Here is a 60,948-nt window from a genome sequence, read left to right as displayed (position 1 = left end):
GGAACCAAACAGCAATTTGTTTTAAAGTGTAATGAAACGCTTAGTGATTGGTATGAAAAGTACATAAAAATAAGCTCCCTCTGTCCCCCAAGCTTGAACCTGGGCTCCCCCTGCTGGACAAAAACAGATACACCTCCCAAAAGGAGTTTGGTGTTGGGTCATCTACACAAAATAGATATTATAGAATAATTTAGGTGATTTTACGATTACAAATGACTGGATAATTACATTGTGTGCAAATACCAAACATTACAAATCTCAGGTTGTCCTACTATTGCACCCCCATGAGCAAAATGAAAATCTTATCAATGAAATTCAGCACCTTAGTCTTTTACATGTTTAATTATGGTTCGTTTCTTGGCAGGTGGCCTTAACCAGGGAGACTTACAGGTTATATGAGCGGTTTCATGATCCCTACCCACACCATACTAACGAGATTGTGCTCAATGTGATAACCTTGGCATTCAGGCTATTGACAAGTCAGGTCCCAGTCCTGTCCGTCCGTCTGTGGAAGAGGGATTGTCAAAATTCTCCACTGATGAAAAGCACTGAATAAATATGACATTTATTTATTCATTCAAACGGCTGACAGGTCCGCCGCGGTACTTTTCTGAACCGCAACGTCTGAGCAACGTTCAACAAGGTGAACCGAAAATTAAAAACTGAAACAATTAAAAAAAAAAAAAAAAAAAAAAAAAAAAAGAAAAAAAAAAATTACAATGACAAAAAAATAATGAAAATGTACTAAAATTTAATCATTCATAAAAGCTGGAAAATTATTTTTTTGAGACAGGAAAACACAAGAAGCAACATTAGAGTTGGTTTAGTATAATATATTTCAGCTTCGAGAGACATAGAAATTAATTTCCCCCCTTTTTTCTCTATAAAAGACCCTTTTTTCCCCCAAAGCATTATTATGCAAAAACCAAAATAAAAGAAAAAGAAAAAACATTTGGAATTAGAATATATTATGGGGAAATATGAAAGGCCTATGACTTCAATATAAAACAAAGTCACATAGGAAAGACAAATATTACTTGCTGGAGAGAAAGTCCATTAATGTAGGGAAACCAAAAATATATGTGGACTTCAATCTATTACTGTTGACACAATTAGTGCTTTATAAGGGTACACGGTAATAAAAAGGCCGATATTTCCTCGAATCTCGATTCCACTTGCAACATCTACATATATAATTTTAAATGTGTCCATGCTGTTTTTTTTCTTTTGTTTTTATTTATTTATTTATAATCATACAATTATTTTTTTTCCTCCATGTCTTTTAATAAGTATTGCAATGGCGAAAATACTGCAGTCTATTTCTTTCTTCCGTTGAAACGTTTAGTTTTTAAAAACAAGCAAAGAAAGAGCCGAGGGGAAGAGATTTCTCAGGGACTGTGTTTTTAAAGGTCGATCCATTGTCCAAAAAGACAAACGAAAAAATCTTCAGGTTGGTTGATATAAAAAGCAGAGAGGAGTCTGTCAGATATGTTTTTTTTTTTTCTTTTTTCTGTTGTAGTCATAGTAGTAAATCGGTCATTTTGCGTTGCTCTTTTATAAGTTTTCATTTATTGTTGACGGTTTGGAATGCTGGCACTTTCCAATTAGCAACAGTTCTTCATTTCAGCATTCTGGATTGAGAGAGAGAAAAAGAGAGAGAGAGAGAGAGAGAGAGAGAGAGAGAGAGAGAGAAGAGAGAGACACTACGGTTAGGACCAATTTAAACAATTTAAAAATAATCTGCTTAAACCGACGGCAGGAGACAGAGGCACAGGCCGAGGGATGTTTGTGATGCCGGCTCTTCGGGGTCTTGGAGGAAGCGTGTGGCGTGATGATGCAAAAAGGGGCTGTCTGATTGGGGCGGGGGACACCGTTGCACTGCTCGGCGCACGGGGCTGCCGGCTGGTGGAATCAGAGTGGCTTAATCCCATTAGCCACGCTCCAGTGCTCTCCGCGGCACAGACAGACACGAGTAAAGGCAGCCCCGAGCCAGTGTCCTTTACAATAAGCGTGTCTGTCTTTAATTACGAAGGGATAACGAATCGCCGGTGGAGATTGGCGCTGCTGGAGCCGGGGAGAGGGGCGGAGTGGAAGTCGGCCTGGATAAGGACGTCTGCTCAGAAATATTATTCATCTGAGCTCTGCACGACACACACAAGGCTCGGCGACCAGATACAGCTGTCTACGTTTGCTGGCTACGGCACAGTCACAGCGTTGGCCAAAGGAAATATATCCTATATAAATGTATCCCACCTACTATAGCCAGTAGGTGGGGCTGTTTCTCTCCCGGAGAGCGCTTGGGAGAGATCTGACACGTTTCCTCCAGTCTTTGAAGGGAAAATACCAGTGTGTGACATTTAAAAAAAACATACCACATAACCACTCATTGATGGCACAATTACTCGCCACGAGACGTTACAGATCTAAAGGAAGCGATGCCAACCTATTAAAGCGACAGTCAAGCGCACACACCAAACTAAGAATAACTGTATCACAATCACTGGGACTCTTCTGTATGTGACAATCCACCACGAAACTGCACTGACACAAACGCCACCACTGGCACAGCCTCTCTCCAATACGCACCTGGCTCAGAGCTGCTGCGGGGGGGAGTTTTAGAGCAGTAGGCAAGAGGATTTCTTTTTTGCCTTTTTCTTTTCCACTGGCGTTTTCCTATTTATCTGTCTGACCAGGTCATAGAAGATCTGCATCAGAATGAAAGCAAGAAAGAGAGAAAAAGATCAGGTTAGGATTTTACCACCCACAGTACAGCTTGAGATCAATTTATTAAATCCACAGTAAAGCTGTTAAGGGTATAGCCTATTATATGACACAGAAAATGTATCTGGACCCAGATTTGTAGCTTAAAAACTACAATTCCTCCCCCGAGACAGAGCGACGGCAATCTTTGCTCCGGACTCTGATAACCGGTCAATCGGGATGTCCTTACCTCGTTAACGTTGATCTTTGATTTCGCAGAGGACTCTAAAAAGGCACAGTTGTTCCACTGTCTGGCGAGGTTCTGGCCCTGTTCCTTCCCCACTACCCTCTCCTCCTCCAGGTCACACTTATTCCCCACCAGGATCATGGGGACCTGCAGAGTAGAGAAGGGAAACCGAGCTTAGAGACAGGGCCGGCGACAGAGTGCGCGCACAGAGGCGTGGGCTCAAGCCTGGTTCAAACAGAAATCCGTTTTCTAGTGGTCCCCGTTGTGACCAAATCGGAAGACTGTATGAACAGGTAGGAAGGCTAATGTTAGATTGGACTATGATCATATAATTATAAAATTAACACCAACATGTTTCTCTGCAAAACTACTGTAAATTCTGACTACAAACCAAAGTCCGTTGGTCAAATTACCGGTATCATGTAAAGACAATACCGTGGGCTGGGACTGCTATCATGTTGACACTGTACAAAATGAGCTTCACTTTCTGGACCTCCAGGCTTACCGTACTTTTCCTACTGTATTCCGCAATGGATGAGCTGTAGGAGCAGACTGTGAAAGCAATACAATGACCTGCACACCGAATCTCTGCCACACTCATACCAAAGCACCTGAAATAACTTTTTGAAAAGCGGCTGCAGATCAAGTACCACTGCGCCGCCGGCATTTGAAAATAAGATCTCCAGTGCGTTTCTGGAACTGCATTTCAGTGATAAAAGCGAATGGACTCAAGGGTACATTTTTAGACCATGGATATCGAATGGGATAAAAGGAATGATAATTTCTTGCCCAACAGGTGAGCTTATACAACACACTGGAAGTCACAAAACAAATGGAAATCAGTCAGTCAAGAAATAAAGCATGTGTCCCCGTGCGAGTGGCTCGGTGTGAGCTTCGTGAGGGACACTGATCTCGGCTTCGATGCCTTTTGCCTGCGTGACGTTTCTAGCATTGCAATGTGCCTTCGTTCTCAACGCTAGCTCAGGATTGGAGGCAAAAATAAACACGTGAGAAAATGGATTGTGAACAGAACTATACTTCCTGCCCTGAATTGAAAGGAAATAGAATAATTTCAAATTAACCAAAAACACGTCATCCAGAAGTGACAAAGAATTGTGCCGGAGTGCTGCGCGGGAAAACGGTAATACCCAACAGATTGCCGAGACCTAAATTTGTCCCTAGTGTTGTCACGAGCAGAATTATGACTCCGATACTGATTATTAATCACAATATTTAACCAGAAACGACACAATTTTTAACGTATTAGCCATCATTTAAATGCACATAAGCACAATTAGTATATTCTGCATTTCTTGTAGAAACGCTATACACTAAATGTCTGCAATTAATTATTATAAGTGGAGGAAAGTTAAGTGCCTGAAACTCATGACGACGCGAGACATTAGAAGTAGCGAACGTAACAAAAATCTAGTACCGAACCGTTTCCTATTTTGAATCTTGGGCATACCGTAACACTAGTCCTCACACACTTTAAACTGCATTCAGGTACACTGGGTGCTGAAAACAAGGTTACTAAATGCCTTACACATCCACCTTATTGAGCTGATCCACAGGCAACTTCATTTTAATAAAAATCTGTCAGTCAAAATCCTGTCCTGTTCATATTTCCCGTAGCATTCGTGGTCTGGCTGCTCTGGACTGTGATGAAGTGAGCAGAAGGGGTTTTCTGGTCAACCACAAAGTGCTCTCGAGTTCCCAGCTTGTTGGTGCATCATGGGATGTCTGCTAGGGAGCGTCTACAATGGTGCCTCAATATGTCTGCAATTATCCCACAATACAGTGGTAGAGTATCTGCACGTTTCCACAGCACGCGATCACCTGACTGCACGGCCGACAGCAGGTTTGCCAGCGTCTGTGACGAGGCGAGGCCGGAAACACAGACTTCCGACAGACAGACAGGTTCTTCCCTAAACGCACACGCTCACAAAGGAGGCCTTTCAGGAATGTGCTGGGAAGGTGTGGGCCTGTCATGAAGTGCAGGATACTGCCAGCCCTGGGAATGTGATGTTTTTATTTTCTTTCCCCCGCTGTGTTAAAAGCCCTGCCAAGTGAAGTGGGTCGGCACGCGGGGCAGAAGACAGCGTCCTCTCTTGTGAAGCTGCCACGAGGAATGTTTAGACTGAGGAATGGGCCGTCCTGTTTGGACTCTAAAACAAGCTCTTGGCCCAAGTTTCTTTGGAAAAAATAAAACTGGCAAGCTTTCCACAGCAATATCAACAGGTATTTCTGAAAAATACTCGGGGGAGAAACCTGGAGTCCCGAAGAAAGCACACTCAGCAAAACTGCACAAGAGCAAGGGCAGGGACTTTGTGACATTTATGAACTCAGGGGCTCCTGATCAAAGCAAGCCTCTTAATAAAGATCCCCATTTCAGAGGGAGAAGCAGTGGTGAAATTTTACATTTCCTTGTAAGATTGTATGAAGCTTTTAGGCAGATCAATAAATACAGTAATGTTTTTTAAACCTAGAAGAAAGGCTTCTCTGTGGACTTGCATCCTTTGGCCTGGTTTTGTAGATGCTAGGAAGTGCACAGGGAAGCAAATCAGCATTGCACCAAGGACACCACAATGAAATGCTTCCCCATTCAACTTCCTCTCATTCCACTACATATGCTCTTCAAATCTACATATTTTTTCAGTTTCCCTTATCTGGAGTCCACACACTAGGTTACACAAACAGCATAAAACTCCTCCTCTTACGTTTGTGGGAAACGTACCAAAGAAATGTCAAGAATCGTGGGTTTCTGACCAGCGTGAGGGTGGTCCCTCTCTTTGGGGAACATCTATGAATCTATGAGAACTGCTTTCTGGACTAAAGTTGTATATGTTTGTGTTTTTATCTGCGTTTGCTGAGGTGGCAATATTGAAGAATCCCTGTTTTGTGGGGATGCTTGCAATTTCTGGTTTATTTTACTTACACAATTGTTTATTTTAATTTCTGCTAAGAAGTTATAATTTTGAAAATCGGGCCGTAGTTCATCTTCTCAGTGACGTACTCCCAGATGAGTTTATTGGATAAAACACAAAACAAAAACAAAAACCAGGGGCTGATCTTAAAGACTCAGAAATAAATAATAATCATGAATCAATAAACAGGCGTCAGAGTCCAAAACAGTACAAGGTCTCGGGTGGTCAGGTAACCTTTCCTCTGCCAGCTAAAAGCCAACCTTGACCAGGAGGCTGCGGTGCTTTCATGGTTAATACAAAACAGGGACCTGAAGAAAGGATCACGTTTCGTAGCTTCCCAACTCCCAACCATAACCAAAAAAGGCCATCATGTGGACTGAACGCAGACGCAGCCAACCCAGCCAGCGCTGTGCAGGAATCTGATCGCAGCGCAGAGGTGCAGTGCGTTTCCATGGCAAGAAACAAATAGCTCGACGATTGACATAGAGGCCGACACACCGATCTGCGCGGGGACCCGCCGGATTTGTTTTGTTCGCCTCTGGAGAAAGACGAGAGCAGCTTGGTAGCAGATTCTTTTCTCTGGTAGTAGTAATCTGGAACGCCTTTTGCCAGCTTGCCTGCGGAAGTTAACTACAGATGACTACAATTTAAAGTCTCGCAATATGACATTAATTTATCCTCGGTTGCATCTTAATTCCTCGCCCTTGTGTTATTACCGAGATGTTCTGGCTTCAGTTTTGGGCAGGGACAGAGGTCAGTGGGCTGAGCGAGTTCTTGTTCATGATTTTAGAGTGCAGAAAGGGAATATGGTGTTCCACAAGCGGAAGATAAATTAACTAAGCTCAACTGCAGCATAAATTGGGGGGGATAAATGTCTTATTTCGAGAAACTAGAGAATGTTCACCCCTCCATGCATCTTAAGGTCTAAATAGCTGACAATTACACCTTAAAAACTGGAAGGATCCCAGGGATTAAACATCTGCAAGACGGCTCTTGGTGGAAACAAAAACAGTAAGGATCCATCTTGATCTACCGGCCATTTCTGCGTCACCTGCAAAAGCGACGGCCGGTCCGACCAGGCTGGGGATCCAGTCAAGGTAGCCTGAATGAATACTCTGCTCTCTCGTGCCTTCTGGCCCCGCCGTCACACCGTAGCAGGAGGCAGTTACAGAGTGTGGAACGGCCGCTGTTGCTGGGACACAACTGGACCACAGAAATAAACGGTAATGAACTGAACACTGAGTCACAATAAGGGCCCGAGATCTTTTGTCTCAGTGATGCTCTCAGCAGCCGCCCCTGTCCGCATGCGTTTCGATCGCGGATTAGGATTAAGGGGGTCAGTGGACTTCACTGTGTTCACTCATGCGGCATCGTCCTCGTAGACCCCCGCGGCTACTGCACAGAACTAAGGTGGCTATGATTGAGACAGTTAGGTAAGGGGTGGAGTTGGACGACAGCACCTCAGAGAACCCTCGCTGCATTACTTATTCAAATATCTACTCCCTCTTGGGCTTTGTTTTTCCGATTACTCAGGGTTTACCCTTCACAAAACTCCCACGAGTTCAGGACCTCATGAAGGATACAATTCAAAGAGTGTGTCAAAAGGTGTGGCTCTTTGAAAACAGTTACATTTGAAAGATAGTTTAATCAAAAGATTGGAGATTGAGGTCCTTTACTTCTACAGAGAAAACGTAGAATGGTTTTGCGGGGCTGTCACACCCAACCGTGGTGAAAAACAGGAAAGGGGGTTGGGGGCGAGGCGGCTCTTGAAATATCAAAGGGAGAACTAAAATAAACAGGAAATGAGAGATAAATGAAAGCATCCTTCAGAAGAGCGCAGGGGCTACGTACACGAGCGCGTCTGACAGCAGCCACGGCCCGAGGCAGCCGGGACACGGACGAGAGCAGGAAACACTGGGGCCCAATCGATGAGCCTTGTGGAGGACGCGCCTGGTTTGTATGGAGTCATCACTATAGCATCAATATATCACCTATATACGATCACCATCTCTAAGACAACAACCTTACCCAAGACGAGTGCCGTATGAAGTCAGGAGTAGAAATTGTGATCGACAGGCCCTGTATCCTATGATTTCCCTTCCTGGGATGTCAGGATGAATAATGAACCTGACCGCAGCACACAGTCAGCATCGATCATTCATGCTCAGTACATTGCTCAGCCCTATCGATCCATCTCTGTAACACAGATGTGCCTGCAAGTGGAGAAACCGCTGCAGCACCAGATGCCGGGCTGTCTGTCGGCGTCCCGTGGGCCCTGCCAGGGAGACATTACCCCCCCGAGGGAACAGCCGCCTGCCTCCACCGACTGCCTGCCAACAGACTAGTCCGTTGGCACTGCGTTGGAGACGTGGCGAAACCGAAAGCAGGAACCCAAGCGCCAACTCAGTCCTATCCTATCATCAGCACGATCGCAAGAAGCGTTTGGATACGTTGCATCTTGAGCTTTTGCAGCGATCTGAAATTCATTCCATCTCCGGGACATCACAGGCTCGAACACACCCACAACATACACTGACACACGCAACACACAACTGCTCGACAATGTCAGCATCTGCTTTGCTGCCTAAAAGTCAAGACAGGCACAGAGGTCCCTCAGTCTAAGGGTAGGAGGTTGGCACTCACGTCTTCGGTGTCCTTTACTCGTAGGATCTGTTCTCTCAAGTCCTGTAGATCGTTAAACGTCGACTGTGCTGTGATAGAATATACTAAAGCGAAGCCCTGGCCGTTCTTCATGTACAGGTCCCTCATGGCTGTAAACTGCTCCTGTACAACACAGACAGGGAGGAAGGGAGAGAGACAGGAGTGAGTTTGTTCTCAGCTATAATTATCCCCCAAACCGTTCCCCCATTTAACTTTAACTTTCACATTAACATCACTTTTATTCAGCCTGTCTTGTAAGCGCCAACTCTTATTAAACCTCCAGAACCGAAAGCAAGTTAGACTGCGTTTAAGGAGAGTCACAGGCCGAGTTTGGATCTGGGCGACAGATGTCCCCCGTGTCACAACAGTCTCAAATCAACGCCGAGAGCTCCACCCAAACCACCGGGACCTGTAATCTCCAGTCTGACCTCCTTATCCCTGTGAAAACTAGAATTAAGAGTCCACTTACTGTCCCTGCTGTGTCGAGGATTTCAAGCATGCACTGCTGTCCGTCTACTTCCACTTGCTGTGCAGGGGGAGAAACAGAAGAGGAAGTTGAAATAGGCAGTCTTAATATCAAAAAAGTACGACTAAGGAATAAAAAAAACCTACAAAAAAACAGGTTTTCTGGATCACATACCTTTCTGTAGGAGTCTTCTATTGTGGGGTCATATTTTTCAACAAATATTCCCTGAACGAATTGGACGGTCTACAGAGAAAGAACACAAGAGATAGGATGAGATATAATACAATTGATATACGCAATACAATGAGCTTATTCAGTCAAGGCTTCATATAATATTACTAGACACAAATGGAAATGATTCAATGAGCAGCACTATTCAACAAAGTACAAACACTATGAGAAAATGGGGGGGAGGGGGGAAACACTGCTGTAGAAAATGCTGCGGAAAAAGATACTGGAAAACGGTTTACTGCCATGTCACAAAAAGGCTACAAAACTCCAGATTTACATTTTTCCACTGTTTACCTGCTACCTTGTGTTAAGTGACTTATTTTTGGCCATACTTGGAGTGCTGTTCACCAGCTAAAGTAACCAACCAACTAACCCAACCGACTAACCACACTTATAACAGAGTGATACTCAAACAGCCGCAGTAGGAACCCAATTCTCAATCTGAAGAAAACACTCCCATCACCACGTTTATACCGTACTAATTAGAGAAATGCTAGACCGGGACCTGAAGCAAGGTCATTCGCTTCAAGGGGGAAGATCTGTGACTGCCTATTCCTGAACACACTTCAGGGGAAGACGGAGACAGAGGGAGGCTGGCCCCCGGACGCACTGTGTGGCAGGCCAGAAAGCACGGTGACTCAGACGAGAGCAACATCCCTGCAGGGGGCTTCAGTACAGAGAAACACTATTAAAAGAGAACGCAGAGGAGCCCGGCGAGGCGAACAGAGTAAGTCATTTCAGTGTGCAACCTCCCAGCTGCAGGGACGTAAGCATCTCCTCAAAGTTAAGACCAGGAGTAAAAGAATCAAAACTCAATCTCAAGTCACCAAACTAGCTGTGACCGTAATCCACCTCAAAGCATGACCGATTATCGGTGACTCAATATATTTGAGTGAGGGGAAAGCAGGACAAAACTAAATCGAATAAACTAAGCAACCTTTCCTCACCTTCAAATCGCCACATTGGGAATTTCAATCATTTTTGTTGGTTTCAGAGATTTGAGAGCAAGCTTTAGATTGGACCCCAAAGCTCCGAATATCTGTCTCTGCCCACGATTATCACCAGATTGATTTTGTGGGGCTATGCTTTTCTGCGATAAAGTTTCTGAATTAACAGAAAAAATCTATACAAATTGAAGCAGCTGTTAATCTATCCACAGAGCAACACAAACACTTCTCCAACTCTTGTCCTTCAATTTATTGTTTTATTTTAATTGCGATCAAAATCAATATCACTGGCAGAAACAAACCCCTGAGAATCAGACCGGCAATAGAAACATGAAAATAAAAAGCAGCGACACACTACCTTTTCAAGCCAAGCTGTTGGGCTTTTCATAATAACCTTGCAAAGCATGTTATCACAGCAAGAGCAATAGAGCAAATTCAATGCATTTTCAAGCAGAAATTATCGAGTACCCAGTTTTCTCAAGTCTGATAACTCCATCTTTAATACCATATACAGATGCATAAATATGGTGGCTTTTGACAATAGGCTGAAATGCCTAGTTTTGGGACAGTGTTTGTATACCGACATGATTGTGAAAGGGTTGATTTCCAGTGGGATCTGACCATACGCAGGTTGGAAGAAAAAAGGTGCATCATGCTATCTGACGTTATTACAAATGCCCCCGAACGTGCTATTTCTCCTCTCGCTTTGCTCCTTAATACCGGCAAAATTAATTCTCATTAAAGGCCAAGAACAAAGGCAATGGCGAGAGAGGGGCCCGATGCCAGCAGGCCCCATTAGAGCGCCTCTCAGAGCTGTTAATAGGGAACCTCAGCCCTGACCCTCACAACCCTGCCATTCAATCCTGAACCGCAGCCAGAATCAAATTCTTCAGGGCTGAGCTGCGACCGCCCAACGAAAAAGTCCCGCCACAGAAAAACTAACAGCTTTGAGAGAGCGAGGAGAGCACAAAACAGAGCCAGCAAAAGCATAGCCATCCCCGGTGTCTTGACTTTGAGCACCGCCCAACACTGTGTATAGTTGACAGGCTCACATGTTCAGTGCAGGCATGTTGTATAACTTTTGTCCTGCACCGTGTTTAAACACCACATGGCTAATTCCAGTTCCAAGCATCAATGGCCATGTGGGCCTCGCTGTTTCTGGCAAATTATTTTGGTGGTGTCCGCATGTCAATCTTGAACGGTTTTGCTCCCGGCCATCTTTCTGAAAGCCGGAGGAGGGAATCTCGCCGGGCCTTTCCATCCGGAACGGCGTTCAGACGCTTCCTGACAAGTACCGCTCGGAAACGGATTTCATCTCTAGTCCCGATTTAGCCATCTTGACCCACAAAGGGATGCATTCACAAAGGACAGGGCAAACCACCAACTCCGTCCGGACATCAGGCGATATAATGAAATGCTTTCTATTAGGATACGACTTGGAAACTGTCATTCAGAGGTGCATTAAATGGGGGTTGCATTTCAGCGTGGGAGGAACACAGCCACTGGGGGGGGGGGCACAGTGTGGTGTAGCGTTCAGAGCTCTGTACTCCTGAGCAGAGGCTCGTGGGGTCAATAACAGCTAGGAGACACTGCTACCCTTGAGCAAGGCACAGTACCCAGAATGCTCAAGTAAAAACACAGCTGTATACATGTAAAAATAATGTGACACTAACAATTGTCACCCTGGATAAGGGCATCTGCCAAGAAATAATAATAGCGGATAACGCCAGGCGGCCGGCACTCAGGGCACTCACCAGAGCCGACTTCCCCACACCTCCCGATCCTAGCACCACTAGCTTGTATTCACGCATGGTGTAGTCACGTCACCAAACAGCGTCTCAGTCTGCAAGAGAGAGAGAGAGAGAGAGAGAGAGAGAGAGAGAGACTTTAGTTGCCTGTTGGCTGCAGTTGTCCGAGATTTCAGACACCTGAATAGGATAATCAAAATGATCAAAAGGTTATAGAAAAATACAGGTAAAAGAGCAAGTGTAGCAGGGGATTCCATGAATTGACTGTAAAAGACCACAGGAATATTGAAGATATACACCTATACCTGGTCTACACCCTGTTCAGCGAGCACACTATTCTAACTACACAGTTGTGGTGTCTAATCTTCCAGTACATAGTTCAGGTGGTCACAGAGGATCAGGGTTGCAGTTGCATGTAAAAACAAAAATGGCACATAGGCTAGTCTAAACAAAACAATTTAAATGTAAATCTTGCCCCCCCACACCGGGCACAGGACACCAGGAAACCGGACTAAATGCTTTCACTGTGCATGCTTAAGAAAGTGTCCTGATTGGAGAACCCTGATGAAGATATCAAAAATAAAATACATTATTCTCTGTGCCTTACAGCAATCTGCTAACCACGTCGCTTTTCGAAACATTAGGGGTGGCCACTTTAAGATATTCAACTCTTGGCGTTTTTAAAAATTACAGAGCCGACTGCGAGAAGACAGGTGATTCAGGGATATATAGAAAATGAATAATGCAAAGATACTAATCCCAGAGTATAAAACCCATCATTTAGCTTAGGATAAGATCCAGCTATACATATATACAGGGTGCTCACAATTTTTTAAAATATTTCCTTGGTATTTCAATGCAGTAGAAGAGATGGATTAACCCATCAGTTCCAGCCAATAAGCAGCTTAGAGACTTTCTCCTCTCTCAGTTCTCAGGCGTAGGGAGTAGCAAACGCACATTAGCGAGTGTGAAATGACTCGTCGCTTTGTATTGGGTTTCTTAAGTTTGGTAGTGCAGGAGGAAAAGATTTACATTTTCTGCCCCACCATTTTTCCTGTAGCACTTTAATGTTGAGGGGTTTTCCCTGCAATTCTGCCCTAACACATACAAACTGGAATTTCCTTTGAAGCGGCCTGCCATGAAAAGAAACCAAATAAATACAAAGGGAGAAAAAAGCTTTGTAGTATTTCCATTGTCCCGTCACGAATACGAAAGTCTTAATAAAGGAGCGCGCTCTAGATTTGTTGCAAAGGTAGAAAGATATCATGGTTGTAAATTAAACAGACTACAAAATCAGTTGTAAAGCTTCGGTCCTCACACAAGGATATTAGAACAGGAATGTTGTGCGTGTGAATGGGTGTTGCAATCGTTAATGTGAACAGTTAGTTTTCTCCCCCCAACAGTCCCACTCCCCGGTACAAAATGGTTCAAGCATGACAAGTTTTGAGAGAGATATAGAGAGGGAGAGAGGGAGAGGTGCATATTAAACTTCACAGCACCACCACAACTTTCTCCAACGGAGAAACCGGCATCAAATTGGAAGTGAGTCTTATTTATTTTTTCATTGTGCTATCATTACAGCCGTATCCTGGCGTCTCCCAGGGATCTCAATTCTAGGGAATCTTGACGGATGAGTGGAAAAAAAAAAAAAAAAAAAAGAAAAAGCCTGCTTATCCACCCCTCACACAAAAAAGTGCACCATATATGGGCATCTATGGTCTTCTAGAAAGGGCGCATACACGACCTTAGACCATCTCTCGTCTCGTAAACGTCTTCTCCCTCGTGTTCCAGCAACAAATAAGGAGAACGGCCTAGCATTCTCGTAAACAGTAATTACACACTGCTACTGTAACGTGCCAACAGGCTCTCTCTAAACTCGCTCGCACAAACGCACTACCTCAGCAAAACCCATTTCAAACAATGACATCATATTTTTTTCCTTTTTTCCAGAGGCTTTTTTGATCTCCATGTAAGGCTTGGAACGAACACATGGAGAAAAAAAAAAACACCAAAAGTCTAGATTACATGGATTTCAGAAATTTTTTAATTTGGCTCTGGCTAAAATCTACAATTCAAAAAAAGAGGGAAAAAATGCAGTGGAAAAAAAAAGGGCAAGATCAGATAAGATAGTACACACTGCCTTTAATAGCAAAGTACTTTTAATGGCAACATTTTCTGTGAAAGGAGGCCTGCAATTTGCTCTTCTGGCGCTTGCCACTTCCAGCCTTTTCTTCGAACAGGGACGCCATATTTGAGAAGAAACTCAAATGAAAGTAAAATCTCTAACAAAGTTAATTAAACATTAAAAGGGCTCCTTCAGCATGGTGCAAAGCAATGCATGATTACTGAGTACATGCCATATACTGCTCATTTTAGGAGGGATATAGGCTGATAATAGGGTTCAGGGATGCCCCAAAATCACTGTCCAGACACACCTGACCTCCAATACAATTACATGATAATCCACACAAACTGATCCCAGAGGCTACATTCAGCCCGACTTACAGATCTCAATTGCCACCTGCTAAACACCTGCGAAACATGGTAATTGTGAGCAATTAAGCTGGTAATCAGCTGTTTGAACAAGTCCAGGACTCAGGGCGGAAGAAAAAAAACAATCACTGTGGCCACCTGCTAACAGAACTGTGGGCACTCCTGCGTCAGGGATTGTCTTAGAGAGAGTTTACAAAGCTCTACAGCTGATGATGAATCTTGTACATTATCTTAACAATAACATGCTTAGAAATGTTGCTGACCGCGAGAAACAGTTTGTATATGAAAAAAACAAATATAATCACAGAGTTTTGTTTTCAATACAGGGAAAGAAAAACAAAACAAAAACTGCATTATTATTTAGATCACAGTTTCCAAACCCCACATCAGTCAGCAGTCATTCAATCTTCTCCGCGTTCTTGTTTTACAAGCAACCCCCCCTCCCACCCACCACCTGAAGGAATGAAATAATCTTTAAAACTCCACCCGCCGTCCGGGGAGATGAACCGGAGGGGCCCTGCATCTCAATCCAAAAACACCAAACACCGCCTGGAAGCAACTGCCTCCCAGAGATCATGCAGGGGCTGAGCGGGAAGCAAGGGAGAGTTGGGAAAGAGGTGGGGGGCAGTGTGCGAGTATATTATTTAACCCCATAAGGTCCATAGTGTCTTTCGTGCGCTGCATTAGGGATTTATAACAGTGTAGCTCAACTGAAAAGATAGATACGCCCGGTGCAGGGAATATCTGGAGAAACAAAAGTCATGAAAGATGAAGGAGAATCTCACACTGCACGTAGTGACATGATAAATAGATGTGCATACTTGTTCTAGAACCACACGGCAGGAACCACTGAAGATATCAAACCACCACATGATACTTCCAGGATATCTTGACACTTTCTACACTACAGTGAGCGCTTTTTGAGAACAGATTACGCCCAATTACCAGGCTCAACCCCGATATTAATTGGGACGCCTTCACATCCTTTAAAGCAATTAACGGATTTGTAAGAGAGGACATGAGAAAATTCCTAGACGGCTACCGTATGCCTTTCATGAGATCCATCTAATCATGGCTGACAATTAGCCTAATCAGTCTCCACAGTCACCAAAGGCACCTTCAGCATCCCAATCTTTTATGTAAATAGCTGAAACGAACGAACTCCATATGCCAATTTGTGCAATAAGAGGAAAGCATGGTGGTTTCTAAGGAAATGCCAATGTCATGTCAGCTATCCATGTAGGTCTTTGAAGTGGATATGACATTATGGCTATTACTTGTGGTTATGGTCCAAATATCAATATTCAGATATTCTGTTATGCTTCATAACCATTTCAAAAATACGTCTGCTTGACAGATGTGGTAGGAACATTAATTAGGGCTGTGTCAATGCTTTCCCCTCACCTCGTTCCCATAGCCATACCACAACTAATCTTTTCCCAAAGACAAATGTCTCTTTTCAGAGATTATTCAGGTTATGCTAAGCAGATCTGACAACAGAACAGAACAGAATACAATTAAAATATTGATAGTGGAGGTCTTCAATTAAAGCCAATGGGAACATACACCCTCTACTCTAAGGTAAAGTGTGTGGGATATGGATTTCTGAGGTGGAGCGATTTCACTTTACAAATGTATTATCTGAAAGACTGGTACTGCAAATTATCCAGTTCACAGAGAAATGATGCAAGTCAATGGTTTGTGCACCTTTCGGTAAGAGCTGTTAACTTTCATAGCTCTGATACGGTCTGGGGTTAAGCGTTGTTGAATGGGCGGTATTGTCCGAGAGTCTGTGCCATGCTGCTCACTTAAGGACAGCCCTTGAAAGGAGATTTTTTTTTATTTTTTTTACATTTTTATCTTGGTAGGGTGTCTTCCCGGTTCACCAGATTTATAAACACGATTAAAAAGCAGATGAGGTAGAAGTGCGAGCGTCTATCTCTGGGTCAATTAAAACTAGGCCAGGCTGAGGGGGTGGCAGGACGTGTACCGATGACGTCGCAGAAGTTCAATAGGTTCAATAGGGGTTGACTGAAGTTTGCTAGGTTCAGTAACAAACATAAGGAACATTAGCTTAGGGAAATACTTCTACTTCCCCTACTACTTCTTGAACAAGAGTAAACACTATGAACAGCAGACACACACCTCCTCCTCGAACTGAGCAAATCAACACATCAACCCATGTGATGGCTGATTTGTTTGTAATTTGTTTTAAAAGGTGTAGTTTAGAGCATTTGCATTTCCCGGTGATACAATCGGCAGCTTGTTTTGAAACTAAGCTGGATGGGCAGTATTCTTAATTCCTAAACTAAGCAGCAACAAAAAGCTGGACAACCTGAAGAAACTTCACTACTGCACCTACTGGCTCATCAAGGACTCCGCTGCTGTAGCAAAAATGGTTCAACCTGAATTTCAAACTGCTGGTTTAACAGTGTGCAACCGATCACCGTTACTCAATCGAGCAAACCCACTATGCCAAAATGCTAGTGCACCATTTCACCTCCCCTACAAACGTCCTGCCAACTAGCTGGCGTTATCTCCTTCCCAAAACATGTATGCACGTCCACAGGAAATGGAGAATGAGAAAATTGTAACCTGTATTAAATTAACAGCATCAATAACTTATTCGAGTTTGTAAAAGTCTCGCAGCAGATAATGTCTTCACAGCGTACAATTCACTGATCAATACAAAACCTTGTCCAGGGAAATGAAAATCACAGAATTAGACGGGTACTGTCTAAGGCACAAAATAATGATTGCTTCTTGCAGGCTGAATTAAGTACCCAGGACCAAACTTTCTTGTATGTAGAAAACCTCAAGCAGAGCCCTCTCTCTACCCCTCACTAGGCAATCCATTACCCCCGCCCGGTCTGCCTCCATGCCAGTTTCTCAGATAAGACTCCCATTTGATCCCAGACTATGGAAGGCAGGCCAGCTGTTTCACAAGCTGGAGGAAATTGCCTTTATCTGCAGCTCCCTGTGTTGCAGCAGATAAGCACCTTGTTCTGCAAGTTCCTTTATAATTGTGAACCCGAAAGGTGAGGGGGTAGGAGAGCGGTCACTGTAGCTGCAGCCAGAACTTCTCTGGACACCTCTGAAGGGATTTCTTGGCCTGGATTGAATCCCCACCACAACCAAACAACTTGCACCAATTCAGATTTACTGCCCTGACATTCCTAAACACATTCTCAAAGCAAGCGACATAAAAATAGGCTCTTATAAAAGGTTTCCTAATTAGGTTATGCCATACACATAAATCGTCTGAAGGAAAACAATGAAAAAAAGACACAAATACAATCTTTACAGTAGGCGATTGCTATTACTGAATATTCTCCTGTACAGTTTCGTCACTCACCCTGTTGCGCAACTTCCAACTTTTTAAACATCTGATGCACAGGTATAAATTGGTTATACAACTACCGTGTGCATTAGCCTTCGAGGGTTCGGCCCTCTAAACGAGCTGCTGTAAACGCCTGATTAGCAGACTATTTTGTTTCCCTATTTACCATATGAGCACATGACTCCTATGCACACAGACAGCAGGGCAGGTAGCTACTCTCATTTACCTCAGGACAATCGTTTCATTGCCTCCTGCTTGTATCGAGCGGACTGTGGCAGGTTTCAGTTCCCTGAATCAAAGTTGTGTCAGGCAGTACGTTTTTAATAAAAGTAGCATTCCAGCAAATTCCCATTAAGTAAAGATGGGGCAGGGGGTGGGAAACTGCCTTACGGTCTGAATATGAACAAATCAGCTTGTCCATGCAACTATAAAAAGGTGAGGACAATGGCCCAACATCCCTTGAGGAATCAGGCTTCACCAAATAATGACCGTACAATGCCTTCCATTGACCGACCCCATGATCGAGCCTAGAAATGTAGTGGACTTCGATGCCCATGACGTAAACATCGGCATTTTCACAAGAGCATCTACAACAGGCTGCGCTGCTACATACGGCCTAATTTGTGTCTGTTCTGGAGCAGACTGGCCTGGGCTACAGATTTCAATGTCAACATTTCCAATACAACTTTCCTGCCAGAAGATATATTAATAAATAAACCAATTAAAACAAATAAAACAATCAAATATAAGCTAAAGGATCTCCTTTGGTCTGAGACAAGCCCTTAGACTCCAGAAACTGACAACTCAAGTCAGGGCCTAGTTAATGCCTTACTGTGGTAAACTGATACATTGAACCACTAAGTGGGATGGGTTCTCCGCTCAGAAACCATGGGCCTTGGGGAGAGCACAGCAGCCTGCTATTCTGGCATTAGTGTAGCCGTCTCTCTCAGGTTTCCTTGTATGAAGACTGACAACAGGTGAATATAACAAATGGGAATAAATAAATAAATACAATAAATAATTGATGCATTCAATCCCTTAAGTAACAGAAGTCTCCTTCCTTCCTTCAACCATCCTCCCTGTAAGCCCCTTCAGGATCAAGATATATTGATAAGTTGTTTTTCTTTGTCCTTTCTGCTGCCAAATACTGCACAGACTTCCCACTCGAGGCAAAAAAAACCACATCTCGGTTATCATGAAAACGTTCTCACCGTTTCCACAACGGGCACCCCGCTTATCGATCCGCTTCGAGTTCCCACGATTGTGAGTCCGATAGAGGCAGTCCGACGTCTCCCCCCCACACCGCCTTCACTCGATACCTAGGAAGCGGCGCTACGCACTCCACTCTCTCGCCTGGAGCACTTTTGCCGAGAGAGTGAAACTGTCGTGCTCAAGTGTCCAACTGAGCACCTCCCAGTGAAAGGATGAGCACAGATCTGCGCTCCAACACCGCCGCCTCTCGCTCACCTTGCTGTAGGCTCCTACACAGACGCCTCCCCTGTGAAATCTGGGCTCAGAAACAAACACGTTTTGTTCCGTTTTTTTTAGCTCAGCTTAAAGGTACAGCATCTATCACCTGTATTTTTCCCCCTTCAATTAATTTTACTGTCAGTTGTTTCCTCAGATTTTTGTTTTGTTTTGTTTTAGGAAAGCAAAATCATATTCCCAATAGCTCTGCAGGTTGAAGTGTGTCAGGTTCTTACAATCTCTTATTAATTCTGACAGCAAATGGATACGTCGCGCTGGTCTGATGCTTTTTCAGCACGTTCGGCGCAGAAGTTGGCATCTTGTAAAACCGGAAATGGATCAAACTACTGTATAATAGGATATGCTTCCATGTTTTTGGTTTTTGCCCCAAGGATTTACCTTTTCGTCAGGTGGTTTGATGGTGGCTCGAGATGACAAGCCCGCCACCGTCTTTCACCTCAGCCTGTCACTAAAGGTCCAGTCTCTCTGGGTGATCTCTCTCCTGCGTGAAGACCCGTCCACTCTTGCAACTGATACCTTGCAGCAGCACGTCAGCTCTTGCAGGCAGCTCAATGCAAAGGCAACTGCCATTAGATCATTGTCTTCCCAAAAAGGCGTGCCTATTCTGCAGCCTCACTTCCGAGATCACACGAGAGGATTAACCTAGTGCAATCTCCATCTCTCCTGTGAGGCGATGCCAAATCACAGTGGGGCTCGTCCTAAACACGCCAGGAAGCATGCAGGCAGACATGCTGCAGAGTCAGTCGTTAAGACTTGGCAGACAAAGGGAACCCTATAACTGCAGCTCCAGGTGCACCCGCGGGACACTCACAAACACAGCCCGTCCGATCTGGATAAGGCCTACAGTCGGTGCATGCAGAATAAGTCCTGACAGCCGGTAACAGGCCATCACAAAAGGTAGTGACACCTATAATAAGTTCCCTAATAGCGTCTCAAAATAGCAGACGTGGCAGAGGGGCTGCGATCAATGCCTTCAATTGGCAGCTGACAGACCAATGTCACGCATGGCATCACAAGGACTGGCCTAGGGTCTCTGAGCCCCCAGCATCCAGCAATTCAGTGCAAGGATTATCACTTACACTTGTTTACTACCGCACAGCACACTGGCAGAGAGTTTTGAAAGTGTGGTATTATAATACGGAATCGCCACTGGATTGATTTTCCATCAGTGCTGTCAAAGGGAAGATTGACAATCACGTTTTGGATGGGAGCCGTTCTTCATGCTATCAGTATAGGATACTTAGTAAAGGGTAAACTGCGCCGTGCGCTTAAACAGCCCTGCAATAAATCTGGAAAATGGATCTCTTAAAAAAAGCAATTTATACATCGCGGGCCAGGGTTTATTTTCCCATGCGCTGTTCTGCTTCCACTGCATCTCATTTCAATTCCCCTGCTCCGACTCAGGCAGGGATGCAGGTGTGGAGAGGACGCCAGTCGCTGCCTGACCTTCCCGAGATATGCATGTGCAGGTAAAGTCGCCATCTGCTCCAACAAATAGCGTTTAGGTCATTCATAAAAACAAAGACAAAAAAAAAAAAAAAAAGTATGCAAGCACTCTTCAAAAGCATTTAGCTCTAACACCTTTATTTAGCTTCAGTATCTCAAATTAAACTTATTTCATTCTGGCATAATTTCTAATTCAGAAGTGTTTTTTCTCATACTGTTATGAATTGGGAGCAACACGTGCTGTCAGAAAACTGCTGCATCAGATGGTTTAATGCCCCCAATGTGGGTAAGGTTCAATGCCCACAAGATAAACACCTTAAAAAAAAAAAAAAAAAAATTGTAGTCTAGGGATAATGGTATAATAAGAAAAGATGCCATCCCCACCCTCCACCACACACACACACACACACACACACACACACACACACACAAGCATAATGATTTACTTGATGTGAGGTATATAGAAGGCTAGGAAAACTTGTGAATGTGTTTTTAAACTCCAATTGCACAGTAAACCTCTGCCCCCCCATAGGAAATGGAAGAGTCAAATTTCTCTTGGATTTGAATCACTCCCACTTTATTGTGGGAGGAGAGAACAAGCATTTCTGGCTCCGGTCGCTCTGCAGCTGAAAACACTCCTTCCAACTGGTCTGTGTGAAATAGACCGTGTCTTTCAAAACAGAGATTCATAAAAACTATATTGACTGTTCTACAATATAAACAGAAAGCAGGAGCAAATGGGACAAAACTAAAACAAAAAGCAAACCTCTAGAGCACTGCCAGTGACACTCCCTGAAAGAAGTCGAAAGTCTCCGGGTGGGGAAGGCCCCAGTTCTCCAAGGGCACAATAACATTCAGACTTGCGGTGAATATATTGTACACACTCGCAGGACACGTCTTATACACAACTGCACATTCAAGAATAGACATTTACCCCAGGTAATTATTAAAGCTGCTCTTGAGAATATACTACAAACTGGATGGAGCCACAACACGGCAACTCATGCTGTACAACACAAAACTATTAAAAACAAACAAAACCGCCACTTCAAATGAAATGGGAATAAACTCCTCTTCAATGGAGCTCCCAAAATCCAAGCAATCCACTCCCATTGTCCACAATGTATTTTCGATCAGCATCTTGTAGGTCTATGGATAATATACTGATAACATTCCCCTTTATAGCCTAATTGTTTTAAATGGACAAGTTGTCAGACCTACTCATTTACATGCTAGGAATGGGTGTTCGTGGCCCACGGCGCATACCTATCGACCTACAGGGACATTCTCCCCTCAGCCCGGCCGGCCCGAACAAACAGCTACTGTTGCCTCTCTTCAACTGCACTTCAGTAACTCGGCGGACAGTGGTAGTAGTGTTGTTTTCCAGCAACCACAGACAATGTGTACAGAAATCACTCATTCACTGGCATTACATTCATACTATTATCCAAAAGTCTTGGCAGCTCACACCGAGCATTACGTCGGACATCAAACGCACACCAAAAAAACCCAGCTGTCAACACAAAGACTTCGGTGGGAAAACGCCCCGGATTTCTATCTTAAACTGAAAGCAAGACGATTCGTAGTTTGGAGAAAGGTGACAGGAAGCGTAAGACTGATACCTTATGGAAATACAGCCCACATTAAAGAAATTAGAGATATTGAGTCACAATTTGTCGATATTATGAAAAATACAAAAAACTGTTTACATGGCAGCCATTTTACACTTTTCAATGTCGTCTCGCTTTCCTTCCAATACTCTTTCAGCATATATGAAGTGAACGGGTATGTTAATACTCTTCGCATAAAAGACGTCAGAACTGCAGGGATGTCCTCTTTCAGATAATTACAAATACTATATGGTAAGGGTAGTAGAAGTTGCTCTGGACACTGAGCATTTCTTTCGATCCTGCGGCCTGGTTTACCAAAGCCATGTGAGGCTGGAGCTCGTCAATTCAGGACCAGGAAAACAATCTATTTTCCTGTAGAACAGCTAAGAAAACCTCAAAGTTCACGGAAGACAGATCTTGGGAAGAGTCTTTAAATAAGTCATGAGCTCTGCGCCGGCATCCATCTCTTGCTTGTTCAACGTCAGGCAAAATCTACAATTCAGCAATCCCACACATAAAAAAACAGAACTGTCACATCACCTGATTCAGCACAACACTTTGAGCGGCAGGCTTACTATCTCCCTTCTGCACAGTGTAGCCGACAAACCACAAGCAATCATCCTTTCTGGACGAGCAGGGCTGCGTCCAGCACCGTCACTGTGGTTTCTGTACTGTAGTTTATATCACCCATTCTTCTCTCATATTGCATTTCTTATACGGCATTAGAACTGCTACATCGTCTCCACATCGGATCGGGTTATTTTCCACACGCTTTAAAAACACTAATGGCTTCTGGAAAGGATTCCTTGAAGCCGTTTGCCTGGAAGTGGACGAGCATACCAGTTTAGTGGTTTACAGATGTCTGAAAGTATTTTAATTTCATTTAAACATACAGGAGTGTATCAAAGGGGGTTATTTTCTCTAACAACAACTTTAAAATAGCACAGATGGGCATTACCTTCTTTTCCATTGCAAATCGGTAAAAAAAAAAACGAACATCTGAGGCCAGCCATTCTGGCACAAGCCAACAAATAAGAGAAAACTCACACACGCAACCACTCCTGCCAGACAAAAGCAGAAACAGTGACCCATTCGAATGTCAACAGGCAGCAATGCCACCAGTAAGCATGGGTGAAGTATCGGACAAAAAAAAAAAAAAACATCTGGTGTAGAGCAATCATTCACAGTAGTGTCATGGGTTACAGCAGAGATGAGAGACTTTGTTTTTCTTTCTTTACAGTTACATTGAGAGCCCTTGACTTAAGTCGGGTGGCATCTGAGATGTTTCAATTCAACCAAAAAAAAAGAAAAATGAGTGGTCTTTTCGCTGCCCCATTCAGATCAAAAACTGAGCAGCTTAAACTTGAGGACAGAGGCCGGGAGAATGGCGTGCATGTTCCCAGATTCCTGCTGAATGGCATCATAGCGTCACTGCAGCTGAAAGCCTGTGAGCTAATCCCTGGGATTGTCTCTGCTGCTCTGAGGGGCCACAAGGCCAAGCGCAAGTCAAGCAATAGGATTTACAAACCGTACAGCGCTGGCTCTATGCAAGAAGTAACTCATTATGATTTCATCGGTATTTAGCAAACCATTCAAAAAAGCGACTAAGCACTTGCATTAGCTAAATGACTTCTACTTCAAATCGCAAGGACTGGTGTGAATTTCACATGCTATCCTCTGCGACTCTGGAGAAAACTGTCTGGAGGCGGCAGTTTGGGTGGTTAATAAGGGCACGCCAAAGTGGCCGCCGCTTGCAAGAAGCTGCATTCTAAGTCGTAGTTATTTCTGGACTTTCTACTTGGCTTGATTTTTAACGAGACATTACAGTCCTTGTGTGAATCGCATGCAGCCAGCGCTTTGGAAAGCGGTCAGTTTTCTCCGTAGGAGTGAAACAGTATGGGCACCCACCAACGCAACAAGCCACCAGCTGCCCAATAGAGCACTGCACACACAGAACCGAGCCTGCTGGCCGAGCCTGCTGCCCGCGTACTATCAATCTTATTGATCCAAGAACCTCAACGAGCCAGTTAATTGACAGACTCCAATGGATCCGCTTCCAAGACACGGCTCAGGCATCCATTTCAGACGCCCACCGAATCCCTGTGTGAAGCAGGGCGATAATAAAATAAAAAATATATCTGCAAGCAGCAATGTAGGGGGCCAAGTATATCTGTATGGATATGGCATGTGGTAATGCTCGTTTAAAGGAAAATAAAAACTGATGTGATTTATGATGAGTCTAAACATATATGCAACGTGACAATAGGTGTAATTTGCTCATGATGGCCATCTTGTTTTGTAAAATAAATTTTCCTTGAAGAAACTGGATAGACAACTTAGCCAAGGTCAAAATGTATGCAAAAGTTCACTTCACACCACCCAACAGTGTCAGAGAAAATTTAATATTTTTGACCAATCCAAAATGGTTGCCAAACCATGTGAATGACTCCTCTAATTATAGGTCAAAATAACCATGCAGGTTTCACATCTGTCCTATTAGCAAATTGAGAAGTTTGAATATATTCTAATAAATCCAATATGGCTACCAGATATGGCTACCATCATATCAATTTGTGAGTTTCTGTACAGTAGTCCTCAATTTATATTTTTCAAATAACCATATGACTGACAGATCCAAACTATTACAATAGGTCTCCTGCCACTTGACGGCTTGCCCAACTAATGACATACATATCAAAGGTGGTGGTCAATACTTGTTAAATGTACTACGAGTCTCAAAAACATTCTGATTTTCACAAAGTGATGGATCACTATCGTTAACCCTTTTCTCCACTTCTTTCTCACAGTGTGGGACTGCCTCGTCTTGATCTTCACATTTTCACTTTCCACAAAACAGTATGTAACCCTAGTCAGTTTCCAATTGTCCTGTCCCTACATCCTTTGCCACTGAAGCAGAAGACCCTTATCTGTGGTATTTCCCTCTCTGTATGGTTTCACTGCTTAATTAGTGCTCTTGTAATTGCTTTGTATGTTGTAAATTCCACTGCAGGCAAAGCTACGGCCTGATATCTTATCACAGACAGCAGAGCAGATGTAGGGAACATGTCCTCCAGTTAGCTACCACCATTTTTATTTTTTTAGTGTTTTTTGCCCTCTGAGTCACTCACTGGGGAAGAAGGGAAAAACACACACAGGCTTTGTGTTTCAGTCTAAACACTAACAGAAAATCCCCCACACGCTCAAACAGAGGCCTTTGAAACAGGTTGCAGGTGTCCTCAGAAGTGACACCATTACACCGGGGTGAATCATTCTAATAAATCTGCAGCATTAGGAAAAAAAAAAAAAAAACCTGATAGGCTTCTCAGAAAAACTATAGTGCGTTGATCGCTGTAAAACCACATCTGGCAGAAATGAGTAAATTCAAAGGAAAGGTTTTAATTTTTTTGAATTACCCCGCATTCAACCACAGCAGAGCGCAATACGATACCCAGCATTGTGCCCGACAGCTACACAAATCAAAAGGTTGCGTTACTCTGCCAGGACCACCTGTAAAGACCCCCGTTTTTATTCCCTGGGATGACAGTGCAAGTGCCGACCTCCCCCACCATGGCAGTACAATCATCCTATCTGGTCCAAGCCCAGATTCTCATCAGCCTCATAAGCTGAAAATACGCATTTCCCTCTTCAGTAAGAGGGGGGAAAACAGAAAAACTCTGTACTGATATGACAGGAAATGAACCGCCTCAAGCATGATGTTCTTGTTTATTTCCTCCAATTCAAAACTAAAAAAATAAAAGCTTAAAGTCATACAGGAGAAGTGACACCAGGGGAAGTTTCCAATGGGTTTGAAATGTGCTGAAGCGAACCCCTCCCTCTCCCTGCTCTCGCCACCGAAATTTTTTGGGGAAAAAAAGATGCCTGCTCTGACATTGCACAACCTCTGTGAACACCAGGGAACCGGTGAAGGGCAGAGATAAAGCGAATGAAGTACGGGAGGGGAGTCGGGAGACATTTCCTTGCACAGAGCCGTGGGAGTACAGAGCCAACAGCCAGGACCCCCTGACGGGAATCGGTCACGTTTCTCCACTACGGGACTGAAACAAGCTCCTCTGCTGTCATTGCAAGTCAGAAGATTACAAATTAGCAGGGAAAACAACAAAGCACATTTAAAAGCGTGCAAACTACTGGCCCAAAGTTATCAGGCCCTCTCTGCAACCCTATCCCTGAGACGCCTCCATCCAGGAAAAGCTGATAAATTGCTTTGATGGATTAATGAGCAGAAACACGGAAGAAATGGAGGAATTTAGCCATTAACAGCACAGAATTAAACCATAAGAACTTGTGGCTTAATAGGATAATTTACTTTTAACTTGGAGATGTATAAAACTATTTTAAAGGTAAATACAAACTAAAACAATAAATATCATGCCTAGTTTGATGGTGATGCAGGCAGACTGTGAGAACAGGGATTCAGCGACCGTGCCCCTTTAGCCAGCACATGACTCCCTGCTAGCCTACGGCTCACAGACGGATGATGTGGGCAGCTATTGAAAAGGGGTCACCTGTTATTGCCAGGATTGTTTTTGTGTGCCATTGTCTCTAGGTAACAAATTATTTTTTTATCCTTTTTTTATGGTCAGATTGTGGAGATCAGGCAAGAGAACAGAAGAAAAGAAACTAAAAGATGTAGTGCCCCAAGCTATGGATGAGTAATGTGGAACTGGACAATGTTAAAATTTACTCAATTTCTAAGGCATAGCTGCGGTTCCTGTTGAGAACAAACTTTCCGCTTGAGAAAAATCAATCCATCTGATTGTCTGAGTGACGGTTGTCCCCATTTTACCTCACGGATTCAGTCCGAGCCTGGTGCCAAGTCGCAGACGTTCTGCCCGACTGGAGCAGCTGAAATAAAACGCAGCCCAACTTCCAAATGCCATCGTTTCTGCTCAGTCGGCCGGCTCACACGATCGCACTACAAGGGCCGGGTATATTAAAAGCCCAGTGATTTAGACGGTGGCTCAGGTTCAACTATACACGGGCTGAAAGCAAGTCATATCAGCTGACCTGGGAGACAAGAAGATATCAGAATGGGCTATAAATAAGTCGCTTCACATTTTATTCCACTTCCTAAATGGCATAAGGAAGTGCAACCAGTGCCAGTAATCTGCAGCTCCTGAAGATGTTAAAACAAGCTAAATCTGAGGACTACTCACTATTTACATGAAATGGTCGTCAAACCCTCATTATTTATTCTAGTCTAAACCACTTCAACACTACTCAAGCTAATATTTAACAAATTTTAACGAAAGTGAAGTAGTATAAAGCAAAATGTAACCGAAAACAAAAACAAAACTAAAAATACATTAACAGCAGCAACAAACAAAACAAAAACAGCTCCTCTCTTCCAGGCTTCCAGCATTCAAGCCAAATGGACAGTCACAGCAACTCCTCCACACAGTTTAGGACAGAAAGGGTGTGGTGGTTATAAATACAGATCCGCGGCCCAAAACCAAAGGCCATGGGGAGTTTGAGAATGAGTTCAGCACAAACACAGGGCGCAATTACAGCCCCCTCCCCCTCGCTACACGCCTCTCACATCCTGTAAACCCCCATGTCGATCAGCAGACGCAAACAGGACACACACAGGGGAATACCACACACTCTCTCTCTCGCAGCACAGGCAGAAACTCCAGCCTGCAGCTCTCCAAATTGGACTGTGCAACAGTGTTAACAATCTGTTATTATCTGTGGTAACTTGGATCCTGTGCTTCTTTGGCTATAGACACCAAGCATAACATGAACCCAGACACGACTAATCCCAGGACTGGATGGTGTGTCAGAAAGGCCAAAAATATTCCCCTTAGCCTGCAACAAAGCTGGCTCTTTGGAGACGTCACTGGGATGCATACATAATCTGTAAAGAAACGGATTAATAACCCTAGTCACCACTTTAAACTCAATACAGAGATCAGGACCAATGGACACCGATGCCAGTCAATTGCAAGTATATCAAAAGAGAAGGATCCCTCTGGGGTGCAAAATGCAATCGGAGAATGTAGTACAATAACACAAATGAAAAGGTTTTGGATTCTTTTCAATGGCACACTGACCCAAGTCAAAACAGATAGGCCTGTTATACATCTGCAGGCCAGGGGTTTACGGGAAATAGAGAAGTGCCAAAATTACGGTCAACGCAACATATTGATAAGCCAGGGGAAAACCAAAGACCACGTGAGTTAGGAAAACAGAGCTCAGCAGATTGCATGTTCTCCTCCGCGTTTCAGGATGTGAGGAGCTTTGCGCCATCTACATCCGACTCCATTCAAACTAAGGGACTGGTTATTATTGTTGCTGTAGTAAATTAGGATTCATATTATTGGATGGAAATATGATTTGATGCAATTAGACAGAATATTAAAAAAGTGGAATGCCAGACTAAATCAAGTTATGCAGTCCGTCCACACCCACGAGCCCAAAGCGATCCCTGCCCGGCTCTGTCCCAGAGGAGCTGTCTAAGGCCACCCCCCAACCCGTACAGCCAAAGACTACCTCAACCCGGCCCCCTGCTTCTGATATACACAGATATTTCTCTAAACTAATTAAGAAGTGAAATGAAAATTCTACAGCTTAATAATGCTACAATATTATGGAAGTTCATTATGCTCTATATCAGAAATGTGGCTTGAGCATTGAAAAGCTGATACATAGCCATTCTGCTGCTATTAAAAAGCCGGTCTCAACCATTCATTATCGCACCTCTCTTGAACATGTTGACAGTATTACGAACCTCAGTCGATGGACTGAGATCCACATTAAATAAAACCCTCCGACCCACTCGCCATTTATACATTTCAAGCGCAGTAATGAGTCACTGCTGTGTAGAAAGAAGAGGCCTCTGGCGAACAAAAACACAGCACTGCATATCGGGTTTGTAATTTACAACTGGTGGTGGACTGATGAAAGTTGCAGGCCTATATGCCTAGCCACAGATCATTTCAGCATTTCTATTTCACTTACAGATATTAGCCCCTTGGCTGCTATGAATCCAGTTTAAACCAAAGATGAGATCAGGAGCGTACTAAACAAGTCCACAATGGCCCAGTAGGAAACCAGATGATGGAATAATGCCTTGCAGTTTGTGATGCTATTAAATATAAGCAAGACTTAAGATTTTATAGCCACCAGTTTCTTACCTGAAGTGAAGAGTAATCCCTACTCAGTACTTGAAAAATCCCAATAATCCACCTTTTGGTGCTGCTTTAGGACCAAAACATCTACAAATATAACGGGAGACACTTCAGAGTGTAGAAAGTGCCTCAGAAGTAAATACTTAACTGACCTTGGTGTATCGTTTGATATTTATCAGCAAGGGCAAATAATTTTTTACCGACTGTGCATTTTTGTGGGCCTATCACTTTGTAGGTCTGCAGTGACAGATGTGACACGTAGCAAAGCAAAAGGACTGTCACATTCATCTATTGTGTAAAAGAGGTTTAAGAAACACATTTCACAGTCACTTTCAGCTTTCAACACCTTGAGTCATTGTAACTTCAGCCATTGAGAAATTGCCCCCCAGCACTATGCAGCACAAGTGCAAAAGGCAAATGGAAACATTTTCCCTTCCAATGCATGTGTACATTTGCTGCAAATCAGAACTGAAAGTAAAAGCACGGATTGTCATATTAAGCCAGTCCTTCTGGGAAGTCACAATACAAGCTCAGCACTTTTTTTTACAGGAAAGTAGCTTTTTTAAATGTCCTTGCTCTATTAATAGTTCGTTTGAGACACCCTGGGGGGATTTTTTTTTTTTTTTTTTAAACCGTAAAAGAGGAAGCCCCCAGATCACAAATGTAAGCAGTGATCCAGCGCCTCGACCACTAATCTTTGGACACAGCAGCTAATCTTCCTGGCTGCAACAAAGATGGAGAAGCAGTGGGGAGAGCACTATTGCAGAAGTGATACAAAATGCTGACTAGCTATCTAAATTATATATATTAAAAGACACTCAAATCAAACACTGATGTAAATTCAAAGTAGCAACACCTCCGTTATCAACTGGATGTTTTTATTGCCCTGCTTGCCTAAAATGCCAATATGGAGAAAAAAAAAAAAAAATGTTTTAACACATTACTTACGATTCTCTTTCGTGTTTTCAAAATGTCCAGGTTACTAGAATCAGTGTGCATCTGGAGGGGAGGATGTATTCCCTTCCAGTCTTCAGAAAGAGTGATTCATGCAGTGTGTACACTCCCTGACTTAGTCAGTAGAAATTATTACACTAAGACAAACCGCTCCGATGCAGCCTAGCATTTGACCAGTGATCGGAAATCCCCAGTAAGCAGAGAAACAAGTATTGAAGGCCTTGCCAGAAATCAGCCTTTTGGTACCATCAAACAAGTGAGTCCTGCACCCCATCGCCCGTGCCTCCTTCCCATCTACACAAGCTAAGGCCTGATCAGGGCACAACATAATGTACGTTCCTCCGTTGCATTCATGACCTACGAGACAGGATTTCCGCTACAGAACAGCACGTTGGGGGAAATTATCACAGGTTAGATTTTCTTTCCTACAGAGAAAAGTTTCCATGTAGGCAAGTGAGATGTTTGTAAGTGTTGAACACCCCCACTTAACTAGGCCGCTGGTGTTGATGGGAATAGATACTGTCCAACCTTTGGTGTCCTTAAGAGATGCATTGTGTAGCATCTACCACACTGTTGCAAGGACTGAAATCAGAGTCCAACTGCATAGCTGTCTGAGCCCTCTCGGGTTTCATGAGCTGCACACTCTTGTGTCTAGTAAGAGCAAGTCTGCATCCAGATATGTGGAGGTAAAATACTAAAGTCAAAACTTCATGTTTCTCAGTTTCTCAGGGGTGCTTTGTACAAAACTGGACGTTTGATTACCATCTCTGATACGCAAACACCACCATGAAAACAAATTACACAAACCAGTGTGATGGATTGTTTTTCCATGTCAAACATCAGCATTGAGCGGTTGCATACTTCCCAAGGTTCAAAAGCTACAAGCCCAGGGGTGAAGCCTGGGGGTATATTTATAGTGCAGGTGTCAGACTTCTGTCTGGCTACAGACAGGGGTCTCGCGGCCGGCGCTTCCTCTGGAGCTCTTGGCTACTTAATAGCCCTGATCACTCGAGGTTTTGGACACAAGCCAGACGACGATGTGTTCTCTCAAGAAACGGGGTAAGAAAACCCTTTGATTGACATCATGGTGTTCCTGAGCCTTTTCTGAAAAGTACTGTGTACATTTACTTAAGTCAAGACCTCTTTACACAGCCAGATGTATTAACCTACCCTCCAGATTCTGTCAGGGAGCCTGTGTGGCGCACACGCATCAGCTGACCTGTATCACCGGCATCATTGCATTCAATCTTTCACAGACAGCTCAGTGCTTTATTCATAATGCCTTAACAGAGAAGTCAGTGGTGATGCGAGTGTGCAGAGATGAGATAGCTGCTGAACACAGGCCTCCTTCAGCATCCAAACGAGCAAACCGATAAAGGCTTGAGAGTTCAACAGACGCAAACACCACAAGATATGCATTTGCAGGTCAGAAGTGAAGGGTGGTGCAGCAGTGGGTCGTACATCTTAGAAAAGCACATTTTCAAATTGAAAAGCAGCGGAAAACCCCACACAACAGACACAGTGCACCGCCAAGACATCCTGTTAGGCCCAGGCAACTGAAAATACAAAGATCCTAATGTGCTTCAGAGGAACAACCCACCACACCACACACTCACTAGGGGTGGAAATCAAAAGGGATTGTGACACATTGTGATTTCACACATGAGTTCAACCACTGTGGGCTCCTCACAAGTAAATGGGGGGAGGTCAAAAATACAACAATACATTTAACAACAGCTCAGTTTCTATTTTGAGAAAGCAAGTGCTGCTTCTCTATTCAATGCTGACTGTCTGTGTGCCAAGTTCCAAGAATGACTCGTTTCTAACACATACTACACTGTAGCAAATCACTGCTGCCTGGGTGACAGATCTACGGACTGAAAACCATATTATAAATCACCACCCCAGTCCAGACTGTCAAACACCAATCACACGAGAAACTCAACTTTTTCCACTGCTACCCATTGACTGCTAAAATAAAACTACAACATCTGCTTCGTAATGGCCTATTGATTCCACAATCTTATCTACCCCCTTCTTAAAGGATCCAGGCAGTCTGCTTCATATTAACAATCTCCCATTGTTCTTAAATAGCACTATGTACATTAACACTGAAAATGCATAGATCAGTTTCCGTTTTAATTCAGAACCAACTCAGGAATGCAGAAGTAGAAAGGTCTGGAGTTAGCAAGATTCAAATGTTCCGTAGAAGAAAGAACTACTACTACTAAATTGAGATCATTCCATTTGTTCCTCTTTCCCTATTACTTTTTGAAAATGCTGTTGCCAAGTGCAAGTTGCGTTTAATGACATATCCTTGAAACACAGGTATATATAGATGCTCCTGCAGTCCTACCAGGCCTCAAGCTCAACACGGTGCATGACTATAAACAACGGCTACTTCTGTGCTTTAGCACCTGTCGAACAGGAGTGCATGACAGCTGCCCGGAGAGTTACAGGGGGGAGAGGGCACCCATCACATCGGTGAGGAAAGTCCTTTGCCAACTCGCACCTTTAAAAAAGAAATGAGCAACAACAAAAACAGAATACATGCAACTGCCTCAGTGCCTGGCTTCATGAATGCGCAAGTTGCAACGGGTAAACAAAAAACATGTTGCTACGAATTTGAATGCATCTAGAGTTTAGTATTCAAGAGTTCAGATTTGCTAAAGATGTGCAAAGTTCAACGTCAACGAACGTGGATTCGAATTTCGTCACAAACTTACTCATCCCCCAAACATTTTCTATAAGCAAGGGCCTCCAATAGCTTCACTTCATTAGTTATCGCACCTGCTTATACTCTGGGTTTTCTGTCATATCACTTTAGATGAGGTCATTTGGGATGACTACCAGACGGCCCCCATTGTTTTGACAACCGGTCTTCACAAAGAATGCACAACCTGGCGGCCCTTCAATTCTTTCCCATTGCGGACGCTCTTTTCAGTCATATTCCTCTACTTGACTGTTAGCCGTATCGGAGATGAGCCAAAACGATTCAAGAAGACATCGTGTTGAAGACCACTGATACACAGGCACCACAGATCACAACATGGTCTGCATCAGCATTGCCTTACATTACTTAAGGTCTAACAGCAGGTTTGAGAAAGACATCATCCAGGGAGGGGCACTACTTTCTCTACTACTTTCTCTTTGCTATAGCTACCGGTTTATAGACTGTATGAATGGATGCAGCAGGTGTAAAGGAGCCAGAGAGAATGGTTGAACCCTGTTAACATTCTTCATAATCTGGATTTTATAGACTTATTTCAAATGAAGGAATGAGAAAACAGATGTAAAACAGAAATCCCACCTACCTACAGAAAAAGACAACGGTCATTTGAGAGGGATTGCAGGAATTGAGAAACTGATGTAACAGCAGAGAAGCATTCAGCAGTTGAACATGTTGGGTTTCTTCCTTTCATTCTTCAATTTCCCATTTCAGATTTGAGGTTGGAAAATAGGAGTGTCATGCTTCTACTTTAATGACTTACAGAGTCTCATTAAAGCCACATGGAGCACAAAGTCAGGAACCAAAGAAAGAACATGCATTGCTTGTGCACTGTCAAAGCACATCATGTTTTACACCAGCTCACTGGTCTCCGCAATATCACGGCCACACAGTCTGCTACAAGCCTGGAAGAAACTCAACCTGACGTTCTACACACACACAGTTGCCTCTCTTCCTGCAACCAAGATCTAGCCGATTTTAACCGATGCTCACCTTTACACAACAGGAAGCTTCAGAACATTATACAAGCTGAATCAAAGAGACGGAAATCTTTCAGATCTGAGTTCAAACTTGCGAGTATTTTGGCTTTTCAACTTGGAGCGTAACATTCAAATGTTTTAAGCAAAAAACACGATCAGTCATCAGTCTTCTAAGCATCTGTATTTGTGCGTATGCTTTTTCACTTTCTGAAGCTCAGTATTGGATAATTCATTCATATACAAATCTATCAGCCAGAGCCTTTCATGACTTCGAGGATATGGTATTTTTCAAACACCCTGCAAGGAAGCTACAGTTTGAATAAGGCAAGTCTCGCCTCCTGTTTTCATGTATATTAAATAAATAAGCCAAACCGACAGCCCCTCAACGCTTTCATCAAACAACCACCAGCTTCCATGTGCCAACAGGGTGTTGACAGCAGAAGGGAAGTGATCAATACAGAAGCAGCTTCTACAATAGAAGAAATAGATCCTGGCCACTGATATGATTTGATCTGGAGTGATGTCACAATGACTTTATTACATGCTGCTGCAGGTAAATAAGAAGCCAATTACTGTAATGTGTGGCAATGAAGACTTCAGGAGCTTGAGCTGTGAAGAGCAATTACACCACCTCCCCCCCTCCTCCTGTCTGCAACACTTCAGAGATGGCATTCAGCTCCACTTATCACATGTACTGCAACAAAAAAAGCTGCGGTAAACCTCCTATCTGACTTCAAGCAGCAGAACCCCGCATGGCAGAATTTAATCAGCAGATCACTTCCATAGACAGGATGCCCAGTTTCCGGTTAGCTGTGAACCGATCAATCAAGTTTTTTAAAATGTGATCGACAGTTGTTCAGCAGATTTTCCAATTAAGGCGTCAATCAATCACCTGACTGGATTTTTTTCAGTGTTAATCGATTAACTAGCAGTTGAGCCAGTGGGGATCTGCGATTAGGTCAGGCTAAATTAATTACTCTTGCAAAAGTCTTGGCTGCTGCTACTTCAATTGACGCTCACACACTGTAGAAGTATTATTAGCAGCCTTACGGGGAAGGAAGTCCCGTGAAGGACGGGGTTGAAGGGGATGGAAGTTGTCCGACTGCAGTTCAGGTCTTCGAGTATAAAACTTGGCACCGAAACACTGGTTTTTCAAAAACATGAAATCGCTACACTATAAACATACGGATGATTTCAGAGGCCCTAATCAGGATAAAGACTACACCGCCAGGCCAAGCCCTTTTAGAAAACAATCAAGTGCAGTTATTACTCTCACAGGAGGCAGGCAATCAAATTCACAAAAGAACCAAACAAAACGATGTAATGGATTGGATTTGGGACCCCGTTCAACATCGCCTTACTGCCTGAAGTAGTTCAGGGCTGGTTTAATTAAAATGAAGACATGACCTGCAGAAAACTGGAGTAGAAAGACATTAATTTTGAAAAATAATAAGTGATTTGGTCCCTGCTGCTTATAGCCACTGTGGATGATGCATTTTCATCTGTTTGGGCTGCGGTTAATAACCAAAGGGGATGCCATACCAAGCCAATGAGAGAAATGCACGCATTAGGTGCATGCAGTCCATTTACAGCATCTAATAAACACATGCAAAACCTGTAGAAACTTCCACTAGCTTAAGTCACATTTTTTCTAATTTAATTCCAATCAAATGAAAGGTGTTTGTCCTGAGGAAGAACCATCAGAGGCTCAAACAATCCTGCCCCTCCAGCAGCAATCAAACACACACAAGATAAAGATGACCAAACAACAGCTGCGGCTTTGAATGCTTTTGTCGATGCTTTCCCTCTTTTTCTGGAGATCAGCGCCCCGAGACAAATCCTATACATTTCCAATGATGCTGAGCGTGTGTCCGTAATGAAGACTGCATTGCCCTCCCCCACTCAGACAGCAAATGTATTTGCTGCAGCTCTTCAGGGGGAAGAAAATAACCAGAATTGGCACTTCTTGTCTGCAACAAATCAGATCTGAAAACTGCACAAGATCCGTTTGCTGCAGGTCTTAAGGGGCTACTGTTGTGCTTTGTGTTAAAGAAGAGATTACACACAATGGGGGGAGGGGGTGCTCCAGTATTCCACAGGCAGACTTGATTGGGTGGCCAAGCAATCTAATAATCAACCCTTATTGATTGCCCTGCCCCCGTTTGAACTGACAAACTTAATTAGCTTTATTAAAGGGATAACAGCCCCGGGTCATTAACAACTTGGCAACGGTCACACTAGGGCACGATTACTGCAGCTCTCTCTGATCGCTGCAGGACAGAAATGCCGCTTCTATGCTCGTGTTCGTCTGCATTTGCAGCCCTGATGTCTCGAGCAGGCAGATCATATTTACAGTGTCAATATCTGTTCATATCTGCATGTCTTATACGCGGCATAAATTACCTTCAATTCTAGGTTACACGCTTATGCAATACATTCCCACATAACCCCCAGACTCTGCTTTCAAGCGTGGGTGGGTAGTAAAACTCAAGATTTAATTTCAGGTTGTTATTTTTGTCCCCTTACTTACATCTTGCGGGTGTATCGATATACAGAACAATAAAGAACGTTAATGATGTCACAAATGTAATTTCACAGCTATCTTGAGTACAAGCACAGAACTGCTGCAGTTTATACCGCACTTAAGTAAAAAATAAAAAGTAAGTCTGCATTTTCCTCTTTGAAAGGAATAAATCACCATCCTACTTCAGGGACCCATTTCTATCAACACACTGAGGGGACATTAATTTGTGCCGTACCAATCAGTGCTCAGTAGAAGAGAGTCGCATTAGCCCAGGCACTGTTTGCCTGCATCTCTCCGGTCCCTCTGCGTTTGTCTTTACATATCGGATTAATTATTAAATGCTTTACCGGCTTCACCCTCTGGAGACAAACACCACACTTCCTTGCCCTTGGGGAGGACAACTACAGCTTGAAACATGACAATCAACTGCATTTAATAATACTGAAATTTTAGGCTTACCCCTGATTTCACCTCACGCAGCAAGAGGAAATACTAAGACGCAAGGAGGATGAGTGGAGTAACTCAACCGGGGGTAACAGTACCTGTGACAATACAACGGAGCACTGTGTGGAGTATACGCTTTGCGGTTTGCTGGTTTAAATACTTTGAGAAGCTTGGAATTGTACTGTATAAAATCGAGGGGCTTGACTGGCTTTTCACTTCTACGTCATTCCCTTTAAATGACTTCTCAACACTGTCATTTGAAAGTGGATGAGGATAAAAATAAATAAAACAGAAGTCAGATATTCAAAACTGGGATTAAACTATGCACGTCTACAAACCTTTTATGCATTTTTCTTTTGTTTCTTCCCCCATAAACGGATTGCATAAGAACTGGAATACGAGCATATTAATTATTAGGAGTTAATTTCCTTCAAAAAAACTACCGCAGCAAGGCTCCCGGGGGCCCACATGAAAACCATGCACTTCGTGCCAGTCACAGAGACCTGCAGAGTGGAGGTTTGCATTGCAGTGACAGTGCTCTGGCAGCCAAGCAGACATCACAGCAATAATCGCAGCCTCTCCTGCAGGTGACAGGCCCGCCATATACTACCCGGCAGCACGGGGCGAGTGAATCGGGCAGGGTTTACACAGTCAAAGGCAAACAGGGCCTTCCGGTTGTCAGGGATGTTCAACCCTGATCTTGGAGGGGCACAGTGTCTTCTGGATTTTGTTGTCCAAACGTCCATGTGTTCAGGGTATACAGCGATCGATGATTAACAGAGAGACGCATCTAAAACCTGCCGGATCGTGGCTCTCCAGGGAGAGGGTTGCCGAGCGCTGCTCAACACCAGACCCAGGAATAAGAATAAATAAAAATAAATTACATAATTGCTGCAGTTAATCTGGCATGGCAGGTGGCAGGAAAGGCAGAGGAAGTAGGTAGTTTCAGATGCTTGTTGGACAGGTGAACAGTTTCTCTGACATGTGAAACTCACGATTTCTCCCATCACTCAACTCTATACACTCGTAAGACAACTGCTCAGTAGCAAAACCATTTCAATAAACATTACATCCGAGGCAAAAACATGTAGTATTCCAGCATCTGTGCATTGGAAAAATCTGAGGTTATGCATTTCAGAAGATCAGAGAGACCGGGCACGGCCGTGCTGTATGTGTCCCTGGTTGTCTGCAATGTGGCCGGCCGGGACTGTGGCCACTGAAGTCAGCTGACAGTGACAGTCCTGCCGAGGGGGAGGGGGCATTGTGACGCTTATAGGATCTGTCCTGGTGAGTCACCCTGCCTTGGAGGACAATGCCACATGGGCAGCAGCGCTGGGTGGTGTGTATTACTCTGGCACGATCTAAAGCAGCAGGGCGATGCTGAGAGCTCAGTGCAAGGTACCTTTGCTTCAACGAACATCAAGTTCGCCTAACGGTGTTCCAAGAGGAGGCACCAAGTATCTTACAGGAAGGTCTTAGCTTGATGAACATCTAGATGTTAGTGGCTGCCGTTCCTCCCTATATCCGTTTGTCAATCATTCAATAAAGCGTGGAAGAAAACCTGGGCGCAGTGCTGCTTGTCACCACCACAGCAACCTCTCAATATTTATTTCTGTTACTGAGCCTTCCTGTGCAAACAGTGCACGAGCGCACCACTCATAAGTCTATTCACAGTGCCTATAATGAACGCATGAAGACGACAGGCCAGAGTAATGCGAGCGAACGGGCACTGGTGAAATAGGGATGGCAGGACACACATCAAATCAAACACAATTAAACAATCGGGCTAATTACAGAGAATGGCAGGAGGGACATTTTCATACCACTAAGAATAGTCAATAATACACCATTACAGGGCAGGCTAATAATAGGGAAACCCCAGCATGCCCACTTAACTCAATAAGAAATACAATCCCATGCAATTTTACCAATTACTCTAACCGTACATGGGCTGACATGATAGTGCTTAGACTCAGTTAGACCGAATTCAGCCATCGCAGCGATGAACAACTCACAGCTTAATATAGAAGAGAGTCAGAGGGAACAGACAATGGGTCTAATTATAGCAAAAAGATTGGCTCAGTCGACTCAATTTGGACAATCCCACCCAACAGGGAAACGGACTTGCGAGATGTATGCCGACTAAATTTAATATCTGAAGACCTAAAAGTGTCACGTCGGTCCTCGAGAGGAACAGGGTGTTCTGCTTAACGGGAGATTATACTCTGTTCCTGGTAAAATTCCTGGAATGACTTGTGCACACCGTATATGAAGTGCGCTAAACCACAAAAGCAAGCAAAACCACAGACCTGACTGGCCTAAAGTGTAGAATTAATAAGCAATTAAAGAGAGCGAGGAAGACAGCAACCTCTCGTACAAGAGAACATGTACTCAGGTCTCTGCAGGGTTTACACCGTTTCAATACTTGTGTGCTTCAAGTTGTGATTGTTCAGTTTGTCACTAATTTGTCTTATTGGTATAAAGATTTGTTTTGCCTCCTATCTTCCTTTCTCTTGCAGAAATATTTCTGTAAGAAACTGGAAAAAGTCAAAGCCACCTAACTATTTCATGCTCTGCAAGGAAACTACAACTTGACGAAAGCAATGCAAATAAAATGCACAGGGCACATTAGGGAGCATTTCCCTGACTTCAAGGGCGAAGCCGATATGGAAAATTGCCTAAATATGTTGTGGAAGCCACTGGGATCCTTCAGGAACCAACTCAAACACTTCAGCAGGACAATACAAGATCCAACATACATGCACCTATCAAACAGCAACTTAAGCGGGCGAGCATCCAAACCGAAACATAACTGGAAGCGGCATAACGCTTCCCACAGTCCTATTTTCTATTTGATAACACTGTGTTCCTTGTGCAACCAGCTGCTGCCACTGTATTTGCAAAGGAAGTCATTGGTTCTACAAAATAAATAGGCTTATTTCAAAGGACGGAAAGCACTTATCTCAAATGATTCTGCTCACATCACATCTCGCCAGAACATGGAAAAATACATTTCAGAAACGAGATGAAAACTGCAACCAGAGCCCCAAGGATAAATGGTAAACAAATACTTCAACGGGTTACAAAAAATAATAAACCATAGCAGTTTCTCACAACAAAGGCACTGGCATTCCTGGCAAACACTGCCCAAATAGGCTAGCCCACAATGTTTTCTGGCTAAACCTAAAGATATTCTCCCTCCTCCTCTTAAAATACATGTATACTGTCATTTATTCTGTGGAGACACAGCAGCTGGTTACAATTTGCAACAATGTTGGGAATCTGTTAGAGGTTTATGAATAATAACAATAAACTGACATTATGTCATAACTCTGAGGCAATCCATTAAAAAACTTAAAAGGTTGTCAATGCAATGGGTGGCTTTAATAATCCCATTCTGAATCATCAGACCTGCAAATATACCAAAGCATTACCTTTTAGTTTCCAACATTAGCAAAAATAGAGAATATATATATAAACACATCTGCAATACAGACACTTTAATTTAACGCATTTGAAGTTTCTATTAATACAATTTTCTGCTACTTCTACAATGCAAACTCTACATGAGGATTCAAACTATTTTTATATCAACTGTTCCTGTTAAAGTCACATGCTTCCCGACAGCAAACGTTACTCAAAGTCCAATTACAACCCCAATTAAACGGTGTGCAGTCTCTAAACTCAAGCCACAAAACTGTACCGATATTACAGTGCATCTGCAGAAGTGCACTAACAGCAGATCACATCCACAACCCACAAATCAACGAACTGGGACAACCTGTGCGAAACCACGCTCCGTGCCCCGCAGTGCCACTTCAGCTCGCACGTCTCCATCACAGCACATGCGGGGTTACGGCAGCCCGAGAGGACCAAACCGCTGCGCCTGTTGGGGGGCCGGCGATGCGAGGTACAGAAGTAAAGTTTGAGGACACTTAATGTGAAGCAGACTCTCGCCGGAGCACTGGCAGCTACCCGCCGCACCACCGCCTGGAGTCCAGCAGCACGCCGGGCCGGGCCGGGCCGCACAGCACACCCTCCATACCGAGACGGCGAGCTCTCCAACCCCGGCACGAGTGCCCCTGAAGCGCCTGCCCCCGCCACTGCGGTCGCTTTCCCCTTCGCGGCGCCGCCACCGAGCCGCCATATTCCGCTTGGCTACGCTGGCTGTGCGCCTCCCTTCCGCCCGGCCTGGACAAAACAGCCGTCTGCTCACTACTACCACAGCGGCAGTGCGCCGGCTGCCTCCGCCCGCTCTCCCCCGGCCCAACCGCGGGGCCCCCGCCGCCTGGGCGCGGATGGGTGCGCTCCGGAGCCCCGCGGGTTGGCTCGCCCCGCTTCGCCCCCGCTGCGGGCCGGTTTGACAGCCGCGATCCCCCGCTAAAGTTGTCCCGGCCACTCACCGTCTCCGCGCTCGCCGCCGCTCCGCCAGTGTCTTCGGATCAACTCCGGGCTGAGCGCTGCTGACGTCATGCGCAGCCTCTCTCTCGGCGCTCTTAAAAGGGCAACGGCGCTTTGCGGTGTGGCGGCGGAGCGGTGCGCTGCCTGGGCCCTGGCCGGACAGTCCCAGTCTTGCATTATTTATTATTATTTATTATTATTTATGAAGACTGTTATTCTTATTGATCACAGTAATGGCCCCTAACACTAATTAAGCTGTTTTTACATAATAGCCACTTTAATAATATATAGACCAGGAGCCAATGAGCAAAAGACAGACACATTGTGGTGCAGCAAGGACAGACAAAAGTGTCTTAGTGGACAAAAAGTGTCATACGACCAATAAATGTCATGGGCATCCAGAAAGTGTCATATGGGGGCACAAAAATGTCATAAAAGACCCTTATCTGTGCCCTAAGAACGACCCCCCCCCCCCCCCATGACTGGTGATATATTGTAGCCTACTTACACTACTGGACACACTGTGATGTCACTGTATACGAAGTTCGGCTCATCACCCCCTCATAAAAAATACAAAGGTGTCTTTTGCCCTAAGGAAACCTGTCGCATATTAACAAGTTATTATCATGAATGAAGTACCTGGTATTATACTGACACTCTCACACTTCATCAGTGATGCATAGTATTATTACTAACCTAAATACTACTACAGATTAATCTGTACATAATAATAATAATAATAATAATAATAATAATAATACATAATCCTCATCAACATCCTCATCCTGATAAATATATGATTGTGGTATTACCCAGATAACTTGAATGATATGGGAATGATCTCCACACCCTCCATTAACTGCTCAGGACCTTGACATTAACATCTCATCTGATGAAGAACACCTCTTACACCTACAAAACATCTCCCATTGTCATCCTCTAAGGTATGGAAATACTTGTGCAATGTAGCCCAGAGGAATCAGTGCCATCTGCTGGTCCGCTGACACCACTGCACCAGCTACCTGATTTTGTATGCATTTCAGTAATTGTACAGAATAGGTCTAGTGTTGCTATATTTTTGGATTATTAAGATACTGGTATCATGATGGTCTATTTTCAATATTGATTAAAACAGAAATCATGGATCCAGCACCAGACAGCCCACTTCCAGATGGTTCTGAGCTACTCCATGACAACTCTTTTTCCTTGGCAGACTACCGTGTATATGAATTGCGTTTATTATGGTTAATTGAACGTATATAATGTTTTTAACAGTTTAATTTTGTATGAATACATACAAGTTCAAACAAAGGGGCTGTGCAATGCAAGACAGCAAGATTTACAGAGAGACTGGTCGTAAATGGATTTTGAAAGAAAAATAAATAAAGACAGAAAGTAAAAACTACAGGACTGCCAAAAGTAATTCCATGTAATCAGAGTGATCAAGTTACATTCAGGTCCTGCCAGAATATGACCATAGCCTTCTGATATGAACATATAATAAAATAATAATAAAATAATGACATAATTGGCAGCTGTGAGTTTAAATGTTTATAGGTCTCCTAACTTTGTGGGTGGAAAACTAATTCAAACGAGACAATTCATATTTTAAAGAAACCGTAAAATTGGTAAACAATTATTATAACTTACGTTTTGAGAAATATTTAAACTTGTAATGTTTTCCTATTTAAATAGTTGTTTGTTTGTTTGTTTTTTATTTGTTGACAAATACATATTGCAGTGCATATGGATGTAATATTTATCAAGAGACCCTACATTCATCTCACCACACACCTGTTCTAATGCTCAGTACTACAGCAGGCATACTGTAGCACCACATCTGAATAGTACAATAACCAGCAAAGTACAGCAGAATGGTGCCGTTAGCATAGGGATCTGTAGTAAAAGTACAGTACAATAGTATAGTCCTATATTACAACAGGGGGTTGTAGTAACAGTAGAATAGTCCTGTTGCAATATGGAGCTGTAGTAGCAGTACAGTGAGGTCGTGTTACAACAGGTGACTACAGTATGGGACAGCCATATATTTGTCATGTGAGAGGATGTGTCTGAATATCTATTATATTTGATACTTGGTGTGTGTGTCTATAGCCATGATGTGTATCTATATCGCTCTGTGTGTGTATGTGTCTGTTTTTCTGTGTTTGTGTGTACTGTACCTCCTTTATACTGTTCTATACTGTACTATACTGTAGCTTTACATTACCAAGGATAAAGACCTGTATTGTTATTTTTATTATCAATATTATTATGTTAACTTGCTATTCCAGAAACCTTAGGATTTATTAGATTATTAATAGTGTAATAAATTCATATTATTAATAGTTTCTTAACTCATAACTGTTTGTTATAAATGTATTTTTTAGCAGGGGGTGATGAGCTGAATTTCAACTTTGATTCAGCTTCTGAGTCAAAGAATCAAAGGAGTGGAATGAGATGAGCGCCGACAAGCTCTGTATTCAGTCTGTGAACGACTCATTCTTGTTGATTAATCTAGATTAACCCTCTTTCTCAGCCTCCTACAAGCGTGCATACTCTGATACCCAGCTGAGGAAAGTGGAGACCTGGAGTCCCACGTCTCCCTTTGTCTACCAATCATCAGGTGAGCAAAACAAATGCACATAGATAAAATACATGTTAATAAAGACCTGACCCTGAGCCAGTTCACATTATCCACCTTTGTGATTGCTTTAAAAAGAAGGTATTTTCATGAACTGCACATGAATAGTATCAAAGCATGCATGTCACACTTCACTTATCTCCTAGGATTAATAATGCAGATGCCAAGAGCCTGTAACCGACCCGGAAAAAGCTATTCTATGAAAGTGGCGGGAAACAAGTCCCTCCGGATCCTGCATCCTGAATATAATTTCCCCAATGTCACTGGAGCTGATGTGTCCAACGATCCCCTCTCTTAGATATCTGTGCAACTGACCAAGACGCAATGCAACACAAGCTGCATACACACAGCAAAGCCTGCAAAGTGTTAAACCTGAAGTAACAATCAAAATTATCATGTCTCCTCATTTGCACAACATGTGGTAAAGGTCTATGTTAAAGTAGGCCTATATGAATAAATTAATCAAATGTTTATATTTTATAATATATATATATATATATAAATATAATATATTTATAAAAATAATATAATAAATATATAATTTATATATATATATATCTTTACAGACAATTATCAGTGTTGCAAACAAGCAGACAGACAAACCATTTAATGATGTCACTGGTCTGTTTGCTTTGAAGTGTCATTTCATAGTAAACGCTGCGGAGAACCAAACCATCTGACCACTAGCATTTGGTAAACCACAGCTGTTTGTCTGATGTTAGAGCTAAATCAAAGCCAGTAAATACACAGAATGGATAGTAATATGAAAGGTGTAATTTATCCATTCTGATGTTCTGCCTTCAGTTATTTCAGAGTTGTCGGAGCCTTTGCCATTTTCAAATGATCAGTCTTGACAAAGAGACAATTTGTTTGCAGCACAACATGAAGCACACAATGGAACAAGATACAAAACCAAACCGTTTATCTGATAGCGTGACATTTCCACAGCCTGATGCGGAAGACTGACAGTTATGTTCTTGTAGGTTACTATATCCCCATGTAGGCCACAACCAACAATTTAACAAATGATAGCGAAATGCATCTGAAAGGCAGTGCTTAAGAGCAGAGTGCTGTAGAGGAACATTTAGCCAGAGCATCTGCAACCTGAAACATAATGATCTCAGGACAGCAAATGCTTTTTTCTTGCATCTGCATTCAACCTGTGCACATGCCAGAGGTCCGCTGTTATGCCAATGGCTTTGAGCGCTTGCTTCAGCACACACTCTGCTTGTGTGTTTGTGTCTGATATTCATGCAGTACTAGTCAGCCTCACAACAGCCCTGTGCAGCGCATCAGACTCACAGCAGGATGCGTCTAATGAGCCGAGCACAGTTTGCCCTGTCCTCTGTGCCCTGGGCATCTTTCATGCCTTATCATCTCCACTTCCAGGGGGGATCTGTCAACAAACAATTTATTGAACAGCCAACTGCAGCCTGTATGATTGGACGTTTTGTTTGTTTTTCTTTCCCTCCCTCACAGGGAGCAAAATGATGGTCACCCTGCTTAGATAAACCATCATCTGCTTTGCAATACTATTCTTTGGGAGAGAATTGCTTCACTGTTATATTGCACCAGCCATGTTGTTATTACCCACTTAAAACACATCTTGCCTCAGGGTTAGCATGTAAATACCGTAATTAAAAGCAAAACTATTGGCCAGATGTTGTATTTGGTAGGATTGTTAAATTGTTGCTTGCTCTCATTCTTAACTCTAAAAACCTACTTTCCATGGCAGTTCTCTGAAATCTACAGATTCCCTTGAAAATCAACAATGTGTGCTCACGAGGGGCCGGCTTTTATATATATTTTTAAAAGGGCATTCCACTACTGTGACTGTGATGTATTTAAAGAAGCAAGCGGGCCTTTGTTGCTGGGCTTGTTGATTGGCTTCTAGGTGCAGGTGCTGCCAAAGAGCTGTTGCCCTTTTAAGAAAGAGCCTAGTAAGGTCCTCCCAGAGAGCTCCAGGGCAGTGGAATCAATGCAGCCTTCCCAATTGTTTACCTCTGACCTATTTCCTCTAATACTTTACACAAACTAACTTGGATGTACACTGCATTGGCCAGGGTGTGCTGCACTTCGTCTGCAGACTCATCACAAGGAGGGTGTCTTGGAAGAGGAGAGATGCTGATAACACAATAGAGAGCTGAAAACCATTGGTTCCAACAGTAATCCATCGGTTGTTCCCTCCATTGGGAAAAAGTATACCTAAAGTAGGCTTGGGTCACATTCATGGCCAATTTACAAGGGGGTTAAAGATAAATGTCATGTGGGAGATTAGCAAGAATTCACCCCATGACGTAAGCCTCCAGCTTTACTGAATGCACCAGACCACCTTGCCTCATTGGTCAACCACAAACCATGACTGCCGGCGCTGGATTTTGCTACAGTGACATGTTTCACAAAAGCCCCAGAGGCAAGAAACAAGAACAAAATGGAAAATAGGGGAGTGAAACATGTTCAGAGGGAAGTGCTGAGAATTGAAGAAGCAGTCGCAATATTGTTCGATTACGAAACAACCTAAAAAAACGCAAGAACAAGAACTTTCCCTGCCGTTTGAAAGAAGAGCAAAATGCATTCGCTTCACACGAGTCTACAGCGGCTGAGCACGTTTGAAAGCCTTTTCTTATCTTTTCCATATCAGTTGTTCGAAAGAATCAAAACATTTAAGTATGTCAGGAACAACAAGAAGCAACTTTCATCTATCTCCACAGCAAACTTCTCAAATAGGCCACTGAATTGAATTTTAGATAACTGGGTTATCCCCTCCTTGCGTCCACAGACAGAATACAATCTCAGGCATCCATCTTCGTAAGTGTCACCTGTCAAAATCGCAAAGAAGGAGAAGCATCTGTTCCTGTGATCCTGTTCACTCTTGATAAGATTAATTGAGCGATGCCTTGGAAAAGCACTAGAAGCCCATTAGCCACTACTTCAACTAACCTGTCATTAGTATGCTGAGGAACCCTTCAAGAAACTCATTGGGATGTGTTCTTCTGGGAATAGAGCGCAAACACAGGAGTCTGATGATCTCTGAGATCAACTTTTAGTGGCTACTGTTCAACACTCACACATGTTTATGAAACGTTTGACAAAATACATGATGAAACCAGGGAAGCAAAATGAAGGCAGGGAAAAGGCACTAGAAAACATACAAATGCACAGTTCAGAGCAAAGACACGTATGGTATAAAGCACACACTGATCACATGGTTTAACTGCAGTATACTTGGCAACCTGCACTTCATAGTCATCCATTTTGTTTTCATTCTTTTGTTGAGGCACAGCACGGATCCAGATCTAACCAACCCAGTATATTAACACTCAGCTGTTTGTCCGCTGCCAAACCAACATCTACAGGGCCTGAGCAGCATAATCAAGTTCACGTGTCTGGTCTTCAGGTTGTATTCTCCAAGGAAACTGCATGAGTCCCACAGGTCGCCCAAAAGCACTTCGGTTTGCATTGAGTGTTTAAAGAGATCTGTGCTTGTCAGCTGTGACCTGTGCTTAGCTCTCATAGTCACAGATGTACGGGGGGGGTATTTTTTCTGTCTTCCCAGTACTAAGGTGTGGTTGTGAATGGCTGTGCAAAACTGGGCAAAGAACAACATATGAAAATGAGAAATAAAATACCATAAAAAACATACAAAATAAAATATCTAATTTCTTTTGAGGTTTTCTTTCACAGAAAAAGACACCGGCTCATTTCAGCCAGTTCATTGTTCAAATATAGCACAGGAAACAGATGTCAGAAGACAATAGGAAACATCTGAGTTTCAGAGTTCTGACAGGCGCGGCACAGCGAAAAACAGGTTAACCCCTTCTGCCTGCGAACACTGGTAACTTTTTTATCATTTTATTATTATCAACAGTAGTAGGATTACTGTTACATATTATTTTGACAGACCCAGAATATGCAAAGTGGCTTTCATGTATTACAATTAGCTAAATACAATGTACTATACTGTATGTACAAGTTAAGCATAAGCCACATATTTACAATAAGTTTTGTGTAATATAAAAAGGGCAGGGACAATGCAGAACTAAAATAAACCGATCACAATGAAACTATCATACAACAAACACGTGTAGCACGGGACAGCAGCAGTGCAGATTGACACAGCAGTGGCTGGTATGTGGCAAAGTCAGATCTTGGAATCTACAGTTGCAGTTTGAAGAGGGGAATTGCCCCAGCAAATGGTGAGAGAGAGCACTATCCTAATGCTTGTAACCACTAATCTAGAAAGCAGACGGCCATCACGAGGAAATGACTTTCAGTGTTCGATGCCACAAGCAATATGGACACCCTGAACTGTAGATAACACCACGAGGCCAAACGCCTCCGGGGTTTTAATGCTCGGGCGCGGCTTGGGGCTTCTGAAAGTCTGTTCTACGTAGGAATGTCAACAACTCAACTTTGAGTGATAGTTTAATACGAAATATGTGGCGACATCGTGACAGGCAGAAATCAGGCTTTCACAGAGATGCAGCGAATGCATGGATATGCCACGAGTGATGTTCGTATAATAGAATATGACTTAATAAGATTATATCCTGGAAAACGGCAGTCACTCTCCATCTGCACAGATGTGTTTATTAAATTTTTATGACACTGAAGGTAAAAGATTACTAATACAATTATGAGAAGCCCACATAGTAAGGTAAATAAGAACAAAATTTCAATAAGCACATAAGGAAAACATGTGAAGGGTTGAAATAGCAGGTGATATATATATGACCTTTCATCGGCTTCATGGCGGAAGGGAATTCCCTGAGACAGTACCCCGTCAACAAGGAAGTGTAGAGAAGCATCAAAGGCAACCTGCTGTTTTGTGGAGTCCCACAGACCTTTAGAGTCCAATTAGAGTCTATGAAAAAGATTACAACTGGTGGGAGGCCCCCCCAGGCCCCTGCACACTCATGTGGTTTTCACTAATATACTATATTACCAGACATATTTGCTATAGCAGATAAATACTGAAAGACATCTGTTCACAATGTATTTAATACATGGCAAGCCCACCCTTGGCTTTTAATGACTGCTGTGATCTCTTTGATGGATGGCCAGAGGAGATCTGTGCCATTCCTCCCACAGCACAGTTTGTAGTGCAGCTGGATAAGGTTGATGTCTGTGGCCCCTCATGATGCCATGGACCAGTTCAATCTAGCGCTGTTCTACGGGACCGAGATCAGGACACTAAGCAGGCAACGATATTCAGCATTATTCCCTTTGAACCACTGTGTGAGACTGCCAGGTTTGTGGCACCCCTGAATGTTGAGGAAGATGAGACTGCAGAGATATTTGTTTGATACCTGTATGTTGTGTATATTTAATACACATATCAAGTATCCCATATTGGGAACACTCATATATTTATAAAGTGTATTTTATATTTTGGCATATATTTGTAATATATTTTAAATACACTATGCCTTTTAGCGATGCAGTAAGGTCCCTGCACTGAAACCGGAACCCCACAGGGTGTTATAATATGTTATAAGTATAGCAGTCTGATTAGAAGAAAGCCTTCCAGAATATTTAAGCAATTTCAGTGTAAAGTGGTGTTTCATTTAGCATACAGTACACATCCCTAAATGATGTACCCCTTCACTCAAGTACTTCTCTCAACGTTATTTTCAAAAGGAAATAGGAAACAGGGTTACAATGTTGGCGGTTACCTCGGTTGCTGCGCACAGTCAGTGTGAGAGCTCATGGAGTCCTGCAGGCCAGGGTTCAAAACCGCAACAGTTAAACAATGAATGTAGGGTTCTCAGTAACGGTTAGGAGCTATATGACTGAGCAAAAACGTCCTGCTACAAGGTGACTTATGATGCAGCAAAGCATTCTTTGATTCAAATGTTTAACAACTTCATACTCCAATGTTTAAACACCTTCGTCTCCCAGAATCCCTTTACCTGCAGCTTAATAAAATGTAACCCTCATCACTTTCATTTCTAGTCATCCTTGTGTCAAAAAGTTAAGGATAGTAAAAACATTAAAGCTGTTAGATTACATGGGACACAAAATACCCAATGCCATTGTTAAATAAATACATACATACACTCACCTAAAGGATTATTAGGAACACCTGTTCAATTTCTCATTAATGCAACCAATCACATGGCAGTTGCTTCAATGCATTTAGGGGTGTGGTCCTGGTCAAGACAATCTCCTGAACTCCAAACTGAATGTCTGAATGGGAAAGAAAGGTGATTTAAGCAATTTTGAGCGTGGCATGGTTGTTGGTGCCAGACGGGCCGGTCTGAGTATTTCACAATCTGCTCAGTTACTGGGATTTTCACGCACAACCATTTCTAGGGTTTACAAAGAATGGTGTGAAAAGGGAAAAACATCCAGTATGCGGCAGTGCTGTGGGCGAAAATGCCTTGTTGATGCTAGAGGTCAGAGGAGAATGGGCCGACTGATTCAAGCTGATAGAAGAGCAACTTTGACTGAAATAACCACTCGTTACAACCGAGATATGCAGCAAAGCATTTGTGAAGCCACAACACGTACAACCTTGAGGCGGATGGGCTACAACAGCAGAAGACCCCACCGGGTACCACTCATCTCCACTACAAATAGGAAAAAGAGGCTACAATTTGCACAAGCTCACCAAAATTGGACAGTTGAAGACTGGAAAAATGTTGCCTGGTCTGATGAGTCTCGATTTCTGTTGAGACATTCAGATGGTAGAGTCAGAATTTGGCGTAAACAGAATGAGAACATGGATCCATCATGCCTTGTTACCACTGTGCAGGCTGGTGGTGGTGGTGTAATGGTGTGGGGGATGTTTTCTTGGCACACTTTAGGCCCCTTAGTGCCAATTGGACATCGTTTAAATGCCACGGCCTACCTGAGCATTGTTTCTGACCATGTCCATCCCTTTATGACCACCATGTACCCATCCTCTGATGGCTACTTCCAGCAGGATAATGCACCATGTCACAAAGGTCGAATCATTTCAAATTGGTTTCTTGAACATGACAATGAGTTCACTGTACTAAACTGGCCCCCACAGTCACCAGATCTCAACCCAATAGAGCATCTTTGGGATGTGGTGGAACGGGAGCTTCGTGCCCTGGATGTGCATCCCACAAATCTCCATCAACTGCAAGATGCTATCCTATCAATATGGGCCAACATTTCTAAAGAATGCTTTCAGCACCTTGTTGAATCAATGCCACGTAGAATTAAGGCAGTTCTGAAGGCGAAAGGGGGTCAAACACAGTATTAGTATGGTGTTCCTAATAATCCTTTAGGTGAGTGTATATACATAAATAAATAAGATAAATAATCTTGTGAAATATGTGACTTCTGCACTAGGTCACCTTGTCTAGGGATACAGTCAATGCACAATGCCCAGTGAACACGTACCACATGCAAACCAGACCTCCTTTGAATCACTTCTTGGGACAGAGACAGAAAGGTCACAATGTCTTCATGCACGTTAATTCATCTCATTCAGAGAGGATGTGGTGAAGTCATTCAGTGTTACCGTTGTACCTCGTGACAAACACCATATCCAGGTCTGGGCATCGTGTCTCTAATTTTCATTTTTACCACAGGGTGTCAGTTTTGTTTTAATGAGAAATAGTGACATCATTTTTATCACACATGTTGTTCAGTGCTGTAGTCTGTTTGTCATGAGTTAGAGGGTATAAACACTCACATATGCCTTACCAAGAGTTCAAGGGACTTTTTAATCAGAGAATTGTGTAAACTGAGAGTGATTCATGTCAGAACTCCTGTCTTTTCCAGTAATGGTTTGAACCCAAGGTTTGTTTGTAGGGTACTTCTGGGTTGAACAAGAATGGATGGGGAAGAAAATGTAGAAATCAACTATCCACTCTGCACCAGAAACTGCCCTAAGTGAAAGATTAATATTGTTTTCCTCCAGCTTTGATAATATAATGTACATCTCTTCAGTGATATTTCATGGGATAAAGAATGTTTTTTAATAATCTTTCCTTTTCACAGCTTATGAACCTTTGTGCACCACTTTGGAAACTTCCTGTTACACCATTTGGAGTTTCTAGTACTTTGAAAGACATCAAAAGTTTTGTAACAATGCCTTTAGTTTCTGAACCAGTTACACAAGTGAGGTTAATGCATCTTTTTGGAAAAACAGCTGCCCACGCTTCTCTGACCACTGCCGCTCAATGCACTGGAGAACTCTTTCTCTCCAGGAGATAATTTGGACTTTTTCCACATCCATTTATAGCAGGGTAATGGTGGACAAAAAACAAACAAAAAACACACTCCTCAAAATGTAGTGTAGGTCAAGGAAACTGGCACAATACAAGGCTCCTTCCGATCTCAGAGACACATGATTGTTCCCATTTCCCTCCAACACAGTGCGGAAGGATGGGGTCCACGCTGAAAGAGAGACACAGACGCTCAGAAAACAAACCCGGTCATCAGAGACTGCCTGGGCCTCCATTGTTGCTTTGTGCACCTATTTAATGAATAAAAAAAATGTGGAGGAAAGAAAAAATAAATGAAAATGATACTGTTTTCTTTCTCTCTCTTTGGATTGGTCTGGTTCCAGTTTTGGTGTCTTTCGGTACCAGGGAGAAGAGTGCATCAGTTACCAGGATCAGTTAGTTCTGGACAAACTTACTGGCTACTGCTTTTACTGATAACTAGTATTTTACACAGTACTCTTCAATAATCTGGACAAAATCTAATATACCCAAAGTAATCAACCTGCAGTCTGGTTCAAGCCCGGTGTTAAGTCTGAGTTAGGAACTCCGTACTGAAGGGAAAACGATGTATTGATTTATAGCTTTATTTCTTAAGTGACCTAAATGCCAGCTGTATGTAAGTTGTCTGGGCCTACAGTTTAATCATGCTTTCAGATTTTAAGCTTATTTAGCCCCAACTCCTGATTGGTTTTCTGAAGCTTTTGGCTTTACTCACTTGACTAAGGGGGCAGGATGGACTGAACCTGCAGGTATTTATAGTTTATTGAGCTGACGTGGATGGGCAGAATTGGGGTTGTTTACTCCTGAAATTTAATTATAGATTCCATTAAATGGCATACAAAAATACATCACTAAATAATTGCATTCTTAATATGATCTTTGAGCAGATTTAAATACTTTTTATTGGAAAAGCTCAAATGACAGAAGTGCACAAATAATAAATACAATGAAATAACGATGCTTATATCTCATTAACAAGACAGCAGTATATACATCTATTACATTACAGAGCAGGACTTTACAATGTTACTGTTTCCTGCAACAAAGAAAAACACAACAAAACTCAAAACATTAATATATTAAAACTTTAAAATTAATCTTCTTTGTTTTCTTCCGCCTATATTTATCCTAATTACTATTTAGACTGTTTCTGCAGATTCTATGTTCAAAGCTCTCTGCTTGGTAACCTATGAGTAGATGTGGTTTGCTGCTTGTTCTTAGCCCTACAACATGTGCTGTTCATAACGATTTAATGATTGCCCTGCAATGAAGCCTTGCTTGCTTATTGTATCATATAGTGTCCTAATCTATGGGATTGTTTTACAATTTCTTGAAAATGTATCATGCCATTGTGTTTTCTGAATGGAAACTGAATTGTTAAATGAATAACTTAATATATTTTTATTATTAATAATCATATCATCAGTATCGTCTCTTTTTACAAGTTGCAGTTTAATCCAAAATTCTACATATTTCAGCCACCAGGAGACGCTGTTCCTCAAAGAGAGGCCCTCATGACCAGTATGTCTGAAGCAATGGATTTTCTTTTCTCTCATTGACTCAAACATTCCTGTTTACTGTATGTTTACAAATGCACCCACAACTATCTGAATTAGTAAATAACTTATTCTAGTTATAAAAGACAATAACCAAAACCCAGTGCACAAACTGAACTGGACAAACTGTTAGTTGAGCCACTCTGCTCTGCCCCCCCTTCACAGTACAATCTATTACACAGTCCGTTTGTCCTCTGCAGACCAGCGACGACGTTTTCTCCAAAACATCAAGCCTGCTTCGGTCTTTAGTACGAATCTCTCATTTAAAAATGACGCTTCATGACATCAGCCGTGATGACTGAGGGTGTTAAAGCCATGTAGTTTGTACACTGTTGTCCCAACACAACACTCTCAGTCACAGACCTCAGTGCAGTCTCTTCATCAGATGGTCGCGTTGAGGTCCAGCTGACATCTTCACCTTCACCAAACAAAATCAACAGAGAGCAGTTTTGTTAGACAGAAAACACAAGGAATTCAAACTGTACGTGTTACTTCTGACTATAAAGGAGCTGCTCATTGTAGACCAGGATCTCAGTAACCCCATTCACACTGGCTTCGAAAGCTGGCAAAATGCAGGCATGTAACCATTCACAAAGAAAACAGAGAAAGCAAGCATTAGCGCTGTAGCCTTGGGATGTGGATTCAGGAGACATGGACTCATTGCTGGACGTGTTTGTAAAAGTGCGATCATTTCCTTCCATTGTATTGACAGTTATCGTATACATATTAAATATAAAAATAACAGCTGATACGTTTCACCTCCATTTTAACAATTTTGATATCGCCACTGAGCCTCCTACTCTTCTCCCGATTGGCTGATGGGATGAAACAAAGGAGGCTGTGCAGAGGACGACTAATGACTTTTTAAAAGTATGAGATCGAGAAAAGTAAAACGTTTGTAAATGGTCTTAAAATTCGTATATACATTTAAGAAAGTATGTACACAAAACAAAACAAAAACCTACTTTTTAATTAAAATATTGGAAATACAAAAAAAGGCTTTGGTATTTCTTAACTACGTAATACTTTTTTGTTTTGTACATATTTAAAACCTGCATTTTAATATCTGGGTATATGAACTTATGTCTAGTCTCTCAGTCTACATTCAGTTCCATCTTCAAGAATATTTTGAACAAACTAGAAGGAATCCTTGTTCCCTGTCCTACACATACACGTGTTGTCCTGGCAGTCACACACTTACAGTTAAGGCAAATCCTACACAAGTTTTCAAATGTGTCATTTTGAAAGTCTAGCTATTTAATACATTACAATTAGCCCAAATCTGGTTTGTGCTTCAAAATCTGATTCAGTCATCACAGATGTTTGAAATATTTAACGTTTGCCCTGTAGTTGTTCATCATTTACTTTATAGTTCATTTATTTTTCATCATCTTCAAGTGTATCCAAAGTATTCTCTCTATCTCTGAATATCCTTGTTTGAAGCACAGCCTCATCTTCATTTTCAGTGTGTAGAAATGCAGCCATTATAAACAGGCTTCAAGGTACCTGAATTTAACCTTTAGGTTTTTTTTTTTATGAAAATGATAATTAAGTCGTTTTAATAAACCATTACCTTAAGGGAAATACTTCAGTATATACACTCATGTGATTAACTTAAGTAGGATTCCTTAACTTTTTATGCAATCGGGCACTGGACTCCAACGGCCACGCTGAGGTGCTCTTACATAACTAAGAAGAGCAATTTGAGAAATAAAATCCATTGTCTCATACAGAGTTGAAGTGAGGTGGGTTTATTAAGTCTATTATTTGACTGATTTAGAAAAATCACCTAATTTCAGCTTCCTTCATGTGCCCCGATCACGTGCCCTGCCTATAGGACCGCAGACCCTGTTCCCAGCCCCACACAGTGTCTCTATCTACATCTATATCTGTAAAATCAATGTCCAAACAGGAGACCTTAATGAACTGTCTGTTTATTAGTGTCATGTCCTTTCCTCACCAACAGAGGTCATCATCGCCAGAATACCATTCCTGTCTCTCGCATCACATGCCATAGCCACATGTGCATTCAGTTTAATTGACATTCTTCCCTCCTATTGGTCCAGCATCTGCTCTGCTATATGCTCCCTCAGCCTTCTCTATATATATCCCTCTGTTCTGTTCAGTCTTTGCAAAGTCTTGTCTTCTGTATAGAAACAATTCTGAGCCCTTCATTCGTGTGTACAAACGCTGTGTTCCTGACCTTGCTTCTGCCTTTGATGAGGACTCCTGGATTGTCCCTTGAACCCTGTTTCCTGATTGACTAACCTTTTGGCTGCCTTTTGACAACATCTTTTGGATGTCCCTTTTAACCCTGACAGTCTGCTTCTTATCCCTTTTCCATTACCCTGACCTGTTTTCATTAACTCCATCCCAATCCTGCAGTAACCCTGCACCTGGGTCATCCACTCATGACATCCCCTGCCATGACAGAAGACTTCGCCAGTACTATGGACCCAGCGGAGCCCCTTAACATCTACACTGCCATGTCCTTACAGGGTGCTCTCCAAGGAGAACATGAAGACAGACCTGTCAGACTTGCCATCCCCAATAAATATGACGGCTCTCCGAACCTTTGTGAGGGATTTTTGCTTCAGTGTTCACTGTTTTTTGCCCACCTGCCCAATGCCTTCCCCAATGAAGAGGCTAAAGTGGCCTTTCTCATTTCTCTTCTTACTGGGAAAGCTCTTCAGTGGGCTGCGGCTGTCTGGTCTCAGCAGGGGAGCTCACCCGGTCCCTGACAACGTTTCTCGTCCATTTCAGAGATGTGTTTGATCATCCTGTGAAGGGGAAGGATGCAGGTGAACAGCTACTGGCTCTCCGTCAGGATTCTCAGTCAGCTGCAGAATATGCCCTATGATTCCACACGCTTGCAGCTCCCAGTCGCTGGAATGAAGAAGCCCTCCTCACTGTCAGGGTTTGAGCAATGAGCTACAGTCAGAACTAGCCTGCTGTGATGATGCCCTACTCGGAACCAGAAAATGCCAATCCCCACAGTCAAGTCCTGCACCCGTATCTGAAGTCCAGCCTTCATTACTAGTAGTGGCCATTATGAGTACTTGGTAATGCCCTATGGTCTAGCAAATGCCCCAGTTGTATTCCAAGCCTTCGTCACAAAGTTCTGAGATCTTTTTTAAATCGCTGTTATTGTTTACATAGATAATATCCTGATTTATTTCCCTAACTTTTACAAACACATTATCCACGTTCGCCAAGTCCTCCAGTGTCTGTTGCGGAACCAATTGTTTGCCAAAGTTAAAAAGTGTGAATTCCATAAGAACAACAGGTCAGATTTTGGGGTACATTCTCAATGCTACAGGAATCCAGATGGATCAGAGCAAAGTGAGGGTTGTGACCGACTGGCCACAAGCACATACTATCAAGGAGCTGCAAAGATTCATTGGTTTTGCCAAATTATATCTGTGTTTTATTAGAGGCTTCAGCTCTGTGGCTGCCCCCCTCACCTCTCTCCTTAAAACAGCAACTCGGAAGTTGGCATGGAATGAATCAGCCACCGGCTCCATCAACCAGTTAAAGACCCTGTTCACCACAGCTCCAGTTTTGAAGCACCCTGATCTTCTCTCCCCTTTGAAGTCGAAGTTGATGTCTCAGAATCTCACTCCATTTCATTGTGTTCTAGGATATCAGCCATCTTTGCTCCCGTGGTCCAGATAACCCTCAGATGTTCCAGCTGTCAATGACCACAGCGATGAAGTCTGGCAAGTGGCCCACATCCGCCTTTAACGTGCCATTACTCAACAGAAGTTTCAAGCTGACTGTCGGCGGCGCCAAGCCCCCCAATACCAACCAGGGCAGGAAGTCTGGTTCTCGACCCAGGACCCCCACTTCATCGGACCCTTCTGCATCCTCCGACAGATTAATCCTGTTACCTCCAATTGCCTCCTCACTACAGAATATCACCCAGTTTCCACATTTCCCTGCTGGAGCCCATCTCATCTGACCCTGCTCAATCCACCGGTTCTGCCTCCAACCTGATCTCCTCTCCTCCGACCCCCTTGGACCTTAAAGATGGCCCGTCGTATGTAGTTCACTCCGTTCCTGTCTTCAGAGAGGCCATCTCCAGTATGTAGTGGACTGGGAGGGCTATGGCTCTGAAGAGCAGTCCTGGGTACGGGCATCGGACATCTTAGAACCGACACTGATCACGGACTTCCACCGAGAGCATCCTGGTGCTCCGGCCCCTTGCCCCCGTGGGCAGCCTGCCTGGCGTGATGCCCAGTCGGCGGGTGCCACCGATGACATCCCCTGCCGTGACAATTAGATTCATACCAGGGTTGGACATTACGAATAAACCAGACACTGGACATGATCCGTCAAGACATCAAGAGCCAAATTCACACAGCTTTACAGCATGACAAGTTTACCACCCCTTTCAAAAGATGAAAACCAATAACCCAATGTTACAGAGGAAACGGTTCCTTTACATTTAACTGATTCTTAGATAAGCACCCTCACATGTTTTGTGCCACTTTCACATTTCTTTGTGTTCAAAAACAGAAATACATGGGCCCACACCTGAAGGGAAAGCAGGGGGCTGTATACGGTAGCAAGACACATATCAGGTAAAAATGTTCTGACCTGGGAAGTGTCCCTATGCAGGGCTGGCTTCAGTGGGGCTTCAGCAAGGAGTAATCGTCACAGTCCTCTGGGCCGAGCTGGGGGTTGGAAAGCGGCACTATGGAGTACAGCTCTGGACTGTCCACCTCCAGAGGACCACAGATAGTGGAGTATACTGTCGACACATCGCAGTCTGGGGGTGAAGTGTCAATCTCTTCATACTCACCACCGGGGTCGTCCTCCTCCTGCGTACAGAGACCAGTACAGTGACTCTGTCGCGCGGGGACAGACAGAAAGCTAGAGACGAAGCCACTGCTGGTTCCCAAACGATCTCTAAGATCAGACGGGAATTGTATTTATGTTCTGTTCTACCAGCTGAGGAGCAAAACATGATTCACACCTGGCTGTTCACCCTTAAAGGGGAACTCCACCGAAAATCCAGGTTATTCTATAGTGTCACGCTGCACGGCGAGCCTAATTGGCTCCCCTCCTCCATAAACCTGAATTGAGAAATTGGAGTGGAGGAGAACCGGAGTGTAGGAGCAGAGTATCGTGAGTAGAGAACGAATGCAGGAATAGCAAACTGTGCTTGGACTTTTGACAAACTGATTTGGATTATGGACTTAAACACCCACATACACAGCAAACAAGTTAATTTGTTTAGCTTATAGAGAGGGACTCATTCTTTGTTGAGGTTGACTTGACAAAGAGTTAGGTTGTGTTTGCGCACGGAGCACAGTATATAATAAACCATCACTTTGCAATAATTTCCCTGCCTGTTTCCTGAGCCCTGCCTTACAGAGCCCAGATGGTGTGGCCAAGACCCCGACACTGTCACAACAGGTAGAAACATGCTGTGCAGTGAGTTTGTCATGTCCAGCTCATTCTATGTACCAGAAATCAGAGATGGAGAAATCGGCCATGACGTCACAGGGGTGCTAACTCTGGAGCTGCTTTGCTGGAAGTCAATGGAGAAAATCAGGAAAGTAATACAGAGCTTATTTCATCACCCAGATCTGTTGCTATTATTTTACATGATTATTTTATTAGAGGTGACTGCTGTGTAGACTACAGCGGAGAGCGAACTGCACACAAATGTTCTCCCGCGCAAAGCATCTCTGCGCATGCGCAGTTCGCGCTCAGCGAAGTTCTGTCATAAAAATACGGTGATGAGGCAATCGAATGTGCATAAAATATTCTTTTTTTTGTGTGTGACTTTTATGATTTTCCCCATTGACCTCCAGCAAAGTAGCTTATACAAGAACCTGAGAAAATATGGATTTTCAGTGGAGTTCCCCTTTAAATTACTATTCCTAAAACAGGACATTGATTAAGACAATCAGACGATACATTTGTCTGGTGATGATTTTTTTCTTTCTTGGTTCATGCTTATGTTAATAATATTGCTGTTACGGTTATATTACTAATACTTAATTAACTAGTGATCTAATAATAACTAACAACAACAATTATTGATCTTTATTATGTACTCTTTGTGCTGCACTTTATGGCTTGGAAGTCATGGTATAAATTAAAATGATCCAAACACCATTTCCAAAAATAGTAATTCTTGCTTATTATCATCATTGTAACAACAGGATTTATCATTAACCTCTCTGGGCATACAACAGTCATGTGAAAATGAAACAGAGAGCCCTCAGTTTACCTGCACTGGGCTGGCCGGCCCCGGCGTGGTGGTGGGTTTTGTGTCTACTGTAAAAAAACAGGCAAAGGAGGCGATGAGTGAAGAAGCAGAATATGATCTATACTTGTAGACATGGTCATGCTTCACTTCAGACACGCACTGCACTGCCCACACCCCCCTCCTCTTCACACGTGAGAGAGGCATCTGTGTGCCATTTATCACACCAGGCCGGACTTGTAAACCACCGACACACAGAGCCGTGTCTCTGCAGCTCCTGATAGCAACGCCACACTGCTGATGAGCAGACAGGATACCCACGAGACATATTTGTGGTCTACAGAATATCCAGAAGGTCACAAAGGTCACAATTATTCTTTAAAATCAAATCAATAAAAAGTATTTCAGACACAGTATACACACATGCCAGTATGCAACGTTATAAACTGGATTGCTTATTGAGGAGACCTACTCAGTGAATGTGTTTGTCTTCTCTTCTTGAAGAGAAATATCACGGCCACCATGAACACACAGACAATCACTCCCAGGGCGGCTGCCAGAGAAATGTGGACTCCGGCACCTAAAACAGAAACAGTGTTAATGAACCGGCCCCACCCTGTAAACAGGCAACAGCACTGGGCCACAACAGTGTAGCATGATCTGTCTGGGTGGGATCATAGTAATGCAGTTGTTATTGTATGGACTGTATGTCGGTTCAGACTTTGGATCTCTGTAGAGATGAGTCAATGGATGTCTCAGCTGACCGCAGTGGGGGGTTAAAAAGGTAATTAGAAACATGGGGGGAAGCTGTGCCAACAGGTGGTCAGCTGTACTGAGAACAAAT

The 60,948-nt window shown here is 43.1% G+C and overlaps 1 protein-coding gene and 1 long non-coding RNA gene across 3 annotated transcripts in view; both read right to left on the bottom strand.

Moving 5' to 3' along the window:
* Positions 1-731: 731 nt before the first annotated feature.
* Positions 732-41,590, bottom strand: rap1aa (RAP1A, member of RAS oncogene family a). Of its 2 annotated transcripts, none has more exons than XM_066703411.1 (8): positions 41,486-41,590; positions 11,934-12,022; positions 9,176-9,244; positions 9,005-9,061; positions 8,518-8,658; positions 2,951-3,094; positions 2,587-2,705; positions 732-1,631 (listed from the first exon to the last, which is right to left on the bottom strand). In XM_066703411.1, exons 2-7 carry the CDS (start codon positions 11,988-11,990, stop codon positions 2,616-2,618), a joined length of 558 nt encoding a protein of 185 aa, XP_066559508.1. In that variant the 5' UTR covers positions 11,991-12,022; positions 41,486-41,590; the 3' UTR covers positions 732-1,631; positions 2,587-2,615. The 2 variants fall into 2 exon arrangements, with proteins under 2 accessions (XP_066559508.1, XP_066559510.1); XM_066703413.1 differs by lacking the exon at positions 41,486-41,590 and adding an exon at positions 40,864-40,882.
* Positions 41,591-60,109: 18,519 nt separating this feature from the next.
* The window catches only part of LOC136750534 (uncharacterized), a 5,276-nt gene continuing 4,437 nt past the window's right edge, over positions 60,110-60,948 (bottom strand). Inside the window, exons 4-5 of the long non-coding RNA XR_010816883.1 lie at positions 60,577-60,684; positions 60,110-60,175 (exon numbers count right to left, since the gene is read on the bottom strand). This is a non-coding gene — a long non-coding RNA (uncharacterized LOC136750534). The remainder of the gene's footprint in view (positions 60,176-60,576; positions 60,685-60,948) is intronic.

Source organism: Amia ocellicauda, chromosome 5, assembly GCF_036373705.1.
Source record: "Amia ocellicauda isolate fAmiCal2 chromosome 5, fAmiCal2.hap1, whole genome shotgun sequence".
Classification (NCBI taxonomy): Eukaryota; Metazoa; Chordata; class Actinopteri; order Amiiformes; family Amiidae; genus Amia; species Amia ocellicauda.
Note: the sequence above shows the minus strand (reverse complement) of the source record. Positions and strands in the feature narration are given on the sequence as shown.

Bases quoted from the DNA above. Each gene is read 5' to 3' on its own strand.
- rap1aa (XM_066703411.1), bottom strand. From the start codon at position 11,990: ATGCGTGAATACAAGCTAGTGGTGCTAGGATCGGGAGGTGTGGGGAAG. The intron at 9,062-9,175 runs GTATGTGATCCA...CCCCCTGCACAG, and splicing joins TAGAAGACTCCTACAGAAAG to CAAGTGGAAGTAGACGGACA. The intron at 3,095-8,517 runs GTGAGTGCCAAC...TCTACTCTGCAG, and splicing joins GAGTAAAGGACACCGAAGAC to GTCCCCATGATCCTGGTGGG.